General features: G+C 31.3%; 3 protein-coding genes and 1 long non-coding RNA gene across 5 annotated transcripts; 2 read left to right on the plus strand and 2 right to left on the minus strand.

Moving 5' to 3' along the window:
• Positions 1–15,481: 15,481 nt before the first annotated feature.
• LOC134275605 (uncharacterized) lies at positions 15,482–18,307 on the minus strand. 2 transcript variants are annotated; one of them, XM_062757873.1, is made up of 2 exons: positions 18,247–18,307; positions 15,482–17,260 (listed from the first exon to the last, which is right to left on the minus strand). In XM_062757873.1, exon 2 carries the CDS (start codon positions 16,899–16,901, stop codon positions 15,843–15,845), a length of 1,059 nt encoding a protein of 352 aa, XP_062613857.1. In that variant the 5' UTR covers positions 16,902–17,260; positions 18,247–18,307; the 3' UTR covers positions 15,482–15,842. The 2 variants fall into 2 exon arrangements, with proteins under 2 accessions (XP_062613857.1, XP_062613856.1); XM_062757872.1 differs by lacking the exon at positions 18,247–18,307 and adding an exon at positions 17,951–18,239.
• A 5,726-nt stretch (positions 18,308–24,033) lies between these two features.
• Positions 24,034–33,775, plus strand: LOC134275609 (uncharacterized). Its single transcript, XM_062757877.1, has 6 exons — positions 24,034–24,069; positions 24,295–24,321; positions 24,616–24,735; positions 31,748–31,819; positions 33,420–33,485; positions 33,655–33,775. Exons 1-6 carry the CDS (start codon positions 24,034–24,036, stop codon positions 33,715–33,717), a joined length of 384 nt encoding a protein of 127 aa, XP_062613861.1. The 3' UTR covers positions 33,718–33,775.
• Positions 33,776–35,044: 1,269 nt separating this feature from the next.
• LOC134275606 (uncharacterized) lies at positions 35,045–36,748 on the plus strand. The gene is made up of 4 exons (XR_009993858.1): positions 35,045–35,126; positions 36,194–36,244; positions 36,347–36,388; positions 36,732–36,748. It is a non-coding gene; the product is annotated as an uncharacterized LOC134275606 (long non-coding RNA).
• Positions 36,749–44,053: 7,305 nt separating this feature from the next.
• LOC134275610 (synaptic vesicular amine transporter-like) lies at positions 44,054–52,759 on the minus strand. Its single transcript, XM_062757878.1, has 16 exons — positions 52,651–52,759; positions 52,017–52,260; positions 51,811–51,869; positions 51,390–51,473; positions 51,042–51,134; positions 50,314–50,403; positions 50,104–50,144; positions 49,957–50,023; positions 49,402–49,497; positions 47,345–47,423; positions 47,122–47,173; positions 46,495–46,558; positions 44,956–45,075; positions 44,777–44,822; positions 44,238–44,325; positions 44,054–44,149 (listed from the first exon to the last, which is right to left on the minus strand). Exons 1-16 carry the CDS (start codon positions 52,757–52,759, stop codon positions 44,054–44,056), a joined length of 1,428 nt encoding a protein of 475 aa, XP_062613862.1.
• Positions 52,760–59,993: the final 7,234 nt, after the last annotated feature.

Consider the following 59,993-nt stretch of genomic DNA (forward strand, 5'->3'; position numbering starts at 1 on the left):
ATTTTCTCTACATCTATGTTTTGATTGTCTGTTTTTTTTCTTCTCCAATTTATTTTTTCTTAATCTCATTTTTTTTAACTTAAAGTCTTTTTCACTTCTTTCTTCGGTCCCATAAGAAACAATAACAGTTGTGTGTGTGTGTATGTGTGTGAAGGGGTGGGGGGTATACATTTCTTATGGGGACAACTTTATTTCCTTGACAAATAAAAAAGAAGCAATATAATTTATTAAAGTAGTCAGACGTTACAAGCATATTGAAAGTCTGTTTTTATAAATATAGTATTCTACATTTATATATTGGAAAAATTATCGGGGGATCGGCACGTAACCCCTTGTCCCTGGTTCCAACGGATATTTTATTTTCTGCTCTCTTTCATCTATTCTAAACCTGAATTATGCTACCACATGTGGCAAGGAATTTTACGGAATTTTTTCTTTAGATAACGATTTTGCACTATATAGATTGCAGGTAAGCAAAATGAACATAGCAAATTTTCTAAGGAAAGTAATTACATTTAATATCAGTGTTAGACTGTTACTTAAAACCTATTATATAATAATCCAAACTATCGTATTGTACTTCGACATTTAACTAACTCCCTCGAAAAGCAAAAAAGTTTAATTTTTCCTTTGAAAAACAAGTTTAAAAGTTAACCAGTATAGTTAACTTGTTGCATAACCGCAACCTTCCCCGTCCTTAAGTATTACCAAACGTCGTCTGCGGTATAAATCCGCCATTGCTTAACCGTCTGCCGCAAACATTCGGAATTACCCCAAGAAGTCAAATATTTAACTGCAGGCTAAGCCGACTAAACAATCCTGTCTGAATTATACTATTCTTTAGTGCAGATTATCCTGTTACTGGTTCGGTCTGTCTTTGTTAAGATGCAGGTGCGTGATTACTAGTAAAGTTAATCAGAAGAAGGAATTAATCTCTAATACACATAAATTAAGCATATTTTTTAATCGATCTGACATGTGTAAGAGGATCAATGCATTCATCATAGCGGACAAGAGTTCTTATGAAGACTTAAATAAAAGTTAGAACATAATGCCGAACAAAAGACTAAGACTTTTATACATTGTCTCGCCTAAGGTCAAAAGACGGTGATATTTTCTTTAATCAGCGACTATGGCTCTTGATCTTTTTTTTATGTGTATTGTATTGCATAGGTATAAATTCTATTTGACATTTTGAAATACAATTCCTCTCTTAAATAAAATTAATCCTTTTACTGTTTCATTACTCTTTCTATAAACATAATTTTCGATACAAAAAAATATTTTGCAGATAAAGAAATTTGAGTGGTGTTTCAAAAGTGTCAATTTTTTTCTTCTATAAGCCTGAGAACTAAATTCACGTGCAAAAATACTGAAATCCATTATTTCAAAATGGAGATTAGCATTGCCGCAAGTAAAAAAGGTATTCCATCTGAGGGATAAAATCAACAAAGGGTGTATAAGAAACCTTGATAACAGGGCGCTGTTATCAATTTTCACAAGTGACCAAGAAAAGCCCACAATTGCCTGTCAATTCACTGTCTAACTGTCAAAGCATCTCAATTGATCGCCATTTTGAACGAATTCGTAATATCATCCAATCATCTTTCTTCTTACCATCACACCGGAATCACTTAAGCTTTTAGAAGTCAATTAATCGTGATGCTAAATGCCGAAACCTTCACGCTACATCAGACAATCTGGTGACGGATTTTTCCGGAGGCTATGAAGATACTAGTTTGTTAATACTACACCGACTATTCAAAAGGCTGTCAACAAATTTGGGGGGTTTTCATATCCCTCTTACATTGGGATCTGTTTTAAAAGTAATTGAAATGAGGTGACATAATTAACTCCAGGTGGAGTTAGTTTTTGTCAGACATTTTTAAATTGCTTTCCGGCTTGCAAAAATCAAAGAATAACCGATTTTATTAGATGTGTGTGAAAATTGAGCTTCTCTTATATGGAAACTATTTTTTCCGAGTTCTTGAAAATTATTTTATACAATATACATGATATACATGTACATGTATTAATCCTCACAGATTTGTTTAAATTGATCAGAGAAATTTTCCTTTAAAAAAAGCAACTTTTATATTTATTTTATACATCGGTTATTACATTCTTTTTCCACGTGGTTGAAATTATGTTTAGAAAGCATTTATACTTGTCAAGTTATGTTTAATATAATAAATCTAAGTATGCACATGCAATATCTAATATACTGAGTATGCCTCAGTTGATTTTTTAGCAAGCGTAAAAAAAACTAGCAAGCAACCAAAACAAACATGTACAATAAACAATAAGCCCAAAAACAAACAAGTGAAGTAACTATTTAATAAAAAATGCCTTTGAAACGGTAAGCAAATGAAAAAATATTTAAGATATATTTATATTACGAAAATTCATCCTATAACGGTTGCTCGGGCTAATTGGTTGCAAAAATAACTGTATCATCAACTTTTTGGAAAAATGTTTAAAAAAAATCAACGATTGAATCACCAGTGAATTTTATTCAAAAAGTTCTATAAAATTGTTATACATGTAAGTATTTTTTTTCTGTAAAAGACTTGACAAATAAATTAGACCAAAAAGATATTGCATATATGAAAATGTCTTAACACATGTAATCAAGACAGGATTTTTTTCTGTTGACCGTGTATCTGTACACACATAACAGGTTTGAACAAACAATATCAAGTGACTGCACCCACCGCTAGACGATCTATTACACCCCCAGGGGAAGGCAATTTAAAAACTTTATATCTTTTGAATAAATAAAATTTCTGAAACAGTCAGGAGCAAGGGGTGTTTGAATGAGTATCGGGTGTCCGAGTCTATTCGATTCCGACAGAAAAAGCCGTCGATTTCTCGGCGTTTGATGAGATGTCATACGTAATTATTACATTTTTTATCTCCAAGATACAATTTACCTTGAAAATGGAGCCGGGTAATATAAGACTGGCGGCGAAGTCAATGAGACACCGCACAGAGGCGACTTCTCAATTTCCATGACATTCAATGCTAAGGAACCCGTGTGAATGATTTCTGTTCATGTACAGTGTACCTTGTATTTTAGCAAGCATAATTTAACATACATGTAGAAAAATTAACTTTACAGCACATATATACATGTATATATATTTATATATATGTTTATTTCACACCTCAATATATCATGTATAGATCTGTTTCTTATTTTATGCAAAGTTTTTTTTTTCAGGTACTATTTTCAGAAAAGGAAAAAAAAAGAAAAGAATGAATGCCCTTTTGGTCCAATAGTGGCCAGACTAAAGGTAAGGCACAAAAAGGAAGAAATACCATATCACTTCAATTAACGTGTAAATCATTAAAAAAGAAAATTAAGAAAAACGAACTTTTGAATTTTGAAAAAGAAACACAAGCAAACGTAGACCTGTGTTTGATGAACGTTTTATATGTAAATTCTCATCGCAGGTGGTGTCAGATGGGAGAAATGAGCAAATGGGACCGAGAAAAAATAATAGCTTCTATGACTAGAGTTTCTTTTATTTGTTTATCTCCAATTAAAATCACTAAGTTTTGCAACTCTTGTGAGACAGAATCAATGTCTATCTAGCGCTTTAAATCAAACACTACTAATGAGAAATAATCAAACACTCTTTTGCTTGGGGACAGATTATCAAATTGAAGAAAAACGCATGCGATTTAATTTCATTTATTGCTCTGAATCAAAAGTAAACATAGAAAATCTGAAGGAACCATTGATCCAATGCGAAAGTGATTGTAACGTTGAATTCAACAAATGATCAAGACTTTATTAGTTTTTATTTTCCGATATAAATCGGTAACAAAATAAAAAGGGCAAAGGATGAAGGGGGTAATTTTAATTGTTTAAATATAATTACTGGAATTTTGCACCTGCCAAATTCCAACTTTAAGGCAGTCAATCAATGCTTTTTCGCCTTAAAATAGAGATGTCAAAATTAAAAAGCGTGCTATAATTTTTCTTTTTTGCAGGGCTTAAAACCATGTATTGTCGGAGAAGGTCAGAGGTCATCGGACCGGTAAGTCGATTCAACTTGGGCTCCGGTGAAATTCTTAAAATTATACCATTTTACTGCATAAGAACAAAAAAAAATGTGCAAGAATACGTGATATTCATTGATGAAGACATTTATTGTACAATTTTGGTAAAATCCAACGTTAAATCGATAGTTTCTTTGTGATTTGTTTGTGCTATGTGTAGCCAGTTTGAGTTCAGCTGTGAGTTTAGTTCACGTACATTCACGCGTACGTACATTCTATGTTGTTGATCCGTGTCTGTTATCTCTATGTGATTTTGATTCTGTCCTTGTCTTTGTCATCCTGTACCAAAATGTCTGAAACATCTGATATTCTAAAAGAGAGCCATTCTGTAATTTACGGCAAGCCAGAGTCGGAATGTGACAACGATAAAGAGCTAGAAAATCAAATCACATTATCCTCTATACACACCCTATTGACCCAAATGAACTGTAAATTAACGGACATCCAACACAGGAGTGATTCACTCGAATCCAGACTCAGTGCTATTGAAAATAAAATGGCCTCCTTTAATGAACTACAAGGGTCTGTAAATATGCTAAAATCGCAAGTATCAAAACTTGATGAAAGAGTAACAAGTGTGAAGAATGATGTTCAAAACTTTGACACAGATATGAAAGCACTGGGAAATGTCTTCGATTCAGTCAAAGATGCAACTGAGGCGAACAAGAACCAAATTGTGAGCAATATGAAAGCTACAGAGCAGTGTCTTCGTACCCAAAAACAAACCGAAAATGTGTTAAAAGCTGTGAATGATGCTAACGAGGCTCTACAAAACTCAGTTACAGACCTCAAAATGCGCTCAATGCGAGACAATCTTATTTTCTCAGGAATACCAGAACGGAGATTCGAGGATACTGAAGCTGTTCTTCAAGATTTTATCCAAAGAAAATATAGACTAAATTACGAAATCTCGTTTGAACGTGTACATAGAATGGGAAAATGGAACGAGTTTAGTGAACACCCAAGAAATATTGTCGCAAAATTTACGTTTTACAAAGATAGAGAGTTCATCCGCAGTCGAGCACCGCAAAAATTAAAACACAGTAATGTTTGGGTAAATGAGCAGTTCCCTCCTGAGATTGAGGAAAGAAGAAGAAAACTCTATCCGGTTCTTCGGCAAGCATTGAAAGATCATAAGCGCGCCAAGCTTGTGAAAGACAAGCTGTACATCGACGGTAAAGAATACATACCATCAGCTGGATCCGCGCCCAGCGCACCTGTACAATCGTTAACTACCTGGAATTCGACCTCGAGTTATCAACCGATGGATCAACAGAGCACGCCGCAAAATACCGACCGCCAGGCACTAAAACGACAGCGACAGGGATCTACACCTGAGCAGGCATAGGAAATCGCGGGAGAACAAACTGACAGGGACAAATCCCTGAAAATTTTATCCTTAAATGTATGTGGACTTAAACAACGACTTAATTATCCAGAGTTTTACGATTTCATCTCTAAGTATGACATAATAGGCCTTTCAGAGACTAAAACCGATGATTCGGACAATATACACATAACCGGCTACACAGTTTTCATGAAAAATAGACACAAATTATCAAATAGAAGATCTGGTGGGTTAGTTATAGCAGTACGAGACGATATTATAAAACATGTAAATATTTTGAAAACAGATTGTAAATTCATTTTTTGGTTCAAACTTAGTAAATTTCTACTTAATACTTGTGAAGATATCTTATGTGGAGTTGTGTACATTCCACCAGAAGGGAGTAAATATTCCTCTCCCGACTGTTTTTTAGAAATAGAGCAAGAAATTTTAAACATGGCAAATAACTGTAAATATGTATGCTTATTTGGAGATTTCAATGCCAGAATTGGTAAATTACACGACTATTGTACTTCTGACGAATTTTTGACACAGGTAACTCATAGCCCGATTCATTCAGAGATTGCTCTTAGATGTTCGATATTTAATGACCACCAGATTCCTTTAGAAAGAGTTGTACAAGACTGTACTGTAAATAATTATGGACATAAATTTGTTGACTTTTGTAAAAATAATGACTTGTATATTGTGAATAGCCGGGTTGGCAGAGATAAAAATACAGGTAGTGCCACATGTAAGAATAGCAGCACTGTTGATTATGTTGTAGCCAGTGCAAATATTTTTGAAATTGTGGAAAATTTTGAAATTATTGATTTTTGTAACCTTTTTTCAGATGTACATAATCCAATAACTTTTTCGTTCACTAATTGTAACAAAGAGGTCAAAAGTTGTAGAACAGGTAAAAATCAACCAAGTGTAAAATTATGGTGTGCGGACAAAGCAGACGATTTTCGTAGCAATATTGAAGTGAGTTCTGTATTAGCCATAGAAAATGATCTAGATAGACTATCTATTAATATTGAAAGTATTTGCAGGGATGATGTTACCAAAATAGCGAAAAACATTTGTGAAGTTTTTGTTAATTCAGCAAAAGAAACGTTTGGTATGAAAAAAAATATAGAAAACCCCTCAATGGATAATAAAAAGTGTAACAAACCCTGGTTTAACCAGGAATGTAAAACAGCAAGGAGAAAATTCCATTTAGCAAAGCGAATTTACAATAGAAATAAAACAATTGAAAACAAAGGCGACCTTAAATCAACTAGCAAACAATACAAGAAAACAATGGATAACTGCTTGAAGGGTTACAGAAATAAATTAACTCAAAAACTTGCCCATTTACGTTCAACAAACCCGAAAGATTATTGGAGAATTTTAAATGCATCAAGTCAAGATAAAAAATGCGCTGTTGAAATCCAAGATATGTTTCTATTTTTAAAAGAAATGAATGAAGGCAATACTAATGATGCTAACGATGACGAAAATTACGACTTTAGATTAGATGATACAAATGATAACTCAGACCATGTAGACAGTATTATCAATTGTGAAATTGTCGAAGAAGAAATAATAGCGGCTATTCAGAAACTTAAGAATGGTAAAGCCGCAGGGTATGATAACATTCTAAATGAACATATTTCTACAACATTGTCAACGTTTTTACCATTGTATAAGAAGTTTTTTAATATAATTTTTGATAGTGGTTTCGTTCCAGATGAATGGTTAATTGGTATTGTTAGACCGATATATAAGAATAAGGGCGACCCAACCCAGCCTGAAAATTATCGTCCTATATCTCTGCTAAGCTGCCTAGGCAAACTTTTTACCCGCATATTGGCGAATAGACTAGAAATGTATGCAAACGAGGTTAACCTTCTAAATAATAATCAAGCAGGTTTTAGGAAAAATTACTCAACATTAGACCATATTTTAACTTTGCAATTTCTATCTGATATCCTTATGAAAAGAAAAAAGAAACTTTTTTGTGCATTTATTGATTTTAAACAGGCATTTGATACTGTATGGAGAAACGGTTTGTGGAATAAGCTATTCAGAAATGGTATTAACGGTAAATGTTTCAATTATATAAGGAATATGTACATGGGAATTAAGTCTTTAGTGAAACAAAATGGAATGTCCTCGGGATTTTTTGAATGTAATGTCGGGGTAAGACAAGGCGAAAATCTGTCACCTTTTTTATTTTCTTTGTACATAAACGATCTTGAAGAATTTTTGGTAGAAAAGGACATAGTCGGATTACAAACTATTAGTAAAGAAATTGAAGATGAATTATTACTACATTTAAAACTTTTGATTTTATTTTATGCTGATGACACTGTTATTTTGGCAGAATCTGCTGATGATTTACAAAAGGCATTGAATGAATTCTATACTTATTGTACTCAATGGAAACTTAATGTGAACGTTGATAAGACAAAAGTCATGGTTTTCTCCAAAGGGGCAATGTTAAAGAGGAAATTTTATTACAATACCCAAAATATTGAAAATGTAAAAGAATTTAAATATCTAGGAATTGTATTATCAAGAACAGGTTCATACTGTAAAGCGAAGAAACATCTTTGTGAGCAAGCACAGAAAGCAATGTACGGGGTGATAAGAAAAATTAGACAATTTAATTTACCGATCGAATGTCAGCTTGACTTGTTTGATAAAGTAGTCACACCCATCTTACTCTACGGATGTGAGATATGGGGCTATGAAAATATGGAAATAATTGAACGTGTTCATTTAAAATTCTTAAAAACTATATTTAATTTGAAAAGTTCTACACCAAATTACATGATTTACGGAGAAACTGGAAGATTCCCTTTGTACATCAATGTTTTTACGAGAATGATTACTTACTGGTCAAAGATGTTTACATGTGCAGAAGATAAAATTGTCAATATTGTGTACAAGTATATGTATAACCAATTAAGTAACGATGGTATTAAATGTCAATGGACTGAATGTATTCAAAAAATTCTAAATAATTGTGGACTTTCATTTATATGGAATGAGCAAGGTGTTGTCAATGCTAAATGGCTAAGTGCTATTATAAATCAGAATTTAAAAGACCAGTTCATTCAAAAATGGTCAAATGACATAAATAGTTCTTCCAAAGGCCAGATTTACAGAATTTTTAAAACCAATTTCGGATTTGAAAGCTACATTAAAAATTTACGCCCAAAACAAAGAAAGCTATTGATGAAAATGCGTACCTCAAATCATCATCTACCTGTCGAAACAGGGAGGTGGTGTGGCACCCCATTAAATGATAGAGTATGTTTAGTTTGTAACAATGGAAAGATAGGCGATGAATACCACTACATTTTAGAGTGTACAGCTTTTTCAGAGATAAGAAAAAAATTTTTACACAAAAGTTACTGCACCAGACCAAATGTTGTCAAGTTTTATGAACTCATGGCCAATTCAAATATACAATCTTTACAAAAACTATGTACATTTATTTCAAAAATATTTGAGACTGTCTGTCCTTCTTAGCTGTCCTCCTGGTATTTTCTTTTTGCATATACTTTATTATTACATGTACTATATGTACATCCTCTCTAAATGCAGTTGTAAAACATTTATTTACGTATATATATTTATATTAATTATTTATATGTGTGTATATTTATACTAATGTACCTCTGACGACATTATAGACATTGTATATACTTTATGTTCCTCATGTACCATGCTGTATGGTTTGAGCGAATAAACTGATTCTGATTCTGATTCTGTCGCCGAATTTTAAAGTACATGGTATGATTTTAATGATGAAGTTCCAGTTAATCTTTGACATTGATTTTTATTAATTAATAGGAAAAAAAGAAAGAAAAAGAAATGAATTTGGTTTTCTGTAAGCTTACTACCTCCATTACGTATACTTGTGATTGTAACGAAATTATATATTTTTAAAGGCATTAAAGACACCCACCTCCAAATTTTACAAAAGATTATTTGATATTTGAATTAATAACTATGTTTTAACCTTCAATTTTTTTTTCAGCAAGAAATATAGAATTAGGGTAAATGGAAAATGATATATGGTGATTTTTTTCCAAGAATTATTATATATAAAATACGAAGACATTTATAAACAGAGGATTTGAGGAGCAACTTTTTCATTAATGCAACATGAAATTCAAAATATTAGGTTTTATAAAATATATGAAAAGTGAAAACACAATGATGCAATGCTTCCGCATTCAGAATATCACAATGGTATATGTGAAATCAGCAGAACATATCCGCGTTGCTTACATTTTTTATGAAAAAAATGTAAAAGATGTACACTAAACTCTTACATAAAACACTGTAAAAAACATAATACATTGATGCATTTTTAAAAATAAGAGAGAGAGAGAGAGAGAGAGAGAGAGAGAGAGCTACTGATTGTAAGTGTTAAAACTGGATGTTACATTGGATGTATATTTTGTATGTTAAATGCCAGGAGATCTAAGATTCAAAATATTATTTCAAGGGGAAATGCAAGTCAATCATGAATGTTTCCGCCCATTGTTTGGTTTGAAATAGAATTGATTTAATTCAAATGTCTCCAAAACTAAGATTCTTTACTGGACGGGGCGCTCCCTCTTAAATACTGATCACACAATAAAGTACATGTAGTTTTAGTCACAGTAAATAAGTCTTGGCAAAGCGAGATAACTCCATCCATTCCTTACAGTGCCAGGGTTTGATCGAAAAATCCATAGGTCTACATTTATCTTTGTATTTTACTTGGAGTCATATTATTTCAAGAAATTTGAGGACATGCTGATTTTTTTTTTCAATTTTATTCATAATATGAAGATTCCATGTAAATTTTTAAACCATTTTGCAAGTAATGATTAATGGTAAGAGTAATAGGAAATGAAAAGATATTGTCGAAAATGCAGTGGAATTCTGGAAATGAAATGTAACGTTAGCGTTCTGAAGATATATTGATTGATTTTTTTAAAAGTATGAGTAAATGCATAAAAAATATGGCATTGTCCAGGAGATTTCAATCGTCGCAAAACACGGCTAAATATGTATATGATTCTCTCCCTTAAGGAGATACTCAGTAGGTATCAGCGGACTCCGAACCGCGAGACTTGAGACGATTCGAGATGTCGATCATTAAAAAAAAATAATAAAAATAAATAAATAAATAAAAACACTTTCCCTGTTTTGGATTGAAGCTTTTAAAATCGAAAGAAGAACCTTTTTTTTTTAATTTTTTTTTTTTTATTTTTAATTTTTTTTTTTTTTTACTTTTTTTTTATTTACATTTCCATTGTATTCAAACAGAATTCCATATAAATTGCTATAAAGTGGTATACAAAGGAATTTAAACTCACACATACAATCTCCCTTACATTCACTCACACATATCAGATTAAACTGGAATAATACGGAAAAAAATTAAGGCTGCTTTTAGAATTCACTACAACAGTTGTTCACCAATCATAAAAAACAATTATCAAAAGCAAACATATTTAAAGGTCTTCAAATTATTTTCAAACAAAAGAAACATGTCAATTTGATTCAAACATTTTCTTCCATGAGTCCCATTTTTTATAAAAAAAAAATGAAAGTTTAGAGTTATTGATTGATACACACCTCTCAATGTTATATTTCATTTTTAAATGATTTATCAAACCAAAAAAGTTTGGCTTTTTACATTGTAATAAGCAAGTAAAAATATATTGCTTAGTATATAATATAACAAAGTTTATAATTATGTTATCTTTAGTGAATGGCATTTCACCCAAAATAACATTTTTGAAATTAAAACCAATTCTTTTAGCAGTTGTTCTATAGATATGCATACTCAAATTTCTCCATAAATCCACTACATCATAGCAAGTAGTTACAAATACATGTTGAATAGTTTCAGTATCCTCCTTACAAAAGTTACATGAATCAGGTGTTTTGATATTAATTTTCTTAAGATAGTACCCGACAGGAAGAATTCTATGAAGAAGTCGGTATTGAAACCATTGTACTGAAGAATCATTTGTTGTCTTGAAACATACTCGAAAAACTTCTTGTGTGCATATATTAGGCCTTTCAACTGCCGCTAGGGGTACGTAGGTGTTATGAACGATAACTCACTGTTGAAACTTGTTTAGAGCAGGCTCGGGGTATCTAGCTGTTTACACGCAAGGCAGTATTTAGCATTTCCCAAGTGTTTCTTTGCTCTCAGTAGAATCCAGTAGTTTTAAAATTTAGCACTAATGTAAAACTTATTTACTGTGTAGTTGCGGACACCGTTTAACTATATATAAGTAAAAATTTTCATTAAAATAAAAAGTGAAATTCACCCTCCTTCTTAGTTCTAACCTAATTATTTTTTTATACTCGGTCGTTCCCCTTCGTGCTTAGTAACACAAATAAGATGATTAATTGTTGCATTTACTTGTAAAGAAATATATATTTCTATAGGAAGCGAAAAAGCGCGAACACAAAAAACGACATTAAATTTTCTCCTTCATAACAATCGTCAAAGAGAGTTAAAAATCTTGAATATAGTCTGTTCCCCATTCATTTGACCCTGTTATTTCAGGTAGAGTGAAGGCATTCTCTTTCTCTTGGTCAACACTTCTGTGTACAAAACAGTGTGGCGAACCCTTTTGTGTACATAACAATGCCAATGCTGAAGCATTCCCATAAACGATAACTCATAAATCGGCACTTAGTTGGTCATTTTTCACACCTGAGTTACCTGTCCTTAAAACACAACATCGGAGAAGTCAATTATAAATGATTAATGTTTTCAATTATGTAATTAAAAGTATGCATAAGTTATTATCTTTTTTGATAATTTCATGTAGCTATAAATCTATCTATACAATGTTTTTACCATATGCGCAACTTGAAAAATTAGTTGAAAGGCCTACATTTACATGTATCATTCACTCCATGAGGGGACAACTCTGAATTCCACTTTGAAATTGCTGTATAGGCTTCAAACAATTTTTGTTTATGACATTGTAAATAATTTTTGAACATTTTGTATTCAAAAAAATATACTCAAAATAAAAAGGTAAATAAGGCAGACAACTTTTGTTTAATATTGTTCTCTTCATTCCCATATTTTAGTGCCATTTAGCAATGGCACTAATAACACTATTGTACTGCATTACATTTTGAGTAGGAAGATTAAATTTTTTTTGAAAAGCAGACTTTGAAAGAAAATTACAATCTTCGGACAGAAAATCTCCAACAGTTTTGACACCTTTCTGATACAAATTTTCTTTAAAAATACTTCTTAATGTTTGAGTTGTACCAAATTTGGATATTACAAGCCTTAGTTTTTAATTTTTATGTCCATGTCATGTTCTACCTTTTTCATAACATACTTCCAAGAACTAAAAACATCCGACCAAAAAGGATTGTTCTTTTAAATTGACATTATGACAGTAGAAATGTATTCATCTCCATAATCTAAAATTTGTTTTATAACATCATTTCCATTATTTACCAGGAATATATCCAGCCATGGTTTGTTTCTTGTAGTCAACAGTCTTTTGACCCAAGTGCATTTTAAGGATTTCAAGTTTAATTTGTCAATATTTACCATCTTTAAACCTCCAGACAGATTATCCTGATCGAGTAACTATTGTTGTCTTAATCTTATCACATTTTGATTTCCATACAAATTCAAAGATATCTTTATTTAATGAGGAAATTTTGTCAATGCTAGTCAAACCTTTTTCTTACATTAGGAGTTTTACAGACCTTGAGATATGTCTTTCTTTGTCAGGTGGAATAAATCATTGTTATGTCAGCATATTTTATTTTTACATGAATTTTGACTATATTTCATACGTACATGTACATGTACATTGTTCACGTAAAATGTAGCTGCTTAAGATGTCCATCTATATTTACATGTAATTGGGAGAACAAATTTAAGGTACATGTACATGTATGAATCGAGGTACCGGACGTAAAAGCTTGTTCTTGGTTTCCGATTCATGTCTGCGTTCCCGAGAACACAAAAAAGAAAAAAAAACATATCTACATGTTTTGTTGAAGAAAATATGGTATGTTGTGTTTCATTTTTTTTAATTACATATAATACGAATTTATAACTCTATAATAGCGTTCCATTTAATCAATTACCTTTATATAACAACTTCTCAAAGAATGAATTATGTTTTTAGATACTTTATTCTTCAATTTCAAGAACAACGTCTTTGCTAGTAATGTATTCAGCATAAACATTGAGAAAGAAAAATGTCTACGCCACTATTTTCTTATTTTATAAACAGCAAAAGCATAAAAAATAGGAAAATGATGACTATCAGCAGAGAAAAGAACAATGAAAAGACAAAACGGAAAACGCAACATCAGGTAAAGAAGAAATCATACCGAAAACAAACACTAACATTTATTGCATTTGTCGTAAATGAAAATATGAAAATTTATTCAGTCCAGAAAAATCATACACTGTATTCCCCTATAGGGCTGAATACTTTATTTAATATCAAACCACAACAAGCAAAAACTTGAAAAATTAATCTACCGGGTAAGCTTCGGCACTGCTACATGTATCAAAGTCACTTACAATTTTAATGTGGAGTGAATGGAATCCATGAACATAATACTCTTTTAAAATAGTCAGCAATTTTGTTACATGAACCAGGCTACTATTTAGCTGCAGAACTGTAGCTTTTCGAAAACAAAAATATTTTGACAGTCCGGTGTAACGACGAAAAGTGACCCCCGTAGAATATTGACCGGGGGTCATTTTTCTACGTAGAAATTTGACCCCCTGGTCAAAATTCTACGTAGAAAAATGACTCACTTTTCTGTACATGTAGGAATTATGGCCTTGGGGTCGTTTTTCTCCATATGCATTGTAGAAAAATGACCCCGTAGAATAATGACCCAATGTCATTTTTTAATGCAAATTATTCGTTTTGGTAGGAATATTCTTGTTAGGCGAATGCATACGGGTAATATTAAGCTGCCTTATTGTAACCACTATTGAAATAACGACCACTATTGAAATGACTACAGCAAAGCTCGTTGCAAAGCAACGAGTAGGTCTGCCGTCCTGTTTGACAGGAAGTAGCTTTCATTTTTAACAAAAATGAGAAATAACGCCCAAAAATGCTTTGAATCCTCTAAAGCTATGTTAATTAATGCAAAAATAAGCCATTTTTTGCTACTTCCGGTTTGATCAGTGTAACGACGAAAAGTGACCCCCGTAGAATATTGAACGGGGGTCATTTTTCTACGTAGATATTTGACCCCCTGGTCAATATTCTCCGTAGAAAAATGACCCACTTTTCTGTAGAAATCATGGTCTTGGGGTCATTTTTTCTCCGTGTGTGCATTGTAGAAAATGGACCCCGTAGAATAATAACCCCTTGTCATATTTTGATGCAAAAACAATTCGTTTTAGTAGGAATATTCTTGTCAGGTGAATGCATACGGGTAATATCAAGCTGTCTTATGCTTTGAAGTGTTAATTTCTAATTAAATAACTAAATAACTAAAGCTAAATAACGAAATCAAAGCTAGTAGGTACTCAGTACCTTACATTAATGATGCAAACTGCTTTAATCCCACTAAAGAAAAACAATATTAAAATGTTCCAACTAAAGGCTATAAGAGCAAAGGTACGAGAATTCACAGAAACGTTTATTACATTTTATACAGTAAGTTTCCACAGTTGCCATTTTAATTTTAAAAAGTCATTTCCAAACTTCCTCGGGAGTTCGTTTGTACCAAACCAAATCTTAAATCTCTGTGTGCGGAGACGCAAAGGACTATGGGTAGTATGGGTCATTTCTAGCTAGTGTCCGTTATTAATCAATTATAAAATCTCTTTGATTTTACCATGGATACATAATTTTTCAAAAGTTTAGCAATTTTTTATCCTTATTTTTAAAACTGGCACAAAAAATGGTTCCAGCTTAGAAAATTTGCATAAAAATATTTAATTTTCTATGAATGAATTTTCAAACTTCAAAACTATATGTAAGTTAAAGGTAAGAGCTAAGACAATTGAATTTATATAGTTAAATTGCTTTTCTTGCTTCTGTGCTACATGTATGTTTTTGGATTTGTAAAAAAATTCAAAGTTAAATGTTATCAGAAACATATTATGCCATTTTCGGAATAAAACCTTTTGAATGATAAAAATAACGCCCAGAAATATAATCATAAATCATAAATCTATAATTGCTCCTCAATGAAAAATACTGCTGCTGCTTTTCACCCCAAGAACAGTTAGAAAACCATTGTCAACCGAGGCGCAACCGAGGTTGACAATGGCTTTTTTGGGATGAAAATTTTCAATGTTACACTCAACTACATGCAATATTTATAGAATATAATTTGAGCCAAGAGAGTTTCTCTTTGTTTGTTTGTTTGTTTTCTGTACCCTGTATGTAAATACTTTTAACAGTTATTGTTTGAATTATACATGTTTGTATTTGTATACATAAATTTTGGAGCGATCGCCGCAGAACAAACGACCCTCTTTATCAAAACACACTCCCTGTGGTATCCATGAATTTCCCAGGACTAACAGACGCGACAGAAAATTGCCATCTTTGTCCACCAAGTGAACTTTGTTGCTGAAAACATCAAACACTACAATGTTCATAAGCAAATCACAGCAGATCCCAGCGGGAAGGAATCCGGATTTACCGGTACCGGAGTAGATCCACCTCCTTCCGCCGGTAATGTCCACCGCCACCAGTTCCGTTCGGTCTGACGTAATCACGTCCATATTGGCGTTCTCTGTCACAAACTGAGGAAGACTATAGAGAGCATCATTCTTATCGTCAAATTCGATTCCTTGTTTCTCTTTTCCCTTAGAATCGTATCGCATTATCCTTGCTCGGTGCTCATTTACCATACCAACAAGAAGGTCACCAGTATAGCGCGATGAATATATACAAAGTGGCGTCCAATTCTCAGTTTTCTTAAAAAGGGCCTTGCGACGACTTGCTTTCAATGCTTTTGAATTCTCGCTACAGTACTTGTACACTTTTAGTTTAAAAATTTTTTTATTCTCCATGTCGGTGTAAAGAAGTTTGCCATCTTGTGTCATTGTATGAAAACCAGCACCGCTTCTGGTTTTAATTCTTTTCAGAACTTTTCCCTTGAAATCCAATAGAATCAGGGACCCACTCATGTCACTAACCCACATTGTATTTAACGCTGCGCACGAAATATGACATCCTGACGTAGGAGTAAGGTTTGGCAGAAGAACAGTTTTCTCCAAGGTTAATGTAAGGACAAGGTCGGAATATTCGTCAGATTTGGCGACAATTGGCCACTGAGCAGACGTTAAATCTGGATTGTGTGGGTTGTTTTTGAAAACTGTTGCTCCGACGACACTTCGAGCTGATGTTTCCTCTTGGCTTTTTTCATCTTGGCTTATTTTAGTATAAATCGCTGACTTTTGGGGGAATGTTGTCTTTGATGACATATTGAACCAATGAAACATCTGTTTAAAGCTACTGAGCATCAAGTCTTATACCCGAGAATGAAGAACGGGATGTATCTTTCTTTTCATCACTAACCGTTTCATTTTCGTGTTCGGATGTTGCGTCTGTTGTGTTTCAATTCAATGTTGCTGGACGTGCATCTGATACTAGTATAGTCTCTTTATTAAATCCTTTGGACTACTTCTTCCCTCTCGACTTCTTTATCGGTGTAGCTCACGACCTCGTGATGTTTGGTGGCGTTGCTACTCAGATGCCATTTCCTGCAGGTTTGACAGAGGTCATCATGGCATGAATTACAGAGGAATTTGGCATTTCCATCACAGATTGTACAAAGAACAAAGTGCTGAGCAGAATTAAGCGAGACATCACCCATTCCTTCCTGTTAGAGAAAAATGACATTGATAACGCGGTTAGTAGCTTAAACCTATCTTTGAAATAAAGTTCAACTTTAATGAGTGATTAGTATGCAAATATTTTAAAATTTACAAATGACAAGTTTACATATTGCAAATTTAGCTATATAATGCCACCCTATAAATGGATGTGGATCAATGCAAGAAGAGAACAGAACGCAAATAACTTGCCCACACATTCTTAAAAACCTATTTGGTGGGAGATACTTTCCTAGGCTTATGCTTGATTCTCCTTATCGTTCACCATGTTTCCAGGGACGGGTCATTTTTTCCATTACTAATACCTAGATTTTTTTAAACTCCAAACATTCCAAAAGAGAGGGAGTCTGGACCTCCTCTTTGTCTTTGTTAACCATTTATAAATAATTCGTCCGGGAATTAAAGGAAAGCAGCCAGTGTTGTTGAAAGCTTTATGCGCTTTATACGCGCACAAATGTATATGTTCATAAAGGAATTGAATTAAACTCAATCGCAATTGGTTTTGCTTGTTATAGGTCATTTATCAATACTAAACGAATATGTATACCTGTAAATATAAACTGGCATGGGGATAATAATGATCAACTAAAAGTTTTAATATGAAGGTCATTTAAATAAAACTTCTCCTCATTTCATTGTTGAATTAGTACATGTTTACAGAAATTCTGGCACATTACCGAGAGTTATGTTAAGATGACGGTCCTGGCTATGGAAGGTTTCACAAAATGTGGCGATCGTTGTCCTTATGAACCTTTGTACCAGAACAAAAACCACTAACACAATTTTTCAGTCGTCGTTTGGCAACATTTACGAAAATATTTCCTCGCATTTAAAGGTGTCATAATCAGAAATAGATAAAATTTCATATATCCGGTGCGTCCACAGGGGTATGTCACGAAATATTTACCTTCTTTTAATATAGTTACCCCTACTATGGAAATACACAGGCACCTAGACATGAATGTTTACTTACCTAGCTGTGTACGGAGCACAAAATCAACAAACACTTTAAATATTTAAATCCCAGATCTATATTACACTATGGTGGCATATTTATGCCATCTACATAGTTTTTTAGTCAACATGGTATAACATGTCAAGTCAAGACAACTATTTCGTCAATTCATGATAACTCTCTGGTTTATCGACAAATCTTGTCCAGTCAAGATAAGCTATCACATTTTGTTGCAATAGTTATCTTGACACATGGCGAGATAACATTTAGTCGCGATACCAAATGAATTATCTCTTTTTGTCGAGATAGCTATCGCAAAAATACGATAGCTGATCTTGACTGTACAAGATAAAAGTCGGTGTTTGACGACAAAACTGAAAGTTATCATAACTTGACGGAATACTTAACTTGACTTGACATAATAAGCAATGTTGACAACATTTAGGTGGATGACATAAATATGCCACCATACACCTGAAACGGACAATATTTCAAACGGACTTGGTGTGATAATGCGGAATTACAAGGTTTTCATTCGAATACCAATATATTAGCAAGGCTATATAAGAGGTGAATAGTGGTTTATACTCTGCGATAAAGTTTAAATTTTATCATGATTTATTCAATCCAACATAAACTTGTATATACAAATTGATTTTCATATTTTGCATATGTTATGGCGCAAATAAAGCTACTGCGTGTCGTTGCTATGTCCAAATGGTGTGTTTGTTGTTTATTGTACTTTCATTTGAAAGTAATGAATGGATTTAGAGTAGAATATATTTTGCTATACTCTGCTTTTCGATCAACGATAAGTTTCAACCCCCGACCCCTCCAACCCCCGACCCCGACCCCCGCCCCCCCCCCCCCCCCCCGCTCATTGATTTTTTTCCCAAGTTTCATTTTATCATTTTGTTTTATTGATAAAACTCTAATTATCGGGCACAGCAGCGGCCAATATATTTGTGGTTGTGTAAGAAAGCGCACATGGGGAAATGAGATGTTATTATTTTATTAGTTCAGTAAAATAATTCTCAAATAATAACATGTATATATACATGTAAAATGAGTAAAATATTTTTAAAACTTGCTTTACACTAGTAAATGTTCAACCATGCCTCTTTTGTTACATCTGACTAAGACATTGACAGAAATGAAGGAAAAAAATTAAGGGTACTGTGCAACAATATATTCAAGAAATGGTGTGTATCAGATGTGGATACTCAAGAGTTCCAATGATTTTTGACAATTTGAAATCACAAGATTTTACCAAAATCAACAGCTTAAAAACTTATGACTTTTCAGCTTTTAAACACAACCATTCCCCAAGATAAATTAAGTCCAGACTTTTTAATATCATTGACAGCTGCTTTTTCAGTAAAAATAGATATCCTAGATTCTCTTACCTGGTTATTGGTCATTTGGAAAAATATTTTGTTAAAACACATTTTGATTACACACACAAGTACTCTGAAGTGGACATCAAAAAGATGCTCGAGTTTTGGATTGAAAACATCTATGTGGTTTTTGGAGACCAGGTCTTCAAAAAATCTATTGGAATTTCATGAGTACCAATTGCGCTCCATTATTAGCAGACCTATTTTTTGCATTCATATGAAGCAGAATTTGTGCAAGATGAGTGAAAAGAAAAAATTACGTGACGTGGCTTTCAACTAGACATTTAGATTTGTCGACGACGTATTGTCAATTAACAATGGTAATTTCGATTCCTACGTCGATACAATATACTAGTATCCTGAAGAGCTTGAGATAAAAGATACTTTACTTTTGAAAGTATGAAAAAATATCAGGAGACACATACACAAGGTTTTATAGTATAAAAATGTAGGGGGTCAAATTTCAATGGGGGTCATTTTTCAACGTGTGTGGAGATGTAGAATTACTGGCTTGGAATGTTTTTCTACAGTTGAAAAATGACCCTACTTGTCGTAGAATATTGACCCGTGGTCATTCTTCTACGTAGAAAAATGACCCCCCTAGTTAATATTCTACGGGGGTCACTTTTCGTCGTTACACCGGCGTGAAGTACCAGAGTTCATAACCTCATGAAGCTGTAAAAATGAAATTCATTTCTTAAAAGACAGCAGAGAATCACCAGATATTAAAAAAATAAAGAAAGTTTATAAGCAGTACTTCCTAGAGAGAGAGAAAAAAAGAGACAGAGAGAGAGAGGTTTGCTGTTGATTAACTTGGATAAAGAACGACAAGAAAAGGTGTTTTGTCTTATATATCTTTTCTAAATTACAAGTTTATCCAATATTTTAATAATACAAATAACTATGAAAAGAAAATGTACTTGTCAGGTTGCTCTGCTTTTCTGTTTCTGCTTAATGTAAACTATATTGTACACAAGTAGCTCAGTTATATTACAGCTTTTTACACAAAAACTGGGATGAAAATACTAAAGATATATGTACATGCATGTAATAGAAATCGATGATAATAAAATGAATTTGAAAAATAAAAACAAACTTAAATATATCAGTCTTGAGTAGTGATGGAACGATTGTCGGCGACAATCGAGTCCAAGCATGTTTTTATAAAATAAATGTCGCCGACATCACTAACAAAAAATAAAATTGTCATACTTTAATTTTATTAAAAAGTGCAAAGAGAAAAATTGAAAACATCCCGTGTCTTGTTGATACTTTTACCGCCATGATTAAATATGGGGTTAGACTAATACCAGGATACGGTAATATTGCAAGTAAAGGAAAAAATTTTCAATCTTTAAACGTAATTATAACCATAAATACAAGCTAACTTCTGGATAATTACTTTTACAACTTGCAATTTTTTTAAAAACTAATTTTAAGAAATAAATACGTATATGTATTAAATGAAAGGTGGGACTAATATCAGTAAAATACCCATTGCATGGACTTTATAAAAGAATAAATTCCCATTCTGTCTTAATAGTCCTATATTGTTTAAAGTAAACGAAATATTATTACATTAACATTTTTGAATATTTTATGTAAGTAAATGATTTTTTTGTAAAAGGGAATTTTGATAAGTTTTATTTCTATATTAATTTTATTAAAGTTCAAAACATAATCGATTATTAATCGATTATGTACCGATAATATATATTGATCATCACTGTTTCCAAGCATGTTTTTAAAAAAGGAGGGGAGACACACCCAATAAAGAAATATTGATTCAGAAATGTTTTAAAAAGTCAGAAAAATTAAAACATTACACGTCTTGAGACATATCTTAGGAAATTTTCTCAAGCATGCTTGCTGGTTTCTAGAGGTTTTTAAAAATTCATTTCATCTCTAGTTTTTCCTGGTCGGCCCTAATGCTTTTTTACGTTTTTCACAAAGTATATTATAGAATTACAATAGATGCAGCAGTTTTTGGGAATTTTGATGTTTTATTTCTCATACATAATGTCTGTGTTATATATTATTGATCTACTGTTTAGTGAAGACTGTCGATAAGATACGGCGTCCAGCGCACGCACGGCTGGTTGTCATGTATAGAATGTTGTTGTTTATGCTTGTATAAAAGTAATGGAGCGAATACCCTATCAAACATTTTCCTTCGAATAACAATGTACCAAAAAAAATAGTAGCCTTTTGTTGAAAACTGACATTGTAAATGTTCGTTGCTTTGATTCATATCGGGTATTCTTAAAGTACTCAAATATTTTTTATGCCTAGTACCACGTACCTTTTTGAAATTTTGCACCGACATTTCGTAAGTTCTATGGTCGATACAATGTCCTTGTCAGCAAATACGATATATCATTAAGTCAAATGATGACTGACTTTTTTTGTGCTGATTGTTAATTATTTTTACATTTTCTCGATCATGAAGATCACACAGCGGGTGTGACCGGTCAACAGGGGATGCTCACTCCTCCATGACACCTGATGCCACCTCTGATGTTATGGAGGTCCGTGATTGCTCTGCTCCTATTTTGTATTGTTTTGTGGACTTTCGTATTGAATACTGTTTGTTATATGTATCGATCTCCATATCCTTTTTCCATACAGATGTGTATGTAAGTTTAAATGTAAGAGCTATTAGGGAATTGAATTTATATAGTTAAATAACGTTGCTTTTCTTGCTTCTATGCTTCACAATGTATGTATTTGGATTTGTAAAAAAATTCAAAGTTTATTGTTATCAGAAACATCTCATGCTATTTTTGGAACAAAACATTTGAAGATGTATGTTCCTCAATGAAAAAATATTTATTGGGATTCTTCAAGCCAAAAATAAATCCATACCAGATACATTGATAGTGATCAATCAAATACCGGGTATATGTTGGAAAGGATTAAAGTACATAAAAAATTCCCCCTACTTGCATTTGAAAGTATAAAAAAATATGAAGAGACACATATATAAGTTTTTTATTGTATAAAAAAGTAAGGGGTCAAAATTCTCTGGGGGTCATTTTTCGACTTGTGTGGAGTTGTAGAATTACTGGTCTGGAATGTTATTCTACAGTCGGAAAAGGACCCTACTTGTCGTAGAATATTGACCCGGTGTCATTTTTCTACGTAGAAAATGCCCCCTGGTCAATATTCTACGGGGGTCACTTTTCCTCGTTACACCGGCCTGCCAATATGTTTTTTTTTTTTTTCGGAGAGCTACAATTCTGTAGTTAGCTACAATTGACAATGTGATGTCTTCTACTCTCGGGAGTTATCGTTCTTAGAACGATGGTACACGCTGGAAAATGCACTAGGTATCGGAATTGGTTAAATATGTCACGAAAAGCATAACAACGACTGGGAAATATGAAGTTTAATGACCCTGACATTTGATTTTCTCGAACCAATCAGATAACGTGTAGTATAGATGTACATGTAATTATAATGGAGCGAAGACTTTGGGGAAAAAGATATTTCTTGTCTGAATAAATCTTCATATTTCCCTCATGGTCATGAAATAAATGCATGCATAATAATCATTGCTAGGAGGGAACATTTGATTTGTAAATCATCTTTCGTGAGAAATTTTAAATGTGCATTTTTGGAATTGAAAAGAAAAAAAAATACCCGGTTTAAAACCTCGTATCCCAATGTACTAGTTTGTTCTTTTAACCTCTAGCCTACGACTAATACATGTATCTTGGGGAAAAAGTAAATAAATGCATATTAATATAGATGTAACCATATATTAGTTTATTTATCTATATATCCTGTTTACATAGTTGTGAATATAGGAATTCCACGTTTTCCAACTGTCAATAGACAATGATTCCTTATATTTCCATTTCACCGTAAAAATATTTTATATTTAAGGAATGAAGCTTATTTCAACTTATGTTATCCGATATAACATAACTTGGGGCAGTTTACGCTTTATAAACCGCAAAGCGGTTTATAAATAAGCGTAAACTGCCCCAAGTTTTGTTATATCGGATAACATAAGTTGAAATAAGCTTCGTTTCTTATAATTTAATTACAATGTAGACAATGAGACAATATCTTATCTAGAAAAAGGCTTCAAAGTGAGCATTATTTTAAAAGTAACGTCAAGCGGAGTGATACGTTTTTGACGTAACTCATTGTGACGTAGGCAAGTTATGTTATACGAAATGGAAAAACCGTTTAACCAATCAAATGACGCGTTACAACTGAAATTAAATTATATTTAAATATTCCGCCCAATAGCGTCAAACACAAAGATGGCCATACAAGATTTACATGCATATTAGAACTCCTTAGCATCAGACACAGAGTTAGTCACACAAAATTTACTTTCATATTAGGCCTCCTATGCTCTTGAACTATTCCTTGGCGAAATATACATTCCGTTAGAATGACCAGGAAAGCAAGTCTTCTAGCTTTCAAAGAGGTACATGTATCACAGAGAAAAAAAAAATAGAAATGGAAACATAAGGAGATAAATGAAAACGAAATATATATAATCTAGCAATTCACACATATTAACCTAAAGTTTTTATAATATTTACAATGCATATGAGGTTTTCGTCCAGTTCATAAAATTATGTCATTACACTTTTTTTTAATACATTTAAGAAAAGACTTTTGGTTCATTCTTCTATTTTTGTAATGGCAGATACAAATACAGAAAGAAGAACAAGGAGTAAGTAGCATATCTCATTTTCTTACTACAGTGACTATACGTTTATATTAGTATCAAAAATAAAACACTCCTGAAGGTAGTTCAGTGTATAATTTATTTAATTGACCTGGTTTTTTTACCTTCCGAAATGAAAGTCATATCACTTTCTTTAGTAAAATAATTTATACAAGATAAATAGTCACTATAAAAAAACACCTACTATGCAGGCTACTTTATGTATTAAATACAACACTTTCGCATTTTTATTCCCAATGAAACGTTATTTGTACTCGTATATATTCTGTTACTTAACAGAGAGCTAAGGTGTCTGATACCTGCATCAAGGCCATTTTTGACTTTATCATATACACCGATAGATCTCCAAGACCAAGGGATGGACATCCAAATAACATAAAAAGATCAATATACGATCTGGTAAGTTTTTTGTGGGATTAGTAGCCAAGGAGGAGAAAGTATCTCTTGTTGTCATGCCACATGCGCTCTATATATTAATTGATCAAGTAGCAGAACATTCCATATTCAAATTCAGTTTAAAACAAAAGTATACTAGGGGTGATCAAAAAGTTCGCAAACTATCTCTATATCTACAAAACCACAATTCAGATCAGAATGAAATTCGGTACACACATAGCCATACACAAGGTCTATAAATAGCATGTGCTGAATAAAGTTTCTCTCCTTGATTGTGACGTCACAATGTGAAAATGACGTCACTATTTAGGTCACTTGTGACGAAAAATGGTTTTCTCAGTCGAACTCGTTCAACAAACGATTGTACAATTTATTGTAATATCTTAGAAATCCCTCTACAGTATCATATAATAATTTGTACACAGTTTATTGAGATAAATGAGTTCCTATAAATTCAATTAAAGATTGGATTAACCGTTTTAGTGAAGGAAGGCTGATGGTTAAAAATGATACTTGTCATCTTGCCCAGTGAAAGCAAGTTTGAAAAGATATGTATTTTTAATTAAGCAATTTGCTATCAAAGACTTCCAATTAGCACTTTGAAAAATAGTTAAATATTTGAACAATGATATAAGTGTTAAATACCTAAGATATCGTTAACTTTAGATTTTAAACATATTAGGTATGATAAAAAGGATGCACCCATTCTCTATCCACCTTGAATAAAGGTCTCTCCTGAGACAGAAGATTTGTGTTTTAATGGTCGCCATGCTTATTTTGGAAAGGATGTCATTATCCACTCTTTCTGTTGCCGAGATATGACCATTTCTGACAAATTAACGTTAACTGTTCTTGTCATAAAAAATTAACTCACATGGAAAGAAATATAAAACTCGGGAAAATCTTTTAACTATTGTGACAGAACGCTACGGAGGGGTCACATGACCGCCAATATCACGTGATTCGCGCATGCGCAGAACGGTGGTTGATGTGCATTAAAATCGGGGAGGATTAATTTAAAATATAATCAACATTAAAACCAAATATTGTTTCTTGTATGGAAGTTATTCAATTAGTTTGCGAACTTTTTGATCACCCCTCGTAGGTGTGAAACAAGTAAGCCAAAATACGACAATGTAATAAGGAATATTCGCTGCGTTTCATTAAATATCTAGCAATGTGTAACGGGTATAACGACCAATGAAATTACAAAACGTCGACTTTAAACGAAGTTATTGAAATTCCTTTTACATCATTCTACTATCTGTCAATAGCCTGCCTAAGATTGGAAATTGAATGTAATGATTTTCGAATGAGGCCTAAAAAAAGTTTTGTTTCTTGCTAAAAACCTGAAAAAATGGGGTAGGTAACACTACTGAATTAAATATCCCCTTAGATTCCAAAAAATCCCCTGTTGTCCCCCTGTCAGTCGCTGACATTTTCCTGTCTCTCCCTGACTTTCTCCTATGATCCCCTGTCGTTGTCCCTGCTCTCCCTGTCCAGTCCCTGTTGTCCCCTGTCGTTGTCCCTGCCTTCCCTGTCTACTCCCTGTCGTCCCCTGACATTCTCTGATCTCCCTGTCCAGTCCCTGTCGTCCCCTGTCGTTGTCCCTGCCTTCCCTGTCTACTCCCTGTCGTCCCCTGACATTTACTTTGGCCAAGAAAAGGAGTTTCAAAAATATTTTTGTTGCATTTAAGAGTCAAAAATTATATTGAAAATATAGATTTAGTAAAAAGTGAACACATTTTTAAATGCCTTAACTAAATCCCCTGTAATTTAGTTTCTATTACTTGTATCAATGTGATGTTTTTTAGTTTGGTAGCATTTCGGGGGAGAAGGGCAGAGAATTGCATCATTCTAAAGAATAAATTAGCAATTTATTTCATCTTGTGATGCTAGACGGCATATACATTGTAATTTATGAACCTTTTATTTATATATCTATAAACTTTTTCATTTTTTATTTGATTTACTTTGAAACATCTTTGAGCATAATAACTGTCTTTGTAAAAGAACTAGATTTAAACATTTGGGGATACATTATCAAATCCATGCACGGGATATTTTGTTTTCCCAAAGAATTAAATGAATAAAAAAATCAATTGAAAGGAATGATATATAAATGCATTAATAAAATAAATGCCTAATTAATAAATAAAAATTATTAAACAAACTATAAATCTATTTTATTCTTTTATTTTCTTATGTGAATAAATCTACAAATCGACTGAGTTAAGAATGAATAAAGAAATAGATAAATAAATAAATAAATAAATAAGGAGAATTATATAAATTTATTCATTTATTTGTTTATTTTTTAATTTATCACTCATTTATATTCCGCAAAATTTGTTTTATTAGTTTTATTTTATTTATTTCCTCATTCATTTATATTTATTTGAAATTGAAAATAAAACAAATTAGTCAATCGATTATATCTGCAAGAAATTGTGGCTTTTTTAGAGGTTTTTGTTTTGTTTTATTTTGTTTTATTTATTTTTTTTTTTTGTTTTGTTTTTTTTTATTGGGGGAGGGTTATTTTACATAAACTGTTGCATCCTTTGATGTGCTACGAAGTATTTTATTAGCATATTAAAACGACTTTTTATTACTTTAAGTCCATGATGGATATCAAAATAATCGTCTCATTATGCACAATATTAATCCTTCAATTAGATTTTTTATACTTTGTTTTGATTAAAAAATCGGTTTTCAAAACCCTAACATATTTCTGAAACAACATCAAAGTCACTGATGTTTACCAGTAATTAACTCTGGGTACACAGTCATGACACCTATTGTCTTTCTCACTGACCGCTATACCTTGTTTATGTTGTGTTCAGAGTGACCGTTTACAGTTTGCAACTGTTTGAAATAACATTTTCTCTTAGTATGAGAACTTAATTTTTTTCAATCAAAACAAAATAAAAGTATCAAATAAGCTATTGGCGGGTAAAGATTGTGCATAATGAGACGATTATTTTGATATCCATCATGGAAGTAAAATAATTAAAAGCAGTTTTAATATGCTTAAAAAATACTTTGATACATATTCATTGTAAATCAGCTTACATAGAATATGCCAAAACAATTCCCATTTTCGGGTATTTGATTATTTAGTTTGCTTGCATCGTCAATTTTTAAAATAAAAACATTGTTTTTATAATGATTAAATACATGCAGTTAATAAGTTTATTTTCTTTATTTACTAAATATTTAAAATCAATTAATGATTTGGTTTTAAACACTAAAACATTCCAAAATGCACCAATACCCGCTGCTGACTTTTTTTCTTACATAAGGTACAAACCTAACCCTGAATAAAACAGATAACAGCGAAATAAATACATAGTAAATAAATAAAATAAAATTAAAAAAAAAAATAATGAAATAAATATAAATAAAAAACAATTTATTTATATTTGAAATTGAAAATACAACAAATTAGTCAATCATTCATATCCGCAAGAAATTGTATTTCTTTAGAGTTTTATTTTATTCATGTTTTAATCATTTAATAATGGAGTGACTTTCTACCTTTTGTAAAAATAAAAAAAAATTAAAAAAAAAAAAAAAAAAAAACTAAGAAAAAAGAGAGCAGGGGTACTGGCGCATTTTGGAATATTTTAGTTTTTTTTAATCAATACAATGATTGATTTTAAATAGTTAGTAAATAAAAATAATAAACTTATTAACTGCATGTATTTAACCATTATAAAAAAAATGTTTGTTTGTTTTTTTAAATTGAAGATACAAGAAACTAAATAATCATATACCCGAAAATGGGATTTGTTTCGCATATTCTATGTAAACTGATTAACGATGAATATGTATCAAAGTATTTTTGAAGCATAGTTAAACTACTTTTAATTATTTTACTTCCATGATGGAGATCAAAATAATTGTCTCATTATGCACAATCTTTACCCGTCAATAGTTTATTTGATACTTTTATTTTGTTGTGATTGAAAAAAACAGTTCTCATACAAAGAGAAAATGTTATTTCAAACAGCTGCAAACTATACACTGTCGTCCTGTCACAACATAAACAAGGTATAGCGGTCAGTGAAAAAGATAATTGGTGTCATGACTGTGTACCCCGAGTTAATTACTGGTAAACATCAATGGCTTTGATGTTGTTTCAGAACCGTGTTAGGGTTTTGAAAACCGATTTTTTCAATCAAATCAATGTCTCAAAAATCAAATTGACAGATTAATATTGTGCATAATAAGCCGATTATTTTGATATCCATCATGTACTTAAAATAATAAAAAGTCGTTTTAATACGCTAATAAAATACTTTGTAGCACATTACGGATGCAAGTGTTTATATAATTTTAAAGTAAAACTAAAGAAACACTATTTCTTTCAGATTGAATGATTCACTAATTTGTAGTATTTTCAGTTTCAAAAATAAAGAAATAGATTGATATTTTATTAATATTTTTTTTATTATTCATGTATTTTATTTTATTTATTTACTACGAATTTATTTCGCTGCAATCTGTTTTATTCGTTAAATACTGGTTTGACTTTTTACCATTTGTATAAAAAAAGAAAGAAAAAAGAAAAAAAAGAGAGAGAGACCGCATGAGGTATTGGTGCATTTTGGAATAATTAATTTTTTAAAATCAATACAATAATTGATTTTAAATAGTAAGTAAATAAAAAAAGTAAACTTATTACCTGCATGTATGTAATCATTATAAAAACAATGTTTTTATTTTTAAAATTGACGATACAAGCAAACTAAATAATCAAATACCCGTAAATGGGATTTTTTTGGCTTATTTTATGTAAAACTATTGACGCAAAAATATGTGTCAAAGTATTTTTGAACCATATTAAATCTGCTTTTAATTATTTTACGTCCACGATGGATATCAAAATAATCGTCTCATTATGCACAATCTTTACCCGTCAATAGCTTCTTTGATACATTTATTTTGTTTTGATTGAAAAAATATTAAGTTCTCATACAAGGAGAAAATTGTTATTTCAAACAGCTGCAAACTACACACGGTCGTCCTGCCACAATATAAACAAGGTATAGCGGTCAGTGAAAAAGGTAATAGGTGTCCTGACTGTGTACACCGAGTTATTTAATTACTGGTAAACATCAATGGCTTTGATGTTGTTTCAGAACCGTGTTAGGGTTTTGAAAAACGAGTTTTTTTATCAATACAAAGTATGAAAAATCTAATTGACGGATTAATATTGTGCATTATGAGACGATTATTTTGATATCCATCATGGACTTAAAGTAATAAAAAGTCGTTTAAATATGGTAATAAAATACTCTTGAAGCATATTTCAGCAAATAAATAAAATAAACTAATAAATCAAATTTTGGGGGATATATATGAGTGATAAATTAAAAAAAAAAATAAATGAATAAATTTATATAATTCTCATTATTTATTTATATATTTATTCTTTTATTCTTAATTCAGTCGAGTTGTAGATTTATTCACATAAGAAAATAAATGAATAAAATATATTTTTAGTTTATTTAATAATTTTTATTTATTAAATAGACATTTATTTTATTAATGCATTTATATATCATTCCTTTCATTTAATTTTTTAATTCTTTGGTGAAACAACATATCCCATGCATGGATTTGATAATGTATTCCCAAATGTTTAGTTCTTTTACAAAGACAGTTATTATGCTCAAAGATGTTTCAAAGTAGATCAAATAAAAAAAATAAAAAAGTTTATAAATATATATAAAAGATTCATAAAGTACCATGTATAAGCTGTCTAGCATCACAAGTTGAAATAAATTGCTAATTTATTTCTTCTTTATAATGATGCAATTCTCTGCCCTTCTCCCCCGAAATGCTAGGACCAAACTAAAAAAAATCACATTGATACAAGTAATAGAAACTAAATTACAGGGGATTTAGTTAAGACATTTGAAAATGTGTTAACTTTTTACTAAGTCTATACTTTCATGAAAAAAACTTAAAGTTTTCAAGACTATATCATTTTTCACTCTTAAATGTAACAAAAATATTTTTGAAACTCCTTTTCTTGGCCAAAATAAATGTCAGGGGACGATAGGGAGTAGACAGGGAAGGCAGGGACAACGACAGGGGACGACAGGGACTGGACAGGGAGATCAGAGAATGTCAGGGGACGACAGGGAGTAGACAGGGAAGGCAGGGACAACAACAGGGGACGACAGGGACTGGACAGGGAGAGCAGGGACAACGACAGGGGATCATAGGAGAAAGTCAGGGAGAGACAGGAAAATGTCAGGGACTGACAGGGGGACAACAGGGGATTTTTTGGAATCTAAGGGGATATTTAATTCAGTAGTGTAAGTAGGAAAATTATTTTAATTTTTATAAATTTTATTTCATTTTTTCCAACGTTAACGATATTTTTGATATCAACTAATACAAAACCAAATTGAACATATCATTGGTCAATATTATCTTTTAAAATGAAATCCGTGTCTTTTGATCCACAACTGTACATATTAGAATGTTTTGAATTCAAGTCCATATTAAAAACATATATTTCATGAAAAACAACTTGGAGAAATATTATTTTACTCTTTAAACATGAAATTCCTGTAATATCAATTCCCCCCTACCCCCCCCCCCCCAAAAAAAAAAACTAATAAAAAAACCCTTTAGGGTTAGGTGCCAAAAAATAAGGTAGGTCAGGTAGCAGGAAACAAGACTTTGGGGGGTGGGGGTGGGGGTGCGGGGGGTGAACCTTGGGATGTAATCAACATATGCAGATTATGGAGGGATATTAAGGTATGAAAAGAAAATGACATCTTCCTTTTATGAAAATGGCATCTTTCCTTTATGAAAATGGCATCTTCCCTATTTTTTTAATAGGTTGGCACTAAGTCTTGCAGATCCATTTTACATGTTCAAAAGAAAATGTATGAATCAATTTTACAAACTTAAGGTCATCAAATACATGTACATGTCCACAAGAACTTTTTTTAAATTTGCTATATTAGATAAATAACACACTTTCTTGTTGTAGTATGACTTCCAATACGACTGGCTTGGAAAATCTAAAAATGCTCGTTATTATCAGCATCACAAAGCACTACACGTAAGTATTCAAAAAATCATAACATACTAGAGGTTATCCCACAGCATTCACGAAAACGCTGTCTTTTTTCTTAAATATTTTCCAACACAGTATCTAAAAAAGGAACAGTATCAGTGTACATTTTTTGTTAACATCATAAACGTCCATCATCAGCTTTATTTACATACTGTGAAATCATCATTGGGGACCAATGATCGTAGATTTCACAGTTCAACTTTACCTATGAATTCAGCTCGCTAACTCAGGTTCTGAAAAAAGGCACTGGGTATTAATATTACTGAAAGTGATCACAAAATGTATCTGAATTCTAAAAATAAAGTGTTTTACCTATGACATTCCTTCAAACTTCATCACTTGAATTAATCATATCATTATAGGGAAAATTAATAAATCTCAGATTTATATGCAGGAATTCGAAATGCGAATCAAAGTATCGCTACGTGTATATATTTTGAAACTGAAAATTGATCAACAGATATATTTTACAATACAAAAATTTCAGGTATCCAGGCATTTGGAGAAAATTGGATGTAGTTTATACTTATTCGATAATTTAGTTTTTCAATTTAATCGACTTATGATAAATTGCGCATTGTTAAACGTTTTTACTTTCCTTGTATGACATCACAGATCACGTTTATTTCAATATCACGATTAAACATGTATGTCAAAGACTAGATTAAAGGGTATTCGATTTCTATTAGAATTCATTTATTTTTTGTACTTAATGGGGTACAGATATCACATTTTTAACAAGACAGTTTCGAAACCTTTAAAAAATCTTGAATCATATGGAGATGCATATATATGTTGCAGGGAAAGATCAATATCAAGGTTACCTGTGAGGCGTTGTAAATTAAATAGATAATTGACTGAAAAGCGAAGCATCTTAACATCTCCACATTTCATTGTTAACATGCCCATTCATTAAAACGAATGTTTGCTTACCCATGAAGAATGATCCCAAAATGTAAGATATTCCTAAATGTTATAAATGACTACTTTGGGTATGTACAGAAGAAGTTTTTTTCTAAGAACTTTACATCTTTTCCGTATTCTTAAGCTCACCAGTCCTCTTGTTTTACCTCTTCTTTCCTGTTCAGGTCAATATTTTTTTCTTTGTTGCTTCTCAAACATACAAGTTGCTATTCTTGTTCAATCATTCCTCGCACCTAATTATTACATGTGTTTATCTATACCCTGATTTCAACCAAATTTAAATATTTTCAAAGTAAATTTATAAATCATTGACAATCGTCAGGTACAATATTTAAATTGAAGAAATACTAGATTTTTTAAAGACGCTTATAAAATGACAAAATAGGAGCAACACAAACATGATCCTCCAAAACGTCAGATACGGGATCAGGTGCCAGGAAGGAATGACCACTCCCTGCCGACCAGTCACACCCGCCGTGTACTACTTGTCGTGATCGAAATAAAGGGAAAATCCGCTGTCTATTCAGTGTTTAAATAATGGACTAACAATAAGTATGACTAGAATATATACATGTATTTATCCGCTGTCTATTCAGTGTTTAAATAATGGACTAACAATACGTATGACTAGAATATATACATGTATTTATCATTCCTCCAGAAGAGAGAAACACATACCACGGGACAATATCGTTTTAACAAAAACCAAAAAGAATTCGGCAAAGAGGTGAGTCTAAATCTCTCAAAGAATAACAAGCATTATGGTACTTCTGGGCAATACAAAAGAACATTTTGTTACAACTCAAAGCAAAATGAAAAGTGTGTTGAACTTTAAAAATACTATTTTGTAATCTTTTGTGCTTTACTAGTACTTTTGTTGTTTTGATACTTTTTAGTATGCTATGATGAAAACAAAGCACATCCGTGATGCCCGAAAAGGACTGGTGAGTATGCAATAATGGAAGTTGAATATAATTGAACAAGTATGCTTGTTTACATGCAAACCAGAAATTTGAAATTTGTGATAATTTGCCTATCTATACTCTAAAAATTTAATATTTAGTAATGTTTTTTTTTAAATATTGCTTTGCTAGCCCATAATATTTCGGTAATTATTTAACTAGAATTTGCCTAACGATTTCAAATATTTTAAACTGATTATCCGTATTTGAATGTCATTACAATAAACAGCATTTTAATGTGATTTTATGATAAACAGACTTTGCTTATGGAAAATTTTGGCATGTTATAAATTTCCAGTTCATTTTCAGGCAAAGGTAAAAACTTTTTAACTTTGAAATAAAAAAAAAGAAAGAAAATCCTTTCAAAGTCCAAAGTCATCAAGTCACAAAATATCATCTGATACAACAGAACCATGAACATACAGAAATAAAAAATTAATTTTTTAATTCTCATAAATTCACCTTAAGAGCCAATGTGTCCATTTTCCTTCTTTTTCTAGATTGTTGTTATGAATATAGTAGCATCTGTAGCATCCTATTTGTATGACATTATATTACAATTTACGGCTCCATTGCTGTTTATTGTACAAACAACATGATATAATTATTTGTTCTATTTAAAGTCTGTGAAGCAACATCAGAAGGACCCTTATTTGCAAATGGAATCAAAAATCCTTAACGTGTTGCAATTGTCAGAGGTAAGTTTAAACTTAAATGTGAATTATATAATGAACAATTTCATTTTTTTTCTTATTTTTACAATCCCTTTTGTAATACAATATTTAGACATTTTGATACTAATAGCTTATAAAATTCCCGTGAATTATCAATTACATCTTAAGACCAATTTATGACATGCTTTACACTTAAGTATTGCATTTCATTGTTAGATTAATTGATTGACTGTCTATTGTTTAACGCCTGTTCAGTCATGTTTCGGCATCAGTGTTAGATTAAAGAAAGCGTACTTTTAACTTATATGCATTATTTGCCCAGAAAAGTCTGTAGAACATGTTTCAATTTAAAATTACAATCACTTCCAGGGTTGACAATATAATTAGTTAACAAGTTCAAAGTTCGCCTGAATTTGAAGCATTTTTGTTTGAGTGATATCTCTCAACTCGACAAATGATTGTAATTAATAAATTTGGTAAGCTAAAAGACCTTGTTTTTTTTTCAAATTCACTGCACACCTTCTGTTTAAATGTAGTAAAATTTCATTATGAAATTATCTTAAAAAAGGAAAGAAAATTAATTGTATGAATTTTTGTTAAAATTAAATGATTAGCTGTACTTACACTACAACATCCATCTTTATATTATGTTTTAATTTTAAGTCTAGGGGACAAAACTGGCGAGATTCATATATGGAACTGATAAGGAGCATTATTCAGTGGATGTCATTGGTACGTCTTAATGTAAATTTGTTAATTTTTTAGTTAAGGTTTCGTCAAAGGTCAACATGTCCAAAAATTTAATTTTACAGTAGCACCACAACTATGTGAGGCATAAAGTTAAAACTTTTACAGTTTATAAATTTTTCATTGATAAACAGATAGAAAGTATCAATTGATAAGAAAAAAATATTGGAAAAAAATATTATTTGAGAAAAAATTGCATATATTTTCAAAATATACATCTAATTAATTCTGCGCTCTTGGTGAAAACCATTATTGCAGAAACAAAATATGTTTATCAATGAAGGGCAAGTTGAACGTGGGTGGCCTCTGGAAAGTTGTTTTCCCTGTTTATTTTGTCCAAATGTTAAGACTTGAAAGTGAAAGTACATTGCAAATGGCGGATTCTATAGGGGTTTTGTCTTTATACATGTCATGCTTTCAATAACAGCCTTTCAGAGACCATTCACATCCAACTTGCCTTTCAATGATAAACATATACCGGTATTATTTCTGCAATGATGGTTTTCACAAAAAAGAGAGAATTAAGCAGGTGATTTTTCTTTAAATATGTACATTTTCTGATACAATTTTTCTCAAAAAATATCTTTTAAAAAATATTTATCAAGTGATACTTTCTAATCTATTAATCAATGATAAATTTATAAACTGTGAACGTTTTGACTTTATACCACACATAGTTTTGGAGCTATTGTAAAAATAATTTTTAGACATGTTGACCTTTGACGAAACCTTAAATATTTTGACATCAATAATACAACTTTATTTTTTAAAATCATTTTTTACCTTGATCTTCGATTAAGACAACTAAAACATCTCCCAAGGTTAACCTCTGAAAAAAGAGTAAAAGAGAAAATTTATAATTTCCGCTGCCTGAACTAATGATATTTGGTTGAATCAATATTGTTTGAAATAACAGCACGATTTTAATTGTTAAAAAATATGTTCACATCCTTGACAGACGAAAATATATATATTAACCCCCCCCCATTTACATTAGGTTTACTAGAACTATCAGTCAATGCATTTTAGCATTAATATTTTCATTTTTATAGACTGGATTGACGATTCCTCAATTTCATGACAACTTTGAAAGAAGATATATGGTAAGTGTTTCTGGGAAAATCTATACATTGTACTAAATTACTGATAAAAAAAAATGTCCTTATGAGAGCATGTTCAGTTAATTTGAGCATTTTCATTATTAGATCGAGATGGCGGTTCACATAGTGCAAAGTGCTGACTTTCAGGTACTGTTAGCAATCTTTTTTTCTAAATAATTCCTTAGAGAAGTACAAAAAACTAATACCATCAGAAGGCTTAATATTTTCTTAACGTCTTACCAAACCTTGCAAAGGAGAAGTTTTTAAAAAAAATCCATCTAAAAAGTTTTTTTCTTGATTAAGAATGATAACATTTTGCTTGTTGGCCATTTTCTTCAAAGGCACTGACCTATTCATTAATTACTAAAGGAACAAAGTCATAAAATGACATAATTACATTTTCACAAAAAAATGGAATATTGATTTTGTCATTAAGACTAAGAAATTAAATATAAACATTTTAATAGGCATATTTTATTTTTCTCTTCAGAAACGATGAGACATGTAGACCAATTTGACATCATAAAACAAACTTACCTTCACAACAGTTGAGCAAAGATTTTCATAGTTAATCATATAAAAATATTCTTTCGTGCAACAACAGATCTTATGTTGTGAACTATATTCTTTTGCTGAAATAAATGTTGACATGATTTACATACTGTATACAGCGTTATATTCGCCCCTTTTTTATTTTCGCCCTTGCACACTTACAACCAATTTTGCCCCGTTTTAAATTCGCCCAGTCACAGTTTTGGTTAAGAAAATATATTGTATATTTTGAATACGCTCCTTTTTAAATTCGCCCAAACGATGTAAGGGCGAAGTGGCGAATATTTCCCTGTATACAGTAGCCAATTAAATTCATGAAATAGAGTTGTCTTTGAACATTTTTATTTTTTCCCATTTTGGAATGAGATGCATTTGTATTTACATGCATCAAACGAAGCACTTAGTACTAGATAACAGATATTGAAGAAATACAATGTTAAGAGGCCCATTGCCCAAAAACGCTGTTTCAGCTGAGTTGCATTTGCATGTGCTTTGTTTATCACAAGAAATCTTTTTTCCTACAAATTATTCGTATCCCCTATTATACCCCAACCTGACCCTATCTTTAATTAATAAATTAAATCATTACGTACATGTTTTCAATGTGGCTCCATGTTCTCTTGTTAATCAAATCAATTCTTTGTAAACCCAAGGCTAGTCAGTTGTATTTCAAACTATTGATATAACTTATATAGTTCTATAATGCATCATAGTGTCATTTTTATCGCTTTGAGATAAAGAGACTGTGTATTGTGACGTCACATTATTTACCCCAGTCTTGAGCCAGATATACTGAAATTTACACCCTGAAAATTTATTACAATTTAGATCTCTGTGATACAAGCTACTCACTTAGAAATAATTTGTTTTATTTTAGTGGTAACTATTCTTGGTCCAGATTTCCCACCTTTATCACCTTCAAGATCCACTCTTAAGTTTTCTTTATCGTGTGTATCCTAAAGCCGATTTTCAAAATCTTGAACATAAAGAAGCATAAACACTAAAAATTAACTATGACTATACACGTAGCAAGGCAAATTATCATCGATTTCAAATTTCCTGAATGACTTTGATTTCATGATATTTAATTGTCCTGCTTAGTAGCAGTATCGCATTTTCTTTAGTCTTAAACACCAAGAGAATAAATGATAAAACGCATCTTTTTCATATTGTTATATTAGATTTGTTGAATACAGGTAAAAAGCCCCTTATCTGGAACTGGAGATGACGATCCAACACAGTATATGCATAAAAATTCAAATTTTGCATTTTTTCTCTCTCAGTTAACTGGCTCAAGGAAGATCAATCTGATAGATTTCCTTTTAAGATTTTCATTTGAAATCTTTTGTTAAAACATCTCTCACGACTTGAACAGATATAGAATGTAAAACGGCATGTGGGACAAACATTTGTTGTCATTATGCAATCAAATTTTAAACTGTGCTTGTTTGCTTTTCTTTGTGATTGGCGAATTCCAGATTAAAATGATATTTATCAATAGGAACGAACGGTGGATCTGTTGCCTCATAGAACTAAATTCTACTGGTTTCATTACTACTTCTCGTTTATCTTGCCATCTTTCCATCTAATTTAAGCTGTCGATTCCGATTGTCTTTTCATAAACACATTTTCCCCGTGGGGATCCGGGTTAGAATAGGTCCTCAGTACCCCCTTGCTTGTCGTAAAAGGCGACTGAATGGGGCGGTCCTTCGGATGAGACCGTATAAACCGAGGCCCCGTGTCACAGCAGGTGTGGCACGATAAAGATCCCTTCCTGCTCAAAGGCCATAAGTGCCGAGCATAGGCCTAAATTTGCGGCCCTTCACCGGCCAAGGTGACGTCTTCATATCAGTGAAATATTCTGGAGAGGGACGTTAAACAGTATACAATCAATCATTAACACATTAATTGATCAATGTCACTTGGAATTTGAAACTTTGTCATTGTGTGTTCTCTAGATCTTTATTAGCTACTACTATAAATTCATCATTTTGAATGAGGATTTATATTAATTATTGTGTAATTTCGCAAGAAGCATCACTTGCGAATTGAAAATTGACACTTTTATTTTCAAGGTTTTATAATCCATATTAATTCTTTTGATCACCCATCCATTTTGGAATAGTTATTCTAGTAAGTATACGCAATCTACAGTATGGATGTATGCATGTTCTTCACTTCTTAAGAGGTGAATCCTACTTTTATGAAAAATATACGATTTACCTTCACATAAAGTTTAACAACCTTCGTTTTGTTTGAAAACGACATTTTATTACATCAGTGTTACCCTCATAATATTAAAATAATTTTCCTATAATTATGAATGGCGCAGTATCTGATGAAAATTAATAAGAAATAAATCACGCGTGTAAACAATCTTCCGAATTAATAAATTACCTACTGTTACAAAGCACTTTGAAAAATTACGCACTTTGAAAAAGTGCGTTAAAATTTGGGACCAAGCTAACGCACTTTGAAAAAAATAATTTTTTTATTCAAAGTGCGTTAATATCAACCATATTAACGCACTTTGAAAAAAAATGTTAAGATTGATCAATATTCCTTCAAATAATCGGTATGATAAATAATAGATCTTGGTTTGATAACATTTTTATGATAAAGTCACTGTAGGACCTGAGATATTGACGTTTTAAATATTTAAGGTTTTGATAAAATAAAAGTGAAAATTAAAGGGTCTTGAAAAAAAGAGTGAGGATTGTTGAAGTTCATGAATTCGTTTCCCCCTTTTTTAAGCGGTTAGCTTCGCTAACCGCTTTATGGCATGTGTCCGATTTTTATCGACACCGGAAACTTCCATAAGGCGCTACCTATCGACAACGGAAACTTCAACAAAGCCTCTACCTAGTACCTATGATTTGTTTCTAACACATATAACATATGTTAAATAAAATCAAGACTATCAAAACAACATAATCTTTCGGTTTTTAAAATTTTTTTCTGATTTTGTTTGTCAATGAATTTGTCAATGAAATAAATTTATAATTGTTGTATTTAAAAAAGTTTATGTATAGGAGCATTTGGTGTCGAGATTAAATTTCCGTGACATCAGCTGATGGCGATCGGGCCCTGTGACGAAATTCGAAGTCATCATGAAGTTTAGCTGATAACATTATCAACGCGTTAGATTTAAACTTTAGGAAGAAATGTATAGCGAGAAATATCATATTTGAACCCAGTGCTACACGAAAATCAGTAGGCATTTCCGATTTATGTGTTAAATTGAAGCCTGAATCGAACAGGTGGTCAAAATGGCGTTGGACACCTTGTGTATTTATATATAGAGGGGGTAGAATGTTTCGATATTTGGCTAATTTAGAGACTTACTGATAAAAATTCAGGTGCCTGTGATTAATTATAAGGCACCCCTCATGAACAATAAATATTTGACCGAATTATGCTACTGGGCACAGGGAGGACGGGTTAATTACTGGCTAAAGGGGTTGAAGGTTATTACCGAGTGCAAAACATCGGAGAATCTCTCGATCGAGTTTCATTTTCCAAAATATTAAGGCATCCCTTTAATTAACTTAAGTAATACTAGTACACGAAGAAAGCCTTTATATAAAAATACTGAATACATCTGTAAGTTGTACAGTTATGGATTACTTCCATAATGAAACGTTTGTTTTCTTCTCCTTTTTTTCTCAATTGAAATTATTTGAAAGATGATAAAAGCTTTGTTTCCAGGGATAAATTCTGTACTCAGTCTAATTATTACAAACGATTTTAATCGATCACATTTTTATTTAAAAAAAAATAATGGGAGCCTGAAAATACTAAAATCAATTTTAAAAAATTGGAGAAAAAAATTTAATCGGCATTCGATCCTTTTCTAAAAATCAGCCGATATAAAATATGCACAGAAAAAAGAGGCATGAAAAATCTTGACGATAAGCACAAATTGAAAATTATATCTAATGAATGATTATTTTTTAAAGTTTGCTAAATTCCTATGCAAGGTATAAGTTGTAAAAATACTTTTTAAATTTGAATTTGTCCAATTTGTTAATTATCATTTTGAGCCTTTGAGAAGAAATAAAAATTAAAATACAGATGCTGACAGACATATTGATAGAAATTCGCATACTTGTTTTTAGTAAAAAAAAAATACAAAAAAAAAAAAAAAACAACAACAATGTATTGCTTATGCGACATATTGAAGAAAGTGACAATGATACCTAGGTAATTCTTGCAATGGACAATTAAATTGTTTGTTATACACTGACTTTTAGTGAACCTTTGAATTTTCAAAATACTAGTATTGATGGATTAAACAACAACTTTCCTTTTCACAATATTTCATGAAAAATATTTGCCAAATACTCAGTATATGTTCGTTTATACATATTGTGCAAGACTCTGTTTTAAATAATTGTCATATACCATTTACTTATGAATGAATTTGTCAATGAAATAAATTTATAATTGTTGTATTTAAAAAAGTTTATGTATAGGAGCATTTGGTGTCGAGATTAAATTTCCGTGACATCAGCTGATGGCGATCGGGCCCTGTGACGAAATTCGAAGTCATCATGAAGTTTAGCTGATAACATTATCAACGCGTTAGATTTAAACTTTAGGAAGAAATGTATAGCGAGAAATATCATATTTGAACCCAGTGCTACACGAAAATCAGTAGGCATTTCCGATTTATGTGTTAAATTGAAGCCTGAATCGAACAGGTGGTCAAAATGGCGTTGGACACCTTGTGTATTTATATATAGAGGGGGTAGAATGTTTCGATATTTGGCTAATTTAGAGACTTACTGATAAAAATTCAGGTGCCTGTGATTAATTATAAGGCACCCCTCATGAACAATAAATATTTGACCGAATTATGCTACTGGGCACAGGGAGGACGGGTTAATTACTGGCTAAAGGGGTTGAAGGTTATTACCGAGTGCAAAACATCGGAGAATCTCTCGATCGAGTTTCATTTTCCAAAATATTAAGGCATCCCTTTAATTAACTTAAGTAATACTAGTACACGAAGAAAGCCTTTATATAAAAATACTGAATACATCTGTAAGTTGTACAGTTATGGATTACTTCCATAATGAAACGTTTGTTTTCTTCTCCTTTTTTTCTCAATTGAAATTATTTGAAAGATGATAAAAGCTTTGTTTCCAGGGATAAATTCTGTACTCAGTCTAATTATTACAAACGATTTTAATCGATCACATTTTTATTTAAAAAAAAATAATGGGAGCCTGAAAATACTAAAATCAATTTTAAAAAATTGGAGAAAAAAATTTAATCGGCATTCGATCCTTTTCTAAAAATCAGCCGATATAAAATATGCACAGAAAAAAGAGGCATGAAAAATCTTGACGATAAGCACAAATTGAAAATTATATCTAATGAATGATTATTTTTTAAAGTTTGCTAAATTCCTATGCAAGGTATAAGTTGTAAAAATACTTTTTAAATTTGAATTTGTCCAATTTGTTAATTATCATTTTGAGCCTTTGAGAAGAAATAAAAATTAAAATACAGATGCTGACAGACATATTGATAGAAATTCGCATACTTGTTTTTAGTAAAAAAAAAATACAAAAAAAAAAAAAACAACAACAATGTATTGCTTATGCGACATATTGAAGAAAGTGACAATGATACCTAGGTAATTCTTGCAATGGACAATTAAATTGTTTGTTATACACTGACTTTTAGTGAACCTTTGAATTTTCAAAATACTAGTATTGATGGATTAAACAACAACTTTCCTTTTCACAATATTTCATGAAAAATATTTGCCAAATACTCAGTATATGTTCGTTTATACATATTGTGCAAGACTCTGTTTTAAATAATTGTCATATACCATTTACTTATTCGAACATTTAATTGCATGAAAAGTCAATAATGTACATTTCTTAAAACTTTATTATCTTGTTTACTTGTCTTTCTTCCTGTGAGAAGCATCCCCAATGACAGGTCACACCTGCTGACCCGCAGTGAGCCAACGAAACTGAAGCTCTCTGAAATTAATTAATTCTCTGCTCGTCCATCCGTTTTTCTCAGACTAGCCAGCTAAAGATCTATGTACGGTACTCCAAATCAATTAATCTAAAGAATTTGAATTATTATTTTATTTTATTTTTGAGTTGTTTGCTATAGTAGCCTTTACAGTTACCTAATTTCAGAATCAATAGAGCATGAAAGCCAATTAAATTTGCAACATCAGCATAATTTTTTTTTCGTTCTGAGCACTTTTGGACGCCACCAATGGAGACAATTAGGGAGAAATTTTTGAGATTGAACTTCCTGTCTTTCAAACTGAAAAACTCAGGTTGATATTTTGAAACAAACATTTGTGACATCAGTCTGGGATGTTATTGGTTATACCATTTAGTTAAGTACTACAAAATTCAGTGTGTCTGCTTCTTCGCTGATGACACTGGAAAAAGATATGCATGCCTACTTTAATATCATCATTCAATGCATTTTTTGTTATTGTACACTGTACATATTCGATGAAAGCATGCTAACCGCTTTTCAGTACGTTCAGTACTTTGATTAATTCCAGTCTTTGATAAGTAGATGTAAAGGTGTATAGGCACTAACAGAGGACAGCTTCAAGCAACTTGGCATTTATCATAATAAAAAGGGGCCAATTTGATTGTTCAAAACTATGAAAATTCTTTCTCTCTGATACGTTTTACTGTACTTTAAAATTTCTAGTTTTCATCTGTTTTAATTAACTCATTTATTATTGTTTGTTACCGACACCTATGTATTGGAAAGATAAAGATTTGGACTGAGGGATCTTATACCCGTCTTCTCCTCTTTTCGACGGGAGTAAATCAATTCATTTTTGAGGTTAGGGTTAGGCTTAGTCTTTTGAAATATAGATAACAAATAAAATCTTTCCATGACTGAAATATGATTTTTTTTCAAAGTGCGTTAAGTGTCTCCATGGTAAAATATATTGATGTAGACTCTTAACGCACTTTGAAAATTTTTTCAAAGTGCGTTGAGTTGGTCCCAAATTTAACGCACTTTGAAAAAAATTTTCAAAGTGCGTTGATTTTCTCCCAGTTTTAACGCACTTTGAAAATTTTTTTCAAAGTGCGTAATTTTTTCAAAGTGCATTGCCACAACCCACCCTTCCCCCACATTTGTCTACGGAAAAGTCCAAAATTGTACAAAGATTTATTACTGGAAGTGGTTGAATTCCTGATTTTCAAACATTATTCAGAAAGATCGATATTTGAAAAGTATTTTTGATTAATAAACTTAGGATCCATCAACTGAAATATCTGTGTAGAGCTTTGTGTACTTTAGTGAAGAACTCTTTGTAAGAAGTTCATCTTCTGTGTCAAGCATTAAAGACTGAAAAAAAAAGAAAAGAAATTTTTTTTTAGCTGCTTCATATCATTTCAGAAGAAAGATGAATTATGCTGTCAGATCAACAACTTACTATACACTCTTCTTTAGCCTTCACAAAGCGTAGTACAAGACAACAAGGACTTGTTACAACTAGCAAACAGCCCAAGGACCACATCAAGCTATGAAAAAAGGACAATAAAATTACATTTCATCATTTTGAAAATGTATCCATTCTAATCCAAGACAATGTTTGTTTCAAAGTTGCGTAATGCATGTATATATTTCTCAACAAAGCATTTGTTGTGAAATTAATGTGCATTTTCATGTACATGAATGGATAAACTCGCGCAAATGTGACGTCATAAAGAGTTATGAGACGTTAAGAAAAACTATATAGGGCAACGAGAGGTTCGAATAGTGAGTATATTTAAGGAATACTGTACATGTAACTTAACATTGTATTTTTAAGTTTTGTGTTAGCAATTGGCGATTAAATTATACTTGTCAAGTAAAGAAGGCTTATTTCAGGAAGCGTGCTATATATAGTGCTGCACAAACTTTATGCCTATGAGCAAGTTTTATATAAATTGTAAATATATTTTAAAATCTATCGATTGTACATTAACTTACCACGGAAATCCTAGAAGTTTCACTATTTCTCCACCAAGCATTGGTCCTTAGGATAGCAAATAAAAAGCAATCATAGAAATATATTTAAAACATGCACTAAAAGATTTAAACTATATCTCTAAATTTTATAAATTTAAGCCTTTTGTTAATTTTTTAAGTGTAACTTGGAAAACTAATACCTAATCCGTATGCGAGACAGACTGCCAACTGGGCAATAGCATAAACAGATCCGTATGACGTCACATGACGCAAATCCACCAACAGGGCTAGCAGTGGCATTAAAGCTGCATCTACGATACCTAAAGCATGTAAAACGTACAAGTAGATGTACGTAACTACTGTATACGGGGTTATTTTCGCCCCTTGTTATTTTCGCCTTTTCACACTAAAAAACAAATTTGTCCCGTTTTAAATTCGCCCATTCGTGAGTTTTGTTTAAAAAATTATACTGAAAATATTGAATTCGCCCCGTTTTAAATTCGCCCATTAATGACAAGGGCGAAAGGGGGCGAAAATTTCCCTGTATACAGTATTCAAAATATTTTACTTTTTTGATTTTAGGTAAAATTTGCTTCTGGATACTTTGAACGTATACCAATAAGCGTTCTAATGGAGCAATGTCTTCCACAATCACTTATTATTTGCGTTATGAAAAATAAATTTGCTTACATTTTTTCGACCAATCAGATTGCGTGTTTCAAAGCATATGTCGATGTGAATGTAAACATTCATGTCAGACGCCAGTACCAAGGAGATTAAACGCTTTTGAAAGAAATGGTTGAGTATTGATTGTTTAATAATAGTGTTTTCCATTTCAATCTACTAGTAGTTACGCTGTTGAAGAATAACAACATGTGAAAAGTGTTGTTACACAATGTATTTTATTATGAGTGTTTATATTTGATGGAGACAAGGACGAAAGTATCAAAAGTGTTGTAAAATTCATGATCATTTACAAAACTGTTATTGACTTTTGAATTCCGTCTTCTCGTGACTATATGGACCTGGTCAGGTATTGGTTAACCTCGCCTCCGGCCTCGGTCAAACAAAACCTTACCAGGTCGGTTTAGTCACGAGTAGACCTCATCAAAAGTCAATAGACAGGTTGAGATTTCAAACGTGTACGTATAGAAGGGGAATAACCTAAATTCTGTGTGTATTACGTCATCAATTTTAGTGACGTCAAGATTGCTACACGTTCGTAAAACTTGTAGAATGGAATCTACACGTAAGTGAAAACGTGTAGCTTTAATAATAAAAATTAGCCAATTTAAGTGTAAAAATGTGATTGTTATACATTATGTAGGATGTTTAGTTTCATGAGCACTTATTTTCGTCAAGTTTTGTTTACTAACTATAATTAAACTGACAAAAAAAAACTTCTAAATAGTTGAAACAGAGACACCGATCGCGGTGTACACGTACATGTTACACGTCATAAAAATCTCAACAGACAAATTAAAAATAACGTGTACGTGTACGTCAAAATATATACAAGTACACGTACGCGTACAAGTTTAAGATCTCATCCTCTTTAATAATTGTATAGAATGAAAGTTTTAGTTTCTCAAAGGGATGTTTCACAACCAAACAATTTTACATGTACTTGCGAAAAGGAGAAGCCGAGAGGAAGGTACTCAAATTGATAATCGCTAAAATAAAAAAAATCGTTACAGCAGTACTAAAAAATAAATAAGAAGTAAGGTAAAATGTGTTACCCAAACCAAGTCCAATTCCAAAGTGGGGAAGAATAAGCTGGGATACCGAGGTTGAGAAAGGAATCTAATAAAAGAAAGGGCATCGTTTATTATACACACAAATCTAATCTCGGTCTTTTGTTATTTTGAATAGATTGAATTCATTGTCTTTGAACATAAACAGAATCATAAGAAGGTATATCAGATACCTGTGATTTTAATATTCTCCAATGAAGCAAGCAATGAATAAATAATATACATGTATGAATATTTAACTACATGTATTTGGTACACCTTAACCTTACCGTAAAATCAATGTGATTGGCAATATAAATAAAGATTTCAATGTTATTAAATGGTGTTTTTTCCTAGAATTGTTACAAAGGTTAAAGATTACAAAGCAAAAAGAAATATATCACTCTTTTTGGTAATATAATTGATTAAACATACATGTATACTATACATGTACGTTACAATAATATACCAGTATCTACATATATGTATCTTTAAATCCTACATCTAGTTTACAGGGTACAGATTCTTTATAATTTTGAAATAAATACGGTATTCTAAACCCAGGGTAAAAAATTACGAATACTTTGATCAAAATCTCTTCTTTCAGTGGAAATATTTGAGTGAGGTACTTACACATATCAGGCAGAATCCAACTAAAATCATACAAAACATCGAACATATCCATCTGAAAAGATACAGTTGAAAATTAATAGTGTTCCCATCTCCATAATTAACATCAAATCAATATTTTGATTATAAAAATGCGAAAAGCAGTTGAAGATGAAACAATAATTTTTCATCACTTCACTCGCAAGAGATTTAATTTTTTAAGAAGTTCATTAATTTAATTGATTACCTTCCTACTTTCCTTGCGACTACCCCAAAGGCATTAGTTCCAATTAGGTATCCAATACTATCTGGTAGGAAAACTAAACCTAATTATAAAAATAACCCTTTTTATGAGTATAATTGTCTTAATATGAGTATGCTGTACACTAAAGATATTTTTGAAGAAAAAAAAACAAGAATTAAAGACTAACTTCAAATAACAGACTATCAAAAGGGGGTAATCCAGTTTGACTTAAGCTTAATCAACCACTGCGCCAAGAAGGCGACTAAACTTTTTATTCAAAAGATGTCCATGCATTTTGCTTTTAGCTAAAAATGCAGTTTCAAAATGTTATATTAATGTGAATGAAGGGAAAAAAATAAGACAGATATCCGTTCCGCCCCAGCACCATCTGTAATTACTGCTGTGTCAGCATCGTTATCTTTGAATGGTTTTGTTTGATATATGTTCTTTTAGAATAGTTTTTCAAGTTTATGGCCCCGTGGGGATCCGGGTTAGAATAGGTCCTCAGTACCCCCTTGCTTGTCGTAAAAGGCGACTCAATGGGGCGGTCCTTCGGATGAGACCGTATAAACCGAGGCCTCGTGTCACAGCAGGTGTGGCACGCTAAAGGTCCCTCCCTGCTCAAAGGCCGTAAGTGCAGAGCATAGGCCTAAATTTGCAGCCCTTCATCGGCAATGGTGACGTCTCCATATCAGTGAAATATTCTGGAGAGGGACGTTAAACAGTATACAATCAATCAATCAATCAAGTTTATGTTTTAGTTTGCTAAAAATATGTACGATTATAGTGTTTGCGAATTTTTATACTCCACCTTTGGTATCTGCTGAAACAAAATTGACTATATTTTCAATTGTTCAATTTTTCTGATTCTTCAATATACGAGGTGTTTTCAAAAAGTTCGTGGACTAGCTAGCGCCATAAAATTAAACACGCTTTAGGTACATGAATGAATTTTAAAATATTTAGTTATCATCCTCTTTTCTATCTATAGAATAAATCACAGATCTCAAGTTTTATTTTTTAATAAATTAGTAATGTTTTTGTAAGCATTGGTATGTCCATACGGCGCAACCTCGTAACGACGTTTTTTTAACCTAATTGTAGCTAAGAAAAACTATTATGGTATGAACATTTGACATCCAAATAGCCCGTTAATTTAGGTATGTGTTCGGACACTATTGTTCCATAAAAAAGTAAATTTTTACCTCATTCTGGAAGTTTTATGAAATTTTATCGTAAATTTTATATGGAGTATCCAATCAAATATTGCCTTGAAAATGACGTCAAAAGGGGGAAGGGGTTTCCTTTTTCAACATTCTATAAGGTTTCGCCGCTAGAAAAACTGGTACACACATAGAAAATGTTTAAACTGGCTAAGGAGAAATAATATGCATCAATGTAACTTGTTTTTTAATGCTAAAATAGATTCAGAGAGAAAAGGAATGCACAGTTAACTTTGATTTGAAGTCAAGGTGTAAAAAAATCAATCACGTCAAAAAATGACGTTGATCATGTGTTGTAGATTTTGGAATACCATATGCATTGAAAGCCACTGTTCATGACATTGTTTAGTCATAAAAACAAGACGGATTGAAGTCCTTCCTCAGCTCCAGGGAATCTCATCAAAATAAGTGAATGAGGTAGAAAAAACAGACATTGAAAAACAATGACGTTGTCGGACCACATAAAACTAAACGGCGACGGCGCCGGATGATGCTATAATGTCGTTTTTATTTCATAATAATTTAAGAAATAATGAACGTATCAAGCTAAAATTTTCAATATTTGTTTATTTTTTGTTGTTTTATGTTCTGTAATAATTTCGTAAGCTCAGACTATATAGTGCTAATTTTATAGCCTCAGTCCACGAACTTTTTTATAACCCCTCGTATGTATATATGTATATTTTGTGTTTTTTTTCACACAGTCATTTATAATGTAAATAAATGGCATTTTTCAATTCACATAATCTTAATTTTGTTTCTTCATATCAAACAGAGTTAAACTGTTGTTAGTGGGTTTACATAAATAAGACATATATTATTTATACTTATAATTACCTAATTGCCAGTTCTGTGCCTTCATGGTATAGAGGATCCATATTGGTATTGTAGGTTCCAGAGTCGACATTGCCATTGTGGTTAGCATAATTATTCCTATTGATTCAAATTTATCTCATAAACAATCTTTAGTGTACGTAGTAATACAAAAAAGTTAATAAAAATATATTTTTTTTTAAAAGGAAGATATCATTATAAATTTACTTCGTAGCATATTTCCTCTTCATTTTAAAATGAAAAACAAATTGTTATTTGGAGAGGAATATAAACATTCATAATTTTACAATGGTTGATTGACAAATTAAAATTTAAAATATTAGGTAGCATATATTAAAACAATTAAGATAGTTGTTGACATAAGGAAAAGTGCTATTTCATTATATTATTTATTTTCGAATTTCTATATATCAGTTATTACTAAATGAATAGTAAAAATGATTTTTTTTTCTAAGCTAAAAAAGACCAAACTTATCAAAAACCTTCAGAATTCTTTTTTTCATCGCAATTTACACCAATTTCTTGAATAATGTCATTTAATGCTAGATATTTACTTACCGCTCGTGGTAAGTATCAAAGGGTCTTTCATTAGCTCAACTATAGAAGTGGTTGTTTTTCTGGAGACCTAGGTGTATATGAAACAATTTTAAAAAGAACATATGCCAGTTGCATTTTTGTAGATTAATTGATGTTTATGAAATTTACCTGCATCCAATATGCTTTACTGATGATGCAACCTTGAACACCTGTAAAAACCAGTGTTTTAATGAAGTTCAAATAAAGATTTAATTATTTTAACAAACACAACTCATTAAAAAGGTTTTGAAAACAATATTTGTTTGTTTGTGCATATGTTTCTAAATTGGAATTGTACAGTACATTTAATTTGTTTTTTAAAAAGGTTAAACGTCTTACCAAAATCAACGATAATCATAATACATAAAATGATAAATGGTGACGATTGTCCACAAAACGAATACAGAAAGCCTCCAAAAGGATATCCAACTGAAAGAAAAATTACAAAACAGACTTAAAATTTTACAATACATATAAACTTCACCCTTATTCAAATATTTTTTCGCATATCTTTATATATCTTTTTTCGAGATATCAATTACATATAAAAAAATGTATGTAAAAGCTAATAATTTGTGTTTTGGTGTTTTAATGTGTATATTGACATTTTCATGCTTATAGAGTATACTGCATCGACATTTAACTGTAGTTGCATTTAAAATTGAAATTACAAAAATTATAATTTTTTATTGAATTGTTTATTTAATGGTTTGTTCCAAGGATGAAAAAAATATTTATCCCGTGAAATTAATATATATACTGTATATATATATATATATATATATATATATATATATATATATATATATATATATATATATATATATATATATATATATATATATATATATATATATATAAATGTATATATATGTATATACATGTACACTCAATATGAAATTCTGAGATTTATCATGCATAGCGTTGTTGCAAAATGGTAGATTCGGTATATTTGATGCAGCTTAAGCTAAGGTATATTCTGAACAGTGATACTGTTCATTGTGTATATTTTTGTATGAAATATGATTTTGTTAAACATCATTGTTTTCTTTTACATTATAAATTACCAACAACTCCAAGAGCCACTCCTCCCATGGCCACGCCCATCACTTTACTTCGTTCATAGTCACTCTCATAAAGATCAGCCAATATACTCATCCCTTTGAAGAAACCGTTTTATCGTGATGTTTATTAAAAATATATATTTATATATTATAAAAATAAGTATCAAAGTCCAATTTTGAAACAAGTTATATATGTATAAGGCGATTCTATGTGATATTGTACATTTTACAGAAAGAAAAATATAAACAGTAAAGAAAAGGACATTTGAAAATTGAGATGTGGCTTTCAGACAAAGGATAACCAATATGAGAATAGTCACGTCGATCAAATATTGAGAAAAAGATATTTACCGGCAATGGATGAAAATGATGATGCAATTCCGTGAGCAAGTCGTCCGGCAAGAAAGGAGCTAAACGTTCCTGCGCATGCGTAAACTTATAAAAAGGAACAAATGAAAGAAACGTTACAATAGCAAACAGTGAACTAAAAATCTTAAAAAGGACTAATTTGATAAAAATCAAATAAGGTCAAATGTATGGTAGTATAAATCGATGGTCTACAGATAGATATTTAACATATAAGCCAATATATGACCTCTGATTAGATATGGTAACAGAATTATTCGAGAAACTGACTTAAAGCAAGATTGTTTAGATCCCTGAATTTAGCTCTTCTATGTTATAACACTGGACAGCAAAGTGGAAATAAATGTATGCATTTTGTAAATTGTGACATGAAACTTTAAAGTAAAATTTATCATTCTGAACTCACCAACTGAAGATATGAAAAGTAAGAAAGTTCCGACAGCAAGAAGAATAATGTATCCATATCTGGTCAATAGAAAGTTATTCAACTATACTCTACCTTGCACACTTCTTTCTTTATTTTTTTAAGATACTCATCAACACATTTAGACTAATTGCTAAGTTTCTTTTTATATATATTTTTAAGAAATTGATTCTAGTTCTTAAAGGTACCTTTCTGACAGATATCCAACACAAGGATTTGCCGCAATCTGAATGAGTGCTTTAGAGGACAGAAGTAAACCGGCTTGACTATTCTCATCCAGGGCTTTGTAAGACTCTTGGAGTAATTGTTTTGTAAAGCTGAGTGAAGCATTCCTGTGGTGGGACAATGTGTCGGTCTTAATGCTGTAATTTCTAGCTGTGACACTTTTTTCGTTTCTGTCGCTACTCATCATTACCTCGGGGATGATGGGTACTTCAATATATAGATTTTTTTCAAAGTAAGTATGTGCTATATTTGTCAACAATGAATGATGGATACATTTGATAAATTAACTGTTTTCCTAAAGCAAAACCAATTAAATTTAACGAACATTATTAGTAATTACCATGTTCGTTAAAAATGATTAATTTTAAAATCTTGAGAAATATCTATCGATTAAAGACATCTTTAATTCATTTATGTAAAATACTTTCTCCAAAACTTTTTAAAATTAGCTTGAGTCTGTTATCAAACTTAATCAAATATGTTTCTTTTTACTTCTTTCAATCCTCGGTTTTATAAAAGACTACCAATTGTATGAATTTATGTACTGCGGATTTTATATTATAAATTCTTTAAAAATTGATATATGACTGTACTTACCAACTGACGTTAGTAAAATATTATCCAATGTGTTAGTGCAAAAAATAATAATCAAAAGTGTGGTTTTGCTGACAAATACTTTTTCTACTATGTGCAAAATTCCCTCCATATTGAGTGCTACGATGAAGTGCTTGTTACAAAGCAAGATACTGAAAATGATACATTTACCAGAGAACAAAATTAATCAAAGATAATTGTGAAATTGTCAACCAAGCGTATTCTTAATTAAGACAAGATACTTCGGTTTCTTTTTTCCCTATTTCACACAAGATGATTCTGCACTGATGAACTGATTAATGGCAATAGACCATTTGAGCAAAAAATCTAATATTTTCTTTTAATTATGCCCCTGCAAGTAAAAGACAGCACCTCTATACGACAGCAACATATTTATCTCTCTCTTTCACAACCTAGATATACATGTAAGTGTAAGGAGTGCATAATTAGGTACTATATCTATATTCCTTCACAATTTAATATGGTCACTTGTGTTTCTCCAGTAAATATTGCTAAATGTATCTGTATTTTTGTAATCAACTATTGTACAAGACTAGGTTACTTTACTCTTGTTAACATTAAAGTTCTTGCATCTTCTTCCTTCGAAATTTTGAACCAAATTCAAACAATTTAAGCATAAAACACGACTGATTTCATAGTATATAAATGCGCGAAAACAAAATAATAAGGATTTTGTATCCCCTTCCCGATGAAGTTTGAGGGATATGACAAACACCAGCAACTCAATGTAATCCTCAAACAAAAATTTCCTAACTTCTTGACAATAAGTAAAACTGTTTGTAGTATTTTATTACATGTAGACATCGGGACTTCTACCACGATTGTGAAATTCATGCGCCCATGTGTGCAGGGGTTTTTATCTAAGTGAGGAGTTCTATTGATCATGTGGTTAAAATCTATTTATTCTAAGACTTAAAAAATCTTTCTCTGCTTTTGGTATATATAAGTATTATATACGATGAACAAATAATTTTTTTTCTTTAAAACTGAAATTAATAGTGTCTTTGACGGGAGTTGAAGTCGAGCTCTACTATAACCTGATGTACCCCAGATATTCACTTTTGATAATTATTAGCTTAATGAAAATAAGGTAGGTCAGGAAGATAAAAGACATTAAATACATGCATATAACGAACCGTTTTCAAGCTCATACATGTACCTTCATTAAACAATACAAAACTGGAGCAGAGGAAACATGGACATGCAAAACATCAGAGATAGGATCAGCTGCTATGGAGAACTGAGCTTCCCATACCGACCGGTTACACCCGCCGTGTCTTCCTTGTCATGATCTAGGAAGTACGGAAAATCCGTCTACAAATCAGCGTGTAAACAATGGACTACACATGTATATAACAATCAATATTTTTAAAAAAAACGGCAGTCAGCATATTACTTAACAAGTTTATCTTTTAAAAAGATACGTGAGCTAGCGCCGTAGCAATTTTTAAACACAGAAAGGAAGATCCGTGATCAAGTGATTTATTTTGCTGAATTCTTTAATTTTTATCGAGGCTGAAGAGTGATAAAGTTATTATTGTTTTGTGAAGAGTACCAATTTTATAGACACATAGGTAAAGAAACAAGGTGGGTGGGTGACCTATTGGACTTTTGGCGCAACGGAACATATAATTATGACCTTTACTGGAGAAGGGGGGGGCTCTATATAATAAGAAGAAGATGCCGATTGAGACATTGCATGTATGGGCTGATTTAAAGAAGAGAATTTCTTGGCAATTTAGCAAAGAAAATACATGGGAGTTGAAAGGAATACTGTATAGAAAATAACTCAAAGTGTATGTTGTGTAAAGAGTCCAGAGAGTTTGGAACGCATGTGAAGTACCTTAATTGGTCCTTTGGGTCATCTTTGTCAAGATATGTTAGGTTAAAAGCCATACACATTAATTTTTTTTTAAACACAAATAGTGGATTTATTCGTTATTTTTAGTGTAAATTCTTGTTTCTGTTTCTGGAATATGTAAGATTGGCTGAATTGACCAATCAGAAATTAGAATCTATCTTTGGTTATGCTTAGATTAGAAAAAAAAAAAAAAAAAAAAAAAACTCCCTTGTCATTGTTTAGAACACTCAGATAATGACTCGGGCTTTTCCGTAAGCAAAAAAACCCGCCAGAATTTGAAATATTATAAATATGAAGTTATCTTTAAAGTGTAAGCTACACAATAAATAAACAGTTAATTCATGCTACAACATGATACAACGAAATTGTTATCGTACGGTCTATCTGTAGTAGTTTTCAGTTTTCCCAGAATGCACGGCCATGGCGGCCGAACATGCGTATTCAAGGAATTTGGACTAACGTAGTTGCTAGCGCTCGAGAGCGCTAGCAATAATAAATTGTAATTGCTTACGAGGTCATTGTTTCGACTATAGAACTAACGAAGTGATTGCTTTAAAGGAGACTGCTGATATTAATTCTTGCTTCATCAATTTGTCAAAAAATTACCTCAGTTTAGACATTTTACATATGTAGAAAATATAAGGTACACATATATTGCTGATTAAGTTAGGGAAGATGTTAACAATTGAAAAGTGAAAATCATCATTTATGATAAAGCTTTGATTACCATTAACGTCTTTTTCAGTATTATATCAAAATGATAAAAACATCTGTCAGACTCTGTTTTGTCTTTTATTTCAAACTCACTTGAATATATCGTATCGACATAAGAAAGGAAATAACGAATATTAATTGACAATACGTCATCGATTTATCGACATGTCCAGTTGAAGGCCACAGCAAATGTTTTTGTTCTTCACATAAAGTATTAGGAAAAATCCCCCTTCATGTGAATACAGAAAAGGATCTGCTATAAACGGAGCACATTTGATATCCATGGAATTCCATTAGATTATTGGTATACCTGGTTTCCAGAAACCACATAGATATTTTCAATCAGACACATTTTCCCCTCTTTCTCTCTCTCATTTGTCTGTTTGCAACATCTTTTTAACAAAAAAGAGGGGACAAGGTAAATGGTTATAGTATTTTTATATATTGGAATCTTTATCTCTCCATTTTCCCCTCTTTCTCTCTCTCATTTGTCTGTTTGATAAACAACACACAGTCACTGTGTGTACAATTAAAATTATTTTTCACAAAGGAATTTTGCAGATGGTAATTATAAGTGACAAGGTAAATGGTTATAAGAGTATTTTTATATATTGGGTAAATCTTAAAAGGATTAGATATATCCACCTATAGGTGGACGTGGTGTCTTTCAACTTCAATAAATCTTATCATCTCTAGTTCCAAGTAAAATCATTCTGTTAACATAAAAAAGAAATGGTTGGTTTCTAGAAATGTCAATTTACTTTTCCATTTACTTACTTTGAAGCAATATACAAAACAATTCAAAACAAAAACATTAGTCAATTGGGTAGTTTAGGATTAGGAAAAAGTAGACAACATTTCTACAATTGTTGTGTCCTGCAGAGGTTTTTGACCTAGATAAGACTCTTGCTCTGAATTCAACCAAATACATTAATGTTTCAGTGCAATCTACATTTGACCTCGGGCTCCCGGTCGTCCAGTTTTCAACAAAATGCGCAGTAATTATAGATAAATGTAACCAACCCTTCACGCACCAGATTAATTGATTGTTAAATCATTTTACATTCGTCGCTTACTTGACATCGGCTGGGTTTTATATTGTTGGGTGAAATGATTCTTAATGAATCTAGATCACATAATTTGTATGGTTAATGGAAGGAATTTTTCAATCAATGTGAAATATTTCCGTAGTTCATGAAAGAGGCATTGCTAAAATTTTGATAATGAGTTGTAAATAAAAAAAAAATACAAATAAATTTTAAAACCTGCTTTGAAAATTATGATTAAAAACTTAGTGTGATTATTGATCATACACTGAGTAAATATATCCATTTTTGTGAAATTCTTTCAGATGCCAATTGTATTATTATAAGGGGCGAAGGCCCCTTTTTTCGAATGATTTTTGCAAACAACATGCATCATATGCAATTAATTAAACTCATTTTCATTTCAAAAGTAGCCATGATAAGGATTACATATCATCTTTTTCCCTTATCTAAAAATATCACTGCTTACTTGTGAGTTTGATTTAAATCAAGAGATTTTAATTCTCCGTAATTTTTAATGAAATTATGCTGAAGCTAAGAATTAAAACAGCTCATAAATATATTTACTATTCAATGTCTTAGTGTCTTTCTATAATATTTCATTTTGTTATACTTTGTGAATAAAATGTAGATTGTTGTTGAAAAATAATATATAAATGATTCAATCACTTTAGTATACACTAAAAATAATTACTCATTTTATCAAGTAAATGTAACACAATTTTTATGAAGGACGATCTTTTCTATGATAATTTATTGTCATATTAACTTTCGATGTCATACGGTATTTGCGAAGATCTGTATCAGAATGTGTTTCGTGCTTGCAAGGTAGTTTCTATGTTTTCAAAGGAACTCTTCAAACCAATTATTTTAAAAATCTAGCTCTTTAAACATATATATCATGGTAATTGAAACAATGATTGATTTAAAGTGGTCTCGGTCAATTTATTCGGAAAACATAATTATTGATTACTTTAACTTATTTATTATTTTGATATATTTTCACCATGTGTTTATCAAAGGAGTTTAATGATTAATTATTTTTTGATTAATTATCCCTTCCTAAGTTTCAGAACATCAAAGAGACATTCTAAAAGATGTCAGTGATAAAGCTGTCAATAACACCGTAAGAGGAGTGATTTCATGCTCTTTGATGGGAATCAATACGTGGAAGATTTTCGTAAAATGATTATATTCCTGTGATACAGTGTTGAATGCTTGCCTGAAAGAAGTAGAACATCTATCCAGGTCTTAAATGTAAGTACATGTACTACATTATTTTAAATCTTAACAGTTAATGCTTATGTTGCACTTGTATAAATTATATTATATTAGATAGGTTAAATATAAAAGCATATTTCAGTTTAAAATAACGATCAATTTTTGAAATTTCCTTCTAAAATTGATAGTATTTTTTCCCTTCTTTTAAAAAAAAAATACATGTGTGTATACATCATAATGAAAATTGCGTCAATTTATTTGATATTTCTATAATTATTCATTCATTCTTAGCTCACCTACGTCTATCACCATACTCTTTATCTATTATTATGATAATATTATATATTATTATCAAAATATCTTTATAATTTATGTTTTGATATTTCTATAATTAATCATTCATTCTTAGCTCACCTACAACTATCACCACATTCTTTGTCTATTATCATGATGATATTATATATTATTATCAAAATATTTTTATAATTTATGTTTTGATATTTCTATAATTATTCATTCATTTTAGCTCACCTACAACTATCACCGTACTCTTTATCTATCATTATGGTAATATTATACATTATTATCAAAATAGTTTTATAGTTTATGTTTATTTATTATTCTTCAAAGATTCTTGGGTATAAAGTTTTTGCCCTTTCTGCTCTTCTGTCTTTTTCTGTCCAAAACACAATAACCTTGCCCCTTAAATTTGATCAACTTGAACTTTCATCCCTTAAAAAAAATTACTATAATAGATACTTTGATACATTGTGTTTTACCATGGAACGTAAATCTTGATTTTAAAAAAAAATTAGAGTCTTTATGTTTCTAAAATTACATATCGATGATGCATTGTTTTGAAAAAATGTAAATATATAAAAATAAATTTTTAAAATAAAAAAAATTACATGTGGGAATTTTAGAAAATTAAATATGTTGGTCTGAAATTCACGGTAAAATATTTCAATTTGCTATAGTGAAAACTTTGATTAACTATAGTTTACTATAGTACATTTTGTAAGGGATAATTCACATTATTATTTTTCTGTATTGTTCTAACTATCTGATTGGCTCAAAGTGGATCACATGATCAAGTATAAAAAGTATTATAGACTGGTGGAAGTTTATAAACCTGCTGTTTCTAAAATTTGAAACGTTCTTCTGTGAAGCAACAATAGTACTGACGTCACAATAGTCTTTATAAACTTGATGTTTCTAAATACAGATACTGCTAGGTACTAGGTTTTCATAATGCAAATGACATAACAATGCCTTGTATGAGAAGGTACTGAGTATCAGAAAGAATGATTTTAAGACATTTCTTATTAACTGATTAAAAAAATGATAAAACAATTGTAGCCTTCCGATTCGGTACAATCCCTCGATATATAGACCTTAGAGAAAGCATATCAACCTCGCACTTCGTGCTCGGTCGATATGCTTTCTCTAAGACCTTTATAAAATTTATTAAAAAATGACCTGATTTCTGCCTCCTGCAGTGATATATGAAGGGGCATGGAAAGTATTATAGCATACTTAGTATGTGATATGGGATATATCACCAAAGAAAGATCAAAGAAAATCACCGCAGATATGCGACAATATTCATTATCAACATATTCTATATGAATTATACAATTTCATGAAACAGTTAAATTTGTTTGGTCTTTTTTCTTTGTTTTGGCAAACAAGGATCGAACTCCAAGGTAGAGGTAAAGAGTAAAATAATTGATACAAGAAGAAAGGTACTGCCACAGGAAGAACATAATAATATACAATTATAGCATTTATCTTTCGACCTTGACCTTAGAGTTTAAATTAGTTTTCAAAAAACTTTTATCTTTGCCATTAGGTTTGAGCTTTTAGTATCATACCTTTATTATTCACAAGTGTATTTCTTGTTTAAAGATGTTTCTATTAATATCAACAATTTTGTCCTTTTTGAACTTGATCTAGGAGTTTGATCAATATTTGAAATTTAAAATTTGACAATATTTGAAATTTCACCTTGGCCATAATAAACAATCATTGTTAGGATTGTTTTATTTGTTGTATATATTTATTGACACAAGAACTTTCCTTGGGTACCAAAAGTTTGAACCTTTGAACATTACCTTTACAAACACCTTGTCGGAGATCGCTTAAGTTTAGCTGCATGATAATACTGATTTCTAACACGATCAAGGAAATTTTATTCACCTTTTCCACTATTATAAGTTATCAATAAACACTTTTGTATCTATGACAGAAAGATACCAATTACAAAACAATTTTGTCTCCGTTCTAGTATTTGTTATTTGAATATCTATGATACCAGAAGCAAAAGCTGTCTTGGAGGCATATTACAACGAAGGCTGTTTCATGAACACGTCAAAAAACATAATTAGAGAGAATATAAATACCATAAGAAAAACACATGTCGTGTATCTAATTACCAGGTATGTAATCAAGTCATTTAAAACCGATTGAAAGAAGAATCTATA

The sequence above is a fragment of the Saccostrea cucullata genome, unplaced genomic scaffold, assembly GCF_032062105.1.
Source record: "Saccostrea cucullata isolate Sc308-1 unplaced genomic scaffold, CSIRO_AGI_Scuc_v1 ctg1027, whole genome shotgun sequence".
Taxonomy (NCBI): Eukaryota; Metazoa; Mollusca; class Bivalvia; order Ostreida; family Ostreidae; genus Saccostrea; species Saccostrea cuccullata.

Excerpts from the sequence above, each read along its gene's own strand:
- LOC134275605 (XM_062757873.1), bottom strand. The coding sequence starts at position 16,901 with ATGCTCAGTAGCTTTAAACAGATGTTTCATTGGTTCAATATGTCATCA.
- LOC134275609 (XM_062757877.1), top strand. The coding sequence starts at position 24,034 with ATGACCAGGAAAGCAAGTCTTCTAGCTTTCAAAGAG. Across the intron at positions 24,736-31,747 it reads AAAGATCAATATACGATCTG|TATGACTTCCAATACGACTG; the intron begins GTAAGTTTTTTG and ends TTCTTGTTGTAG. Across the intron at positions 33,486-33,654 it reads AAAAAGAATTCGGCAAAGAG|TATGCTATGATGAAAACAAA; the intron begins GTGAGTCTAAAT and ends GATACTTTTTAG.
- LOC134275610 (XM_062757878.1), bottom strand. The coding sequence starts at position 52,759 with ATGGAGGGAATTTTGCACATAGTAGAAAAAGTATTTGTCAGCAAAACC. Across the intron at positions 50,404-51,041 it reads AGTGGCTCTTGGAGTTGTTG|TTGGATATCCTTTTGGAGGC; the intron begins GTAATTTATAAT and ends TTTTTCTTTCAG. Across the intron at positions 44,326-44,776 it reads AAACTTCTAGGATTTCCGTG|CTTGATGTGGTCCTTGGGCT; the intron begins GTAAGTTAATGT and ends CTTTTTTCATAG.